A 72,089-nucleotide genomic window follows, 5' to 3' on the forward strand; every position below is an offset into this window, starting at 1 on the left:
GCAGCGTTGTCTCTCTGTCCCTCTGTGTGGTTTCAAAATGGGCCCTCGATGATTCCACGCCCCCTGCGGTCGACTTGTCCGTGACGGAGAGTAGTGACCTGCCAGGAGGACTGAAAAAGGAATCACTTCCGACGTTGGCGTCTTGCGGCTGCGCGCGCGACGTATCGAGCTCTGCTACTACGGCCCTGTGTTTGTCCACCTCTACTAGCGTCTCCGTGTGGGGAGTCTGGGGACGCGGGTGGCTGTGCGGGGCGGCTATCCGCCGCTCTGGGTCTGTGATCGTCTGTGAGGATTCTGTCTGCCCAGCTTTTGTCCCTCGGCTGTTGGGCGGCGGTGGTGGTTGTGTTCCTTCAAGGTGACCGTCGTCAAACTTGACTCTATAATGTTCACCTCTCCTGCTGACCGCGCGCGCGGAGGCTCTGGCACCCGGCTGTCGGGTATTTCCTGCCACATTATTGACGTCCTCGGCAGATCCAGGCTCAGTGAGGCTTCTGCTGAACACTGCCTATATAGATACACACACAGACAGACAGACAGAGGCAGTGGCATTATGTTTGGTACAATATTGTTTAGTTTTTATTAGACAATACCTTTTCTCACCCCTGATACCCCAATAAAAAAAAGAGTCAAAACAAAATACAAAATAATGAAAAAGGCAAAGCTACAAATACCTTGGTCTCCTGTGGCTCAATAAGTTCCTTTACAGAAGCGGGTCTAGTATTGTTGGCGGCGGTGGTGGTGATGGTGGGTGGGGTAGGATGCAGGGCGGCTGCTGCCGTCAGACGGTGGTTTGGACCCTGAACTTGGACAGGCCCAGCAGTAGGCTCAGTAGACAGCTGGGAGACGGCCCTCACTACAGCGCTGTGATGTCCCTGACGTCTCCCCGCCTTGCGGCCTTCTCTCGGCTGGGAGGTCACGAACACGGGGTGGGACCTCTCTCTCTGGGGCAGAGGAGGACAGTCACAGGCTAGAATGCAGTGGTTTAGCATGCACAGCTTAAAATGAATGAGCCTCATGGGTTTGGTGTCTATATACGGCACATGGCGTTCCTATAATTGTTGCTGGCGTCTCCTTTATTTGAACAGGAATCTGTATATGAGACCAGAGGTCGCATTCTCAAGAGAGAGACGATCAGACGGCATCAGCATTCCACACAACGGGTCGACAAGACAAGAAAAGGAAAAGCTTCCTAAAACCTGACTGGTTGGGAGACCAAATATTGTTCAATCCATATATTCCATTAATTCTGGTCATTCACTGGGCTTTCAAGGACCTTGACTAAAACAGAGTTTGGAGAGATGCGTCTAATTATTCCGAACAATGGCTCAGAAGCAAAAGCTCTGGAATTACTGTATTAGAAAGGTTAATATGGCCATGATATCTGCAGCCAGCTATATACGTACATATAAGAACAAAGAGGGAGATTGTCTGGGCCTGATGGGCCCTCCTCCTATAGAGTCAAAACCTCCCTGACAGAAAAAAAGGAGTGAAAGAGAGTGTGTGACTTCTGGGGGGCATATAGTGGAATATGGTGAACTACAGTATTCTGCAGATCTTATCTGAGATGTCATCATGTCATCATGCATTACTGTGAATTTACTGTACACAATTCTATAGTACTGTACCAGTGGTGTGGCATGCGGGCTCATTCCACCAGCAGCTGAGGAATCAATGATGTTTTCGTCGTAGTCATCCATCTTCAGTGGGTTTGCTGGCCCTGATCCTGGAGAAACCAAAAATGTCACCAGCAGCATGTAATTGACCTGACGAGGATCAATCGTGGATCGAAATGTTGTTCGATTAACCACTTGAGCGCGTAGTATACGACAAATAGCGAAAATAGCTCATTTAACAAGCTAACGATGTATAGCGTCACTCTTTCCGGCTATTTGTGAAATGTTTTACTATCTAAAAAACAAAACAAAGTTATTTTTTGGGGGAAACGCTGAAAGAGAGACATGCTACGGTCGGCAATAGTCCGTCCACCCGGGATTCGAATAGCTCAAACTTAAGCTTGTAGATTTTGAAATGTTTTTAATATTCTTCAAAAAGTTTGACAATTTATGAAAATCAAGACAAAAAAAATCAATATGTCCAATATGTCCAGGGATTCATCTGAAATCGCTTGATGTACTGTATATGGATTAAATCTTAAAAAATCCCACCCGTGTGAAGTGAGGGGCGCTAATATATTAAAGTCTAAAGGCTTTGGATTTTCGGTGGTTAGGTGACCACCGAACTACAACATGACGTCACGAGCCGCCCCAGCCCTTCTCTCTGTTTTTACTCACCACCGCTCAGCTCCGGTGGTCACCTCACCACCGGAGCGGTGGTCACCTCACCACCGAAAATCCAGACTATGAATGAGCCTTAACTCATGTTGATTAGGTGATGTAATGGTGATGTAAAACAAACAGTGCCTACACAAACATTAAACGCCATTAACAATAAAGAGACAATATGAAAGAGCTGCTATTTTAGTTCGAAGAGATTTGGTGTAGATTAGAGGGAAAAGGGAGCATACCAAGTATATAGGCCCCTTGGGGGACTCAAATCAACAGAATATATTGGGTTTAAGTAGTTCATCGTACCTGTGTAGTGCAATTGATAGGACGTGATCCAGTGTGACTTCTCCACATTCTTTTGAGCGTTTGCGGTCCGATCCGACAAAGAGATATCCCAGTTCCGGAGTCTTGAGTTTGGGAACACTGTCTTTGGAGGACTTGGATAGAACACCTGGCCCTGGCCTTTCAATGGCTTTGTGTACTGGAATAGAAAGAAAAAAAGCCAGGACTGTTACATCATTGTTACAGCTTCAAGGTTCTTTGAGCTTTCTTTATTTGTCACATGTTGTGTACGAGCACCAGAGAGAGAGAGAGAGAGAGAGAGAAGAGAGAGAAGAGAGAGAGAGAGAGAGAGATAGAGAGAGAGAGAGATAGAGAGAGAGATATTGTTCTGGTTTCCGCAGATATTGTAGCAGCGTTTGTCACATTTGTATCCCTTATCGTTCAATTTGTAAAATTGTTCCATATTGACCAAATATACGCCACACCACAATTATTCTACTAAATATTGCACACAATCTTGACTTGATTTTACAACTGCGTACAGTATGTGTGTACAAATGCTTTATAATATTATAACTATAATTGTACAGTGTTGTAAGTAAATTAAAATGCATTCTACATATTCTTATAATGCATTATAGACATGGGCTTCACATAAAGTGTATGACGTTATATCATTTGCCTTGGTATTGGGAAATTAGTTTACACAAAGTAAGTATGGCTACTGATATACAGTACAGTAGTAGCAAATAAAAACACTTTTTGCATAGTGTATATTGCAATGTGTGGTTGTACAAAATCCCAACGCGCACCAGTGTTTCTCCAGACTCCGTTTGGAAATTAACTGGCTTATAGTGTGTCAGATATTTGCTCTTAAAAAAACGGTATTATCTTTTCCTCATTTCAAAATAAGAACCTTTACAGCAGTGGTGTATGATGTACTCAAGTGCTACTTAAGTATATATTATTTAGGTATTTTTGAGGGGCGCTAGCCCCTCCTATATACAGGTTTAATGTTTGTGTTTAGTTCAATGTTTGTTTTAAAAAACGCCATTAGCAATGAAGGGAAAATTCATCAACACTGTTTGTTTTACGTCACAATTACATCACCTACATATAGTTTTATATAGCGCCCCTCACTTCACACGGGTCAGATATTTATTTTACTTTCTTCAGTAATTACAATTTTCAATCATTTTACTTCTAACCTACTAAATCTCAGAGGGAAATATTGTACTCTTACTCCACTACAATTATTCTATGAAGACTTTAGTTAGATTTGAATGATTGACATTGCAGTAGGCTATTGAGACTTTTCAGTCACATTTGCCTTTCAGTCATCTTTGTCCCACAAAGTGAGTTTATTTCAGTGGTTTTCAACCAGTTCGGTTCCAGGTGGTCCCCAGCTAAATGATGGAGAGTTGGTAACCAAATGGAGCCTTATAGATCTTTAACTCTTGAGAGCGTAAAATGAAACCAAATGGACCCGTATACAGATCCATTTGGTTAAATGTTACGTTGCGCTCTCAAGAGTTAAATCATTGTTAAACATCTGCATTACTTAAAGAATTGTAAACAAATAGAGAATGTAGGAGAATTGTATCAACTGAGAATTTGTTCAACGTTTGATCCTACTATATCTCCTAATGGTAAAAAAAATATTATCCAGCGTCACTAAAATATTCTACGTTTTGGGTCTGAGAGGCTAAATGTCATCAAATGGTGGTCCGTGGCTCAAATGCCGAATAAATAATGATCCTTGATACGAAAAGGGTTGAAAACCACTGGTTTATTATTTTGAACACTCACGTCCAAGAAGCCACGCTCTCCCGGCCACTCCACAGCTGTGTTCCCGACTGACAGCGGTGCCTCCAGGACCTCGTGTCTATACGCACCCCCTGCAGTTTGGAACACAACACCGTTTTGAAAACTCCTCAACTCTATCAAGGTTCAAGGTTGTGCTTTGTTGTTACAAAAAATGAAAAAAGTTAAATAGCCAAACTAGCAGATCTACATCTACAACCTCACAAGAAAGCATCGCATCAGGATGCCTTGTGAGCCGTTTTTTGATTGATTGAAGTATGTATTAACAGTTTGCAGAATTACAGTACATCTCAAGCACAACTCACTACAAAAACTGTCAACTGTGAGTGGCCGACCAATAAAGCACTGCGCTTGTTTACAAAGAGGGTCCCCCATGTTCAATTCATCATAACATTTAAAGACATACAAATATACACTTCTATATAGCCAAAAAACAGGAAATCATCATCATCATAAAGGAGGTAAAAAGGGAAAAGAAAACATATACAGTGAGGGGGAAAAAAGGGGTGGGTGGGGATTCAGATTTTACGGGGGCCAGTTTCGAATTGCAGCCGTCCGTAGATGGCCTTTGAGAGCGCTTTTGAAGGAGTCAAGGGATTTGCATGTCTTAATGACCGTTGGTAGGTAGGGCGTCCCTTGTTTGTGCCAAATCTGGGTTGCACATGGTTTGTTGAGCTCCCTCTGTTGTGGGTGTGGACTTCGTTGACATTAAGGAAGTATTTAGACAGGTACATGGGTATCTTGGTGGTGTATCAAATCTTGTGGACCAGACCCATTGCAAGATGCTGTACTCTGTCGTCAACCCTAAGCCATTCCAGCCTGTCAAAGTCGGGCAGGGGTGAGGTGCGTTCGGGGAGTGAGGCCAAGTCGTAGCCTGACCATTTTGTTTTGGGAGGTCTGGAGCCTTGTTTTAAGGGCCTTTGATGTGCTGTGGTACCAAGAGGTGCATGCATAGTCAAAGAAACCTTGTACGAGGGCTCCGGTTAGGATATTGAAGCGCTGCCACGGTGCAAATGTAAACACATAACACAACCCAACTACAACTCGAAATTATTATGGAGATATCTGTACATTTTTGTCCCGCTGCTTCCGGTTTATCGTTTCTCCTTGAGAGAGACCAGATCCAGGCAGGAGGAGGGAACTCGTGAACGCAATACTGCCGCAATCTGGCGGAGTCAGGTTAACTGTCACCCACTCTAACCAAGAAGCTATACCTGCCTTGCTGAGATTACGATTTGATCCAAAAAGAATGGATTCAGTTTTTTTCCCCAGGTTTAACCCATTCTGACCTGAGATCAGATTCATACGAGGTTTCCACTAGGACACACACTGGTCTGATGAACCCATTCTGACCTGAAATCAGATTCTAAAAATGTCAGTCGTTCTTCGAATTTTTCAAAAATAGCAGACCTACAAGCTCGTATCGCGCCACTCGGTGGCGCGATATGAGCTTGTAGATCTGCTATTTTTCAATAGGTAAAGCATAACATGATGCTAACACCAAAATGGGTGCCCGGTCAGAATGGGTTAAAGATAGTTTGCTGTGGGAGTTATAAGGCACAGCGTGGCATCCTTACGTACGATTGTAGTGTGAGTATTATGAGGTTACATGCCTAAAGCATGCCAATAGGGATGGTGCAGGAGTTCATGTGGTTACGGATGTTTCAGTATAGGGAAGATAGTTAGTAAGGTATATTGTTCCACAGGCCAATTAAGCATTACTCGTACATATAGTCGTGTTGTTACCACATAGATCAGTGGTTTTCAACCAGTGGTCCTTGAGCGGTTTCCAGGTGGTCCCCAGCTAAATGATGGAACGTTGGTAACCAGATGGACCCTTAGTATAGATCTTTAACTCTTGAGAGTGTAAAATGAAATCCATTTGGTTTCATACTTTCATTTTACACTCTCAAGAGTTACATTATTGTTAAAACATCGGCATTTCTTAATTTACAAGAAGTCATACACGATTAGAGAATGTAGAAGAATGTTTTGTTTTTTTAAATCAACGTTTGCCTGTTATCTCTCCTATTGGTACCAATGTCAATACAGCATGGAATTGTGGACAGAATCTTATCCAACAATAACAAAATATTGAGGCTAAATTGAGGAAGAATCTAATCAAAATGGTGGTCCGTGGCTCAAATGAACAGAGATGAACGATGTCTAGTCTGAATACACAAATCTATATACAGTAGGCCTACTCTACATGTAAACACAGGAGTATAGTCAAGTCTTTAACCCATTCTGTACGCCTTTTGGTGTTTTAGGCATTATGTTATACTTTAGCTATTGAAAAATAGCGGGTTTGAGTTAAAACCGAGTGCCGCGCTATACGAGCTTGTAGATCTGCTATTTTTTTAAAATCGTGCCTGAAATCTTTGAATATATATTGCTACAGAGTGAACATTTTAACTCAATTTTTTGCTTCTGGGAGGGGTCCCTGGAACAACATATTTTCAGATGGGGGGGTCGGCGGCCAATTACATAATTTTTTTGGGGTCCTTGACATAAAATATTGAGCACCACTGATATAGAAAAATAGGTTTTTCAGAAAACTGTCATGATTTAGAAGACTTTTTTTCCCCCATTTCGATGTCAGGCCTAAACAGGTTAAAACATTCTGATGTCTAGAACTGCTGTGTTCCAGTTCCTTCAGTCAGAGTGTATCTTCTTATGACACGCTGGGTTTCCTACCTATGGCTTTGCTCAGAACGGTGAGCCCTGGAGCGCCGGAGGGCACCGGGGCGCCGAGGGTCGGCCGCGAAGCAGCTCGAACTCCACTGACGGGGTCGTCGGCAGAGTGGAATGCTGGGAACATCGCGAACCGGGAGATGTGAGACGCGTAGGGATGCTCTTTTGGAATGGCGACCTTTATCATTCTTTCGCTATATGTGACGTGGCAAATAAAATAAATGGACAAGGAATGCATTTGAGGTAAACACAACAGCAAACGGTGGCCACTATTATGGAACAATGTGTAGCTTTATCCAGTATATGTACTTGTGTCTAAAGTCTTAAAGTATTTCAGGAGTTGGAATGCTGTAATGTAAAGCACAAACTAGTAACTACTCACCCAATGTTTATATCAGTTGGTTTTGGAACACTGAAAAGGAAAAGGAAATGGATATCAACGTTGGTACTTTTGTTGTGCATAGTGGTGTAATAAATAATCGATTCAGCAATGCATCGCGATACGGCCGTGCAGCAATGCAACACAATGCAGCAATGTGACATCATCGATAATCAAAGCCTATTAATTATAATATAATTATACTGTATATAATATAATATTATATTATAAAATAAATAAAATGTGTTGCTCAGTGTCTGACTGCTTGAATTGACTGGTGAAAAATGTGCCATGTTGTGCAGTAAAATAGACGTGATGAGATGTGATGTGCATTGCATCGAAGAATCAAATCGTTACCTGCCGAATTGTAATCGAATTGAATTGTGAGGGCAGTGCCTCTAGTTACCCAGACTAGAAACGTTTCACTGTATGTTTGGTTTTGGTACAGGACGTGGTACAGTAAGATTTCAGGCTAAAAGGGTAACACAAAAATGTCTTGCATGGGCACATTTTTCCGCAATACTACATGTCATCCACCAACACAAAACACTATATATGCACAAAGGAGAAAAGGGAATTGATATGATATTGCTACCCACAGCTGATCATTGAGACGGACATTGCTTTTCATTGTGGGGGTGATGTCATAAGGTTGCTGTATGGTGACGTTCCTGTGAAAGTATAAGACAAACGATAACAGTGTAAATGGAACAGATATCATCTGACACACACACATGGTCACAGAGGCTTTGTTTGTTCAGACTCAGGCTTTCGTTCACTGGGCTATTTCCAATTTTCAGTACTTTTACTTATACTCACTTACATCTCAGAGGCAAATATTGTAGCCTATACCTTTACTCCACTAAACCAAACTTTAGTTTAGTTATACTTACTTTGTAGATTCTGATTATTATTACAAAACATGCATTAACCACTTTATATTAACCACACCCCTATATACATTAAGGACATTTGAAAATAGCAGATCTATACAAGCTTGCGTTGCGATGCATTGCTTGTGGATCGGCCATTTTCAGTATACTTTAGCGTGAAATGAATATAGGGCATTCATTTACAAAAAGAAAAACTCCAAAGTTGAAATATGGAGATAGGAGATGTGTGTATGTGTGTGTATACGGTATATAGCCTACTCGGGTACGACTGCTCCTCCGTAGCTGAAGTGCCGATGGCCTTTTATGGTGGCAGTAATCCTGCCGCCTGGGGTGTCTTTGGCCTCCATCCCGGCTTCTGTTTCCGGCTGTCCTTTCCTTTCCTCAATGGATGACGTGGTGGCAGCAAGAGGATGAGACTGTTCCCGACTCCCTAAAGGTGGTCACACGTCATTTGTAATGTAGTAGGCTATACGTTTACCAAATAAGTGCCATGCCAATATTCATTCAAATCATAGATACTTAGCACATTATAGAAACCAGTGTGTGTGTGTGTGTGTGTGTGTGTGTGTGTGTGTGTGTGTGTGTGTGTGTGTGTGTGTGTGTGTGTGTGTGTGTGTGCGCGCGCGCAGCGATTTAGGAGTCCTGAGTTGGTGTTGGCAGTTGGTAGTCTACTCTACTCAGCACTCTCACATCGCATTAATAAATATCTGAACATTTGGAATACCGTAGCTCTTTTGACCAGCTGCTCCTAATCAGCAGAGTAGAGTTCTTCAATCAGGAGGTAGGCCTACACAATGTACATTTTGTTCATTCAAAAGTTTACTTCTATCACAAAATACTAGGAAGCGATGGATAAAAAAAAGTAGTATAGTTAGGTCAACCTCACATAATGAAAACAGTATTTGTGTATTCGAGTAAAAGAATATTACAACTGCCATTATTATCATACAACTTTTCCATAGGATATGTTCATTGATCTTGATATAAAACACAAAATTTAATAAAGAACAATTTCGTCATTATTCTACATACATTCTTCCATTGTATTGAGTTGTGCTTGAATTGCACTGTCATTCTGCAAACTGTTAATAAATATTTCAATCAATCAAGCAAGCGTCTACTAGACCTGGAGAGAATCAATGTAAATGTAAAAAGCACAAGGCCAAACACTACCATGTCGTCTTACCTGGACTGCATGGGCGAAGAAACGCAGCAGGGTTTTTGTATTTGAATTTTTTAAGTTTGAGGTATATTCTTCCAGAAAGGGAGCGGTCTACTCATTATTATGCTGTTTGACCCCTGCTGCAACACATTGCTCCACTCTCTGGAGTGTGCGTTTGTCCCCTAGTAGGAGAGCAGAGCTGTTTGAACAAGGCTCCTCTTGATCCAGGAGGGTAGAGAGTGGAGAGTACAGCAGCACAACGAGGAGTAACTAACTCCCACCACAGTACTTCCACTGCTGCCTGCCGCCGTGTGCGTGTGTGTGTGCGCGTGTGTGTGTGCGTGTGCGTGTGCGTGTACGTGTGCGTGTGTGTGTGTGTGTGTGTTCCTACTCAAATAGGCTTGGGCTGTGGCGGTGCAGGCAGCACAATGAGGGGGAGAACAAGGATCAGGTTGAGTGACACCCAATCCACAGCAGCACAGACTGAGCCAACACCAGCATGCCATGCACATACAACTCCAGGACTGGTGTCATCTGGTGCCTGTGGTAAAATCAACACAACACACACACGGTAACATCGAAGAGTATTCATTTAGTGTGCAATGATTGTTTTTACCTTTAGACCGTTCAAATTACCACTCTGGATTTTGCAGGGGGAGCTGATGTAAGCTAGTCTATTTCTGCAACCATTGTGATCTGACAAGTACGTTGATATGAAGCTATACCGGTATATAGCACAACAAATAAGAAAAAGCCCAAGCTTGCATGTAGGCTATTATAAATATATAAAACCATGCAAACTTGAATGTTGAAAGTATAGCGGAGAGGAAGTGCTGATCAAACGGTGGATTACACTTTCTTTCATCCGCTTCCAGTGTGAGCAATCACTGCTTGGAATCCCCAAACTCATGCCACCGCGGGCCCTCAGATCTGATACCTGTGTATGTTATATCAAATGTTCACACCGGCTCGGTGAATGCACAAGGGCTTTGAAGGACAGGTTGGAAACCAAGCTGCCTCCGGGCCGAGGCCTGGCGACACCAGATATACAGGCTTTATAGCAGAGGGGCTGCTGTGTCTGGTTTCACTCATGCTTAATTTATATGCTTTGCTGTGTCCCGATGCCGCATATATAGCTGATCCACAAGCTCACAACGCGTGGCCATGCGACGCGCTGTAGAGCTTGTAGATCGGCTATATTCGGAGCGAAGCACCGGCGCACAACGAAGTATACATGGCTAAATCAGGCTTTAGAGTTCATGTTTCCATACCCCATTACTCTACACACACACACACACACACACACACACACACGCGCGCACCCTTGACAGCTGCTTTTCATCAATGTGAAATCTCACCATAGACATGTGAGGGCTGTATTAACCCATTCTGACCTGAGATCAGATTCATACGAGGTTTCCACTGGACACACACTGGTCTGATTAACCCATTCTGACCTGAGATCAGATTCTAAAAAAATGTCAGTCGTTCTTCGATTTTTCAAAAATGGCAGACCTACAAGCTCGTAGCGCGCCACTCGGTGGCGCGCTATGAGCTTGTAGATCTGCTATTTTTCAATAGCTAAAGCATAACATGATGCTAACACCAAAATGGGTTCCCGTTCAGAATGGGTTAATGTAGGAAGGTCATAAAGATTGAGGGATGACACCAGCTCAGAATGAAGGGGGTAGACGACAAGCCACATAAAAAAACACTACTGTATCTAATCATATCAACTCAATTTCAGTGTATTCGACACGTCACAAGTTTACACCAGGTAAAAAGGTGGCGGGTATAGAATTGACTTTGCTCAAGCTTCCCACAAATGCACGTCACGTTAAAGAAATGAGGAGAGTGAAACTGTGGAGCCATATAGGTTATACATGTTTGTACATGTTTGTAAAGGGTCCCACATCAAATGGACAACTGCACTAGCGTGGATAATCGTTACAGGCATACAGAATGTGTAATTACAGCAGAATTCATAGTTGCATTAATGTAGGTACAGTTAAAAGTTGTAAAGGTTGTGCTAGATCAGGGTTTCTCAAAAGTGTCGATTGAGTTCTGGGGGGGGGGGGGGGGGGACCAAAACAAAGCATCGCCGAAAAAGCTGGAAACCACAAACGGGAATAAAACAGGATATATATATTCTTTACCATCCGGTCTAGACCGGATCACACAGCGATTTAGAAACACAGATCAGGCTTTCCTTGGAGGTGGAAAGCCTGGTAACAAGAGGTAATGAGCTGTCCATGGTCCTGAAATGCTATTAGGCATGGGAGCTTGATTTTGTGCAAGCATTATTTAAAGGATGAAAGGTGAAATCGACCAGAGAAACTTTCCACTCTCTTTTTCACTCTCAATCGTTTTACGAGTCATCGCTTAAACAAAGACAAGTCTAATCAGCTGTGCTTCACATATTGCTCGTTTCCTTTTTCCTTTTTTTCCAACAAACCCATCTTTGCGCAACCAGCATTCCACAGGTTGCACCAGCCTAACAAATATAATCAATGCAAGTGTCTGTCTTCAGACATGGAAGTGCTTCTGAAGCAACAACAAAGCTAGTCTTGTTCATCAGCTGTTTTACAAGTCCCGCATATTCTGCATTTGCCTCGTTTTAATTGGAATTCTTGAGAGACCTTGTCCAAAGTATCAGTGCACACGTACACGCACGCACGCACGCACACGCACGCAGCCACGCACACACACACACACACACACACACACACACACACACACACACACACACACACACACACACACACACACACACACACACACACACACACACACACACACACACACACACACACACACACACACACACAGAGAGAGAGAGAGAGAGAAGCTCAGTCCAACAACCAATTACTGTGTTTTGCCCCAGTGGAATGGTTGCTCTGCTGCAGATTGCATTCCTGCTGCTGCATTATAAATGTGCCACGGCCTGCAGTGATTTCTCCCCTCGCCTGCTGGTTAATATTCCGTCATTACTGGAGGGAGGATGCGGCTTGATTTGTTCCCTGGTGTCAAACTGTACAGCGTGGACCCCAGTGATGTGAACTCCCACTGTACTAACTCTCAATTATGACATTAATTAAACCAGATAAACGCCCCCGAGGCTAAATAATCAGTTTCCTGCAGCACGGTGACAGTCATTAATCACCTTATGCATGTGGGTTGATTTGGTCATCATTGAGTATGCTCTAACGTTTTTTTTTTCCCTCCCCTCTTTGCCCTCTTAATTGTACCTTCGTATTAACTGTCAAATGTATACTCTTCTTGGGATGGGTCATCATGGGTGGGAGGGTTTGTGTTTGTCTTGTGAGTTTATTTAGTTTTTCATAAAACTTGAAGGGTTTCTATCACTGCTTACTTAACCTGTGACATTCCTTCAATCAAATTCAGTCAGACAACTCACGAATAGATTTAACCAATATTTATTATAGAATGAGAATAAAATAAATGTGTGCATATGATATTTGACTTGGCGTTCGGCTTGGCGTTTGGATTTTCTCCCTGCTCGGCACGATTAAGCACCAACATAAAACATTAAGAGCAGGGAGATAGATATACAATAAAACCCCCATGGGGAGCATAAATAACAGAGCCCACCGGTGGTGGTGCTGGGGTGGTGGTGGGAGCAAACATCACATACAACCAAGGACTGTCTAAAGAGGACGGGACGCGAAGACCGTAAGGGCGCCGCCATGTTGCTCACATGGTGCTCCATGGAAGGAAAGAAACATGCGCAGTTGAGACCAAGGAAGCTGAAGGAGGAAGTGCTGGCTGCATATAGCCCATTGCGCATGTTTCTTTCCTTCCATGGAGCACCATGGCGTCGCCCGTACGACGCCATGTTGTCTTCGCGTCTCGTCCTTTTTAGACAGTCCTTGCATACAACCAGGAACCATAGCAGAAGGAAGGCAGGAAGAGAATACAGACTAGTGAGCTTAAGTAGCCCGCCCAATTGGTCAGCTGACTGCCACATCAGCGAATGGCATGTGGGTCTTGCACACACTGAATACACCCACATAGTAATGCAGCACGTTAACCCCTTGAGTATAGTATGCGCCTTTGAGCACGGCATGAACTCCCTTGAGTGTGACTGACTGAACTAACTACATGTCATTCATGTTAAAACTGAGTATATGCTCATCAGTATGGTTTTGAGTTTCAAATATAAAATACAACGCTAAAAAGAGTAGGCTCATGATTGTCTGAAGTAGGGTAGACAGACAATCAACCTTTCCTGACTTCTGGCTGGCTGGCACTGCCCTATAGTGTTGTGTTGTGCAGTGAGATTACTTATTTGGGGCCATAGTATCTTCCAATGACCTTTCAGACGACAAGGACATCTGCAGACAGTGGTGGACGCTGTATGCCCAAGCGAACATGCTGTGTCGCTAATTTAGCATGCCATGTGCCTCAGTATCTGTGAAGATATATATCTCTTTAGATCCTTTTGTGCACCACTGTATGCTGCCCACCTGTGGTGTCGCTACAGACCAGGTGCAGCATCAGATAACGACTGCATGAGGCTGCTGCTGAGAGCTCCAAGAAGCGCAAGACGAAGTCACTGAACGGCCCTCCGTAGTACCACCCGTTTCAAATTGTGCAGGAAGCAGAAGGCGATGCCGCGTTAATGAAAACGAGCGCTTCCAAACTCCAACACTTAGAAGATAATCACCTGCGCGGAATTTCTTGCCAGAAAGTAACTCATAACATGTCTACGGTGGATTGTTATGAAGCAAACGCTTTGCAGATTGAAAGAGGATAATTCAAGCTTGCCCTACAGCTGCAATGTTGGTGATTTTAACGTCGTTAAATACAAGCAGATCGGAAATTTCAATGTGATTAATGGGCTGTCAAATAATGGAGGGTATATTGCCAGAGGCGTATCTACAATAAGGCGAGGGCAGGCGTCCGCCTGTCCAAATCCATTTCTGGCCTGGCCAAAATCCATACAATGAGAAAAAAAAAAGAGGACAAAAACAAGACATGAGAACTATTAGTGGACAGCTGATTGGCCGACTCCCAATCACCCATTGGAATGTAAATGCATGCCTTACAGCCTTTGTATCCTACTCGTCTGGCATCTCTTTGAAAACCTTTAGTGCTACGATTGTGCACGAGGAGACGACAATTAACACATATTGCCTATCCAAAATGTAATTCTTGCCTGCCCAAAATGCAATTCCTGGAAACGCCACTGATTATTGCAACTACAGATTCCACCCAATATAAAAATGTATTGCAAATTGCTGCTAACTTTTTTGTGTGACCAGAAAACATAAATACCTAAGCAGGTTCTGCCCAACAGCAATGAAATGCCCCCGTCATTGTTTGTAACCCGTACAAACAACGATACACCAAAGAACAATATGTAAAATAAAGCACTGACAACAAACAATAAATTACAATGAGAAACACAATACCAAACTAGGCCATTAATCAAAGCACTGTCAGACTACAGCTGAGGGGCAAAGCACTTATTGTGCCTTATCAGTACGCTTACTTCAAACTCAAAGGAAGCACGACAAAGAATGCATGTTGTCGTCCATACAGAAAACACACTAACACAGTGATTGCATCGCATCAATGTAACTTGGCATGTGAAGGAGAAAATAACTCTATCTGTCTCTGCAGCGGGATTGAATGTGTGACAATTCAGAACCACGGAGAGTTCCTCGGTGACACTATATATACTGTTATGGTATATACGGTTGAATTTAGCAGTGGTGGAAAGTAACTTAAGTACATTTACATAAAGGGACACTCTTTGCAAAAATGAAGTTAGAAGTTTAGAAGATCTAGAACGTTATTAACTTTTTTTCTTTGAGGAAAAAAGGGTGAAATGTCCCTTTAAGTATTGCACTTAAGTACAATTGTGAGGTATTTAATTATACTTTACTCAAGTAATTCCAATTTCCTATACTTTTACTTCTACTACACTATATCACAGAGGCAAATATTCTACTTTTACTCCACTGCCAACGCATTGAGAGCCTCTAGATCGGCAATTTTCAAAAGATTTGTATACATTTGGAAACTTGAAATGAGACATTCTGCATAATGAGTACATTTTGAAGCCAATACCTTTGTTCTTTTACTCAAGTACATTTAGAATTTTGGATTTCTTTTGGATGTAGTCAATATTTCTATATTGCAGTATTGATACTTTTATTTAATTAAAACAATTGAGTGTTCTTTCCACCACTGGTATTTAGTCGACCTACAAACTATGAACTTGTATGTGTGCGTATGTGCGTGCGTGCGTGTACGGTAGGCACGACAGAGAGACCAAGAGGTAATAGGGAGACAGAAAGACAGTGGGAGACTGAGAAAGAGATGGAAGCCGGTGAAAACCAAACATCGATATATAGGTAAGTCAAAATGCAAATGTGTTCCTCGTCCTACTCTGTCTACTACTATACGCCGTGGACGAGGAGAACCTATTTGCATTTGACGAGCAAACGAGCAAATGAGCAGTTCTTCTCAGCCCAAACGTTTTAATGAAAGCCTCCACACTCAACCGTCTATATACACAGGCACTCTATTCCTTTTCTCCTTTTTAAAATCTTTATATCCCTAGTCTCTATATACAGTGTGTGTGTGTGTGTGTGTGTGTGTGTGTGTGTGTGTGTGTGTGTGTGTGTGTGTGTGTGTGTGTGTGTGTGTGTGTGTGTGTGTGTGTGTGTGTGTGCATGCGTGCGTGCGTGTCTGTGTGTGTGTGTGTGTGTGTGTGTGTGTGTGTGTGTGTGTTACCTTGTTGGAGCCTGGCAGCCTTGAGCTCACTTGCAGAAGTATTCACTTATTCAACAGGCAAGTCAGCACCACACAGCATCTGAACACATTGAAGAATGATCCTGGGTTATGCAATGTTTCGTACAATGTGTGTCCTTGTCCGTCTGGCGTCTTGAATACAATGTGTGAATGGCTGCTAATTGCTGCAAGAGGACTTGTACTTCTACTGCGTTTCCATTTACTGACCCGTCTGTCCGTCTAGCTGTCTGTCTATAAGTTAGATTTCACTTTGAAAAATCACACCCGTGTGAAGTGAGGGGCGCTAATATATTAAAGTCTAACTCATGTTGATGTTGTAATGGTGATGTAAAACAAACAGTGCCATTAACACAGACATTAAATTCTCTTTATTGTTAATGGCATTTAATGTTTGTGTTAGGGACAAAATGACATACATTTTCCCTTCATTGTCAATGGCATTTTTAAAACAAACTGAAAACAAACATTGAACCTGTATCTAACACTTTGGGTCACCTACTCAAGCTTATGTGAACGCTCCCAGACAGTTTTTACGTTGTTCAATTCAGTATTTCGATGTTTGATATTATATTATAGCCCCCCCCCCTCCATTTTAACCATGATAGATTCATCGAAAAGACCTGTCCTTTTTCTGGTGACTGGTGTCCTTCAAGAGAGACGAGAGAGACTCGGAATACTGCATCTTCGCCTGGAAAGGAGCCAGCTTATAGGTGGTTCGGGCATCTGGTTAGGATGCCTCACAGGCGTCTCCCAAGGGAGGTCCTTGAGGCACGTCCCACTGGGAGGAGACCCCCGGGGCAGACCAAGGCGCAGTTGGAGGAAACACATCGACTCACTGGCCTTGGAACATCCCCCAGGAGGAAGTCACTAATAATGGTGCTCTGGAGAGGGAAGTCTGGAACACTCTGACCCAACTACGGATAAGTGGTTGAAGATGGATGGATGGTGTCCTTCTAATAATGCCCGTGTTTTTTCAATTACCTTTTTTCATATATTTTTTGGGGGGGAAATGAAAAGCATCAGGAAAATAACAAGCCCCCTTAAAAAATAAATGAAAAAAGTAATACAAAAAAGCCACGGCCCCCTTGCGTATTAGGATGGCAGTATGAGTCACCAGAACCAAGGAGGGGTGTTTTCAATGAATCCTACATGGTTAAAATTGAGTTTGTTTGAAGTTTAACAATGGCTTTGTATAGAATAGAGGAAGGGGGGCGGCCGGGCGGGGCAGATAAAATTAATATCAAATATCTAATAAACACTGAATCGAGCAATTTAAAAACTGCCTGGGGCGTTCACATAAGCCCATGAGTAGATGATAAAATGAAAGTGAAATGTCCCTTTTAGAGAGATACACAGACAGACTAATACTGTATAAATAATAAAAGTTTGAGAATCACTGCGATAGCCTAAGACTATATAGCTGCTGTCCCAGATGGACCCATAATGGTATATTTTGGTTAGGCTATATCAATAAGAACGCCCCCAACGAGGCCTCCCCGGAGCCATTGAGAACCAGGGGCTACAGTATAACAGTATACATATACAGTGGTGATTTAATCAATGTATGTCCCACAGCACTATAGTGCTTTGTAAACCTGGAGGTTACGCAGTAACCATGGACATGGTTATATAAAGGATATAAGCGAGGCAATTCGCGATGGGGAGCGATCCTTTCTGCTCCCATAGCGAATCAACGAGGGTGGCTAGACTTTAATATAAGTTATATAACTCATGGGAGACTGCAGGGACATTTTCAGTCCAAGCCTGGACCCATAGGTGAGAGAGATGAAGCAGCTGGAAAGTGACACAAGTGATAGGCTATCAAGAGGATTGCAGAAAATACACATGCAGGTAACAGCAGCAATGCAATGTATAGGCTTAAAATATACTTGCCAACCTGCCAGGTAGACTACCGTAGTGGGGGAGCTGGACACGGTTCTTGGAGACTCTGGTGTGATTGGAGAATGGGAACAGGTGTGCAGTTCCACACCTGCAGCAGGTTAACCTGAGTGGCTGCATGGCTGTGTAGTGGCAGAGTGAGTGAGGATGGCGCAATGGGTTGTGCACAAACTGCATATGCAGCGACTCCAGGAAGAGATTTCACCAGGTCTATCTCTCTCTCTCTCTCTCTCTCTCTCTCTCAAAAACTAATTTTAATTTAAATTAAAAAAAGCACAATAACAAAGCTGCACACCTATATACACATGCACGCTCTCGGAGTTAGTTTAGGCTGAATAACACACAACATACATTTGTAAGTGCCATTGCTTGTTGTAAAGCAGAACACAACGTACACGCCACATGTGATTTCTAATCAAGAGGACCTCTTGATTAGAAATCTGTAGTATAGAGTACAATAATAGGCTCTGGAGTCTGGTGGTAAAGGAGAGCGAGTGAACAGCAACCCCACAGTCGGAGTATCTCTCTCTCTCTCTCTCTCTCTCTCTCTGGGAGAATATATATAGGCGCCGTGTGTTTTCTCTTCCCCCCCCTCCAGTTCAGTGAGCTTGTATTCAGCAGGAATCCCGGGGGCCGTTAGTTACTCAGTCTGACTTGACTGACAGTTCGAGTCCATCTCTCTGGAGCGTCATCATATCACGGAGGTATAACAGTAACTGCCTGAAGTACAACCGACTGAGATCCGTTCATCTATTTGGCAGTTTATTGTGCCTCCGGAATTTCCACTAGGGAGAGCTGTATAATAGCCTACTATGGAATCATGGCATGAATGGGGAAGGAATTATTCACTTATTTATGTGAGAACCTCGCCTGCAGTTCGCCTTCTTCATTCATAGGCTCTCCTCTCACTCGGTAAACTATTCGGAGCCGTGCCGACAGTCAAAGCGCTGCATGCGCGCTTCTCTGGGACCGAGAGAGCGGCTTCCAACCAACATGACCGCATTCGACTTCTCGGACGTGGAGGCGTTCTTGGACTGCCACCCGGACCTGTTCGAGGAGTACCTGGTCCGCAAGGGAAAGTGCGACGCGGTGAGCAGGTGGCTGAAGGAGCACCCCGCCCCGTCAAACAGCAACAAGGCGTCCTCCTCCACGGCCGAGGAGAAGCGCGCCGGCGGCGGCGTTCCCAACAATAACCCCGGCTGCAGGGACGCGGCCATCGGGGGCAGCCCGGGGCCGGCGGCGGTCCCCCCCGCCGGCCCCGGCGGCGGCAGCGGGGTCGACGGACCCCTGCGGCGCCGCTCGTCCCACATGGAGCTGCGGCGCAACTTCGCCCGCTCCAAAGCCACCACGGCGCACCGGACCTACGACGAGCACGCCAGCCTGCTGAGCAGCGCCGCCGCCGAGCGAGACTCGCAGTCGAGCGTGCGCCGCCGCGCGCTCCTGCGCAAGGCCAGCTCGCTGCCGCCGACCACGGCGCACATCCTGAGCGCGCTGCTGGAGTCGCGCGTCAGCGTGCCCCAGTACGCGTCGAGCGCCATCGACTACAAGTACCGGCTGAAGGAGACCAACGAGCGCGAGTTCTTCCTGGAGCTGGTGAAGGACATCTCCAACGACCTGGACCTGACCAACCTGAGCTACAAGATCCTCATCAACGTGTGCATCCTGGTGGACGCGGACAGGTGTGCTCGGGGGGGGGTCATTTGGGGCATTAGGGGATTGGATGGCAAATGGCAACTGCCACCCTGCAGGCGGCCCTAGTACTCACACTTACACATTTAAGCTCAAATTGACAAATGCATAGTTATAGTTCATGCAAATTGTTGTCCCCAACTCGCTGATTTCATTGATTGATTGATTGAATTATTGACAACAAACATATGCACAAAAAGATGCACATTTTTGTCAAAAGGAGCACACAAGAAAACCCACGATGCTTATTTCTACTGTGGTCCCACAATGCAGTAAAAAAAACTAAAAAAACAATAAAATACAACAATATAATTCTAACATCATGACCACGTGGTATTTAAAAGACTCTTTAGGGAGGACTTAAAAGTATAGAGGAAGACCCAATACATTCTGTGACTCATGTGGGCGTTCCATGCAACAGCTAGTGCAGAATAAATAAAAAGAATAGGCATTTCCAATACCGCAAATTAACTTTGCCGTATTGGACAATCACAATCATGCCAGTCCATCTCCATGCAGTGACATGTGTTTTATTAGATAAGCATTTTATTGTATGCAACCATTAATTTATGAACCACTTTCAACTTGGCATCCCTATATATGTGTGGGGATATATTTATTTATATATATTTATTACGTGCGAACATTTTCAAACAGGGCTGTGCAGAGACCACTGAGGGGGCAGGTGCTCAAAGCCCACAAAAGGGCACATCTGTGTGCGTGCACAGCGTGCACGTACCGTACAGTAGCATGGGCCAATTTCTGTGGGGGTGACGGGTCCTTCATGCCATTTCACACCAGAAATGTATTAGCCTATACATTGGATTGTCTTATATGCTAATGGAGAACGATAACTTGGCCCATGTCATTCATGGGCAGTAAAAATAAGCAATACGTTCTCATTACCATGTAAAAATGAAAAGGGCCACGGATGTTGGGCAGGAAGAGGGCACTTTGAGGCAAAAGGGCAGGTGCAGGTGCCCATTGCCCAAGCCCCCAAAACACCTGCCCCCCCACCCCGTTTTCTCTTTTCGCCTCCAAACAGATAGAACAAATAGTTGATGTACAAGCTCTCAACGCATCCCGTGGTGACGCGTCGAGATCATGTATTGTAGATCCACTAATTTCACTCTTTTATGGGGCTTAAAGATGGAGTGCCACGATTTTTTCCCACCCTAAAACATGATCATCAGGTATTATTATAAGATAAGGAGGAAGAACTTTTTCCAAAAAGTGTACAGTATTTGTTAAAATCATGCTTTTATGTGGACATGCCCACCACTTCATTAAGTTTGCCTGGTTGGTAGTGATGGGTGGTGATCCACCTGAACTGAAGCCGCACCCACAGCTGTAGTTGTATGATAAAGGGGAGGGGTCAGGGGAGTGGCTGATAGTGTGATGTCACTATATTACTGTTTATTTCATTTGCCCATTTGAGCCTCCAGGAAGAAACCCTAAATACAAAGTTATTACAGCATTGCACATACAAACGACTCCAGGGTGTCTAATGAAGTACGCTCACCTCATAGACACATGACAAACTGGAAAAATACCAAAATTGTGGCACTCAATCTTTAAGTGCCAACTGACTCTGACTCTCTGACTGCAACTGCAGGTGCTCGCTGTTCCTGGTGGAGGGGCCCGCGCACAAGCGGGTCCTGGTGTCCAAGTTCTTCGACGTGCACTCGGGCACCACGGTGCGGCCCTCCTGCAGCACGCTGGACGCCAGCGAGGTGCAGGTGCCGTGGGGGAAGGGCATCATAGGATACGTGGCGGAGCACGGCGAGACCGTCAACACTCCCAACGCATATGAGGTACATTATATAACCACCTGAGCCCCCCTAGTCCCGTGATGAAAACACGTGCTGTGAACGTCTAATATAGGCCAGTGGTTTTCAACCCTTTTCATATCAAGGTCCATCATGTATTCGGTCATTGAGCCACGGACCACCATTTGATTTGATGTAACCTCTCTCAGACCCAACCCAAAACTTAGAATATTTTGTTGTCCTTGGATACGATTTTGTCCACAATTCCATGCTGTATTGATGTGGTACCATAATAGGGGAGATAACAGGCAAACGTTGATCAAAATAACAATTCTGCTATGCATTCTCTAATTATTGTGTAGACTTCTTGTAAATTAAGTAATGCAGATGTAACTCTTGAGAGCGTAAAATGCTCTCAAGCTCTCAAGAGTTAATGATCTTTAAGGGTCCATTGGGTTACCAACTCTCCATCCTTTAGCTACATGGGGACCACCTGGAACCACCTCAAGGACCACTGGTGGTCCCAGGACCACTGGCTGAAAACCACTGCTATATGAAAACACATGCTGCAGTGAATGTATAATACTGAATTCAATTTCATATTCTGATCCATGCGTATAAGAAAATGTGGAGGGGAAAACATGTTATTTCTGTGTGGAATTGCTCAGACCATCTAAACTGAAAGGTTTGCAAATTCACTTGAGGGCTGGCTATATAATACCCCGATCACTATTCACTTCTCCATTAACAGTGACGGCTGGTAATTATCCCAATTATGTCAAATAAAAGACAAGCAGAGCACCAGCAACACTGTCAATGCAACTGGGTTGGGGAAGCCATCCCCAATGCACGCACGCAGCTTCACACAGGCTACCATACTATAGGTTTAACCTCCTTCCCATTCTGATCCTGCACACACTACCATGTTGCACTCCACATCATTAAGCCATGGCCCTGGGCATCTTGAGATGCTATAAGACCCCTGAGGTCTATTATGCCGTGTAAGACAGTAAGGCAGCTATATCTACAGTATGTGCGACAACCAAATGTTGTTTTCTATACAGGCCTATAGAAACACGCCACGATGGAGCAGCCAGCGTGTCAATTTTGACAGCAAAAATGTATGATTTAGTCTTTCGAATGAATTAACACACTTTAGTCGTAGTCCTATTTTAGTCATCTGAAATTGTTTAGTCTTTATAGTCGAGTCTTTGTCGACTAAATATCAAAATCTTTTATAGTCTTTAGCAAGAAAAATAAATCACACCCGCAAGTGAAAATCAGAGATACAAAAAAGTCAGAAGACAGAGAAAATTAATACAAAGTGGACTCAAAATGATCTGCCAAAAAACATATCAGTTTGTTTGGGCTGCTCAACAACACCGCTGGCTGGCTTCAGTTATAGTTATAGTGCCCTTTAGGCTGCTCAACAGTGTGTGACCCCAATGCGACCCCAATGAGCTGCAGGGGTCAATGGGTCGTACCCCAAACAGACAGACAGACAGACATACAGTACATACAGTACATAGACACACGGCCAGTCATTGGAACGGTTATAGGCGCAGCTCAAACATTAACATCATTGGCATGTGTGCGTTTATATAAGTGGACATCTAATTAAATCTAAATGGGTCATAACACCCAGTGGGTTTATTCCAGAGCGTTTCAACTTTGCATGCATGGGCACACGTGCATGGAAGTGTTGTAGTGTCGCCTGTAATATTATGTAGGGCATCTAGTGTAGGAACAACATGTATTATTGAGCACTATAGAGCTCCGGCCACATGCTGTATAGTGTCCATTTGGGTCCATTTCTAACACACATAGCCTAAATGCTTAGAGGTATATTCAGTGATTTCACTTAATTCAAATATGACTTATTGTTTTTGTTTTGTTGTGATAATCCTCCCTACTATAGAGTGTGATGACCATATAAGGAGTTCCTCCCTGTCCACAGTTAACCCCATGGGGTCAAAAAACCTTAGGTTTAGTTTTTGGCTAGGTGGCCCACTGGCCCAGCCTTCATCCAATCAGGATAGAGATGGGCCTTCCACCAATCACGATCGAGCGGGGGCGGCCTTGGTGTGCGTGCTGTTGGCCTGTCACGTGTCCCCCCCCCCCACTGTAGTGCGTGCATGTGCACATCTTGTTACCGGGGCGGACCGGGGGGTTTTCCAAATCACCCAAATCACTGAATGCTCCTTTAAATCTTCTTCTTCTTCTTTTTTTTACAGAAAGAAATCTTGAGAAAACCAGACAAATTTGGAATATTTTTTGAAACATTTTTGTCCCTGGCACAAAATATTTTCTGGTGGGAGTCTGTGGTCATAAATACACATTAATTTGGGGGTCCAGGGTCGAGCACGCACTGCTCTACAGAAGCACACATGAGGCTTACAGGTGCTTTGTTCAGCTACTGTGCAACCATCCAAAAGAAGGTGCCATGTAGATAACAGTACTGTGCAACCATCCAAAAGAAAAACCCAATAGGTGCCATCTAGATAACACCGTGCAACCATCCAAAAGAGCCACGGTGCTATAGATAGCATAGTATACTGTGCATTCGTGTAACCATCCAAAAGAACAACTGAAGAACCACTGTTCTTCGGTTCGGTTGTTTGTTTGTGTGTAAATGTTGGTGTACAACACACTACTGCTTTTACTTTTTTGTGTGTGTGTGATTCTGATGCTCTGCAGACATGATGCGGATCAGCAAATGTCCTTCTGGGTCCTTTAGACTAGCACGCGTGTTCAAGGTTCACTTTGTCATTTCACATGTTTGCACATATAAAACAAAAAATCAAGGACCAGCAGTGTACACTAAAATAACTATTAAAAGAATAAGCATTAACCCATTCTGGGCGGGAACCACTTTTGGTATTAGCATTATGTTATGCTTTAGCCATTGAAAAATAGCAGATTCTTGTAGGTCTGCTATTTTTGAAAAATCGAAGAACCACTGCCATAGAAACATAGCTTTTCCTGAAAACTGTCAGGATGTAGACGACATTTTTTGAATCTGATCTCAGGTCAAAGTGCAGTGCATTAAAACTGAGCAGCGTATTTAAAATAAATATTAAAAACAGCAAGTGCATTTAGTTCAGTAGTTCAGCAGTCTAACAGTCCCTGGGCATATAGAAGCTGCATTTGAAACTTTCGGTTCTGGCTTTGATGAACCACAGCCTGGCTCCTACCCGAGGGGAGCGGAACAAGCAGTCCATGGGCCTGGGGAGAGGGGTCCTCCATAATGCGGGCCGCAGAGCAGCTGCTCGCTGGTGGAGATGTCCTCTCCAGATGTCCTCGATGGAAGGGAAACTATACTGTGGGTCATTTTTCACTAACCACTGCAGCGCATTCTTTTGTCTGCAGCAGAGCAGTTCCCATATACCAGGTGGCGATGGAGAGAATGTGAGATTACTCTCCACCGCGCGCGCAGTCCACACACACACACACACACCTGTAGAACGCCTCCAGCACTGAGGTAATGAGGCCAGCCTGCCTCAGCCTCCTGAGGCGCTGGTCTTTTAAAGATTTTTGAGGTGTTTGTGGTCTACTTCAAGTCCTCTGCAATATGTACTCCGAGGCACTTTAAGCCAGGGACCCCTTCCACCGTATAACTCCATTACTGAGGGTATGGTCTCTCCTTCCAAAGTCCACAATCAGCTCCTTTGTTTTCCTCATGTTAATACGGAGACTATTCTCTTTGCACGCCAGTCCACTATACAGTATAGGTCTGTCACCTCCTGCCGGTTATGTCTCATTGTGTCGCGCGTGCGTGTGTGTGTGTGTGTCTCCCTCATGTGGCTCCAGGACCATCGTTTCAGTGATGAGATCGACAAGCTGACAGGCTACAAGACGCAGTCCATCCTGTGCATGGCCATCTGCAACAGCGACGGAGAGGTCATAGGGGTCGTCCAGGCCATCAACAAGAACCCCATGGGGATGCCTTTCACCGAGGACGATGAGAAGGTGCGCTAACACGTGTTATACGACTTGACCGCGTCTTGAAGCCCGCGCATGCAGCATCCTCTCTGGGGGGGGGGGGGGGGCTACAGTCGCTGAAAATAGCTGATTTTCTTTGAGAATCTGTAGTTTTTGTATTTGTATTTTTGGATACTTCATTCCACTACACATATCAAAGACAAAAAAGTGCATTATGAATTAACCACTTAAGCCCTATTTCATTTTCAAATATAGTAAAAATTGCAGATAAGCTTGTAGAAATGTTGTGTGGAGGGGAAAAAGGCGGTCCAAGTACAGTGAGTAGGTATCTGAGCCACTTAAACGCTCTATTGAGTAAAATGGACCTAAGTAGATTGATTGATTGATTGAACACTTTATTAGTCAGACACGTAAACAGCACATGGTACAGTACGACATAAGGCTAAAAGGATATGCCACAAAATGTCCTGGGGACTCGTTTGTTTCCATTCCATTGTGTATTCAATTCATCAACGTAGCATAAAAAAGGTGCAAAAATAATACATGTCACCAACAAATACAAACACTACATTACAGTATGTACAAAGGAGAAAAGGGACAAACGACGGCCGTGTCGGTTCCCCCGACGTTGACACGGCCAGTGACAAAAAGACACAATACGAAAGACAGAAGAAACAAAAAGAAGGTAAATCCCAAACATGGCATAGTACCAATAAGTCGGTTCCTTGTTGGCGGCATCAGCCAATAACGTCCCTGGGAAATGGATTATATTATACCGCACAACTTGACACACACCCAAGCCGTGCTACTCATGCGCTGAGTTGGCGGTGCCGGGACACTGCTGTGAAATCTAATTACTGGACCCTCGTCTGGTTCAGACAGACCGGTAGTGTGTGCAGGCTGGGTGGTGTGTGATGATCCGGTTGAAGTATTCCTTCTGTATATGGCGACTGCGGCGGCGGGGCCCGGGAGAACAAATAACACGACACAAGACAGTATCACGCTAAAGGTTCACAGAGTTTATTACACACCAGGAAACATTATGTATAGTGCTGGATCATAAAGACGTGACAATAAGATATGAGACATACAGTAATAACGTGCCTACTGCAGCAAGGCTGACCTTGCTGCCGCTGAGATGTCTCTCGTAGCCCGTCTATAAAGTATGCTACAGTTCAGGCAGTACACAATACATATCAAGTGCACTGTATCTCAAGTTCAAGTACATAGACTTGGATGTACATGGGCAACTCATGATTATAACACCGGGGATTGAATCCATGAAACCCATTAATTAAAAGAATGATAGAATCATACAGTTCTCAAGATCCACCGTGGCATATTATGGCACAAATATGGATCTCGGACTTCAGCCTGAGCCTGTAAGTCATGGCAGCCGTGTGACATAGATTCTATGACATAATCACGGCTCCAAAGTTGAGAAGTTGTTATTGAACAGTTCAAGGAATTTTGATACTGACAAAGGCCTGAGCACCGAAGCGCGTATGTCTGTCTGGTATGACTGTTGCTGTGGAGCACTATCATTATTAAACAAAGACTCTTACTCGACTGAGAGTTCGGATTTTCTTCATTTTCTACATGTTATTGAACAAACACTCTATAGCAAGGGTTGCTAAGGGGATGCAGAGCTATTAAACACTTTAAAACAAAAACAAAAGTCACGTTACAGCACCTATAACTTTATTACAAGTGTCTAGTTGCATTACTGATGAAGTACCATGTATGTCCACAAGGTGGCAGAGTACAATTGAATCCCAATCCATTTCCCTCTCTATTAAACGGTTTCATTTTCAGTGATGAAACCATAGTAAACTATGATGAGAGCACAGACAAACACTAAGGGGATTTGAGCTCTCAAAATGCCATAGAACCATTTCAGCCATTTGCAAATTAAAAGAGTGAAAATGGTAGCTGGAAAAATTGAGATTTATATTGTGTATATATATTAAAATGTAAATAAATGCTACGATCAAACAACTTCCCTTCATTGGAAAGCTCTTCAAATGACCATACTGAATTTGTAGCACTTCATTGAGTTGTTATGTACTGTATCTGAGTGGCATTTTTTGTGGCTATTTTGGAATTAGGGCTTTAAGGACCCATTAAAACCGACTTTATCCATAATTATATACTTTGGCTATTAAAAAATATCTAAGATATACAAGCTCATAGTGAGTCACTTGACTATGAGACTATGAGATAGTAGATCTACTATTTTAGTAGATCTACAAAAAATGTGTGCAAATCTATTTTCCTTTTTTTTTTTACTGAAATCATTGCTGCTGGGGGTCCCTGGAACAAAATATTTTGAGATGGGGTTTCCGCGGCTAAATACATATTATTCTGGGGGTCCAAAGTTTGAACCACTGACTTCAAAGTCAGTGGTTCAAACTTTTTTATAGACTCAGCTCCGGGTTTTAATGGTTTAAGTAGATAAATTCAAGTTCTATAAAACAAAAAAAGTAAGGTATTATTTTTTTCTGCCTCTTCCAATCTCTCCCACACAGTTTAGTTTGTGTTTCTAGTGCATGGTGCAGCAGTTCCATGTTGTTGTAGCTGACCTTTGAAGGTGCCCTTGGGGCACATTGTTGTGTTGCTTTCCTCCATGCAGGTGCTGCACATGTATCTGCCATTCTGTGGAATATCAATCTCCAACGCCAAGCTGTTCTCAGAGTCCCGCAAGGAGTACGAAAGGAGCAGGGTGAGAGGTCACGCTATACGTGTGCTTTATATAATATATACATTTTCGGGGGGTTTTGGGTTGATTCATGGTCATTTTCTCTAGAGTCTACATTCTCTTAAACCACTGTCCATGTCAGCATATACTCGAATCAATATATGTTATGCAACAATGTTCTCACTTACGTTCTCTTGACGCGCCGAGGGCATAAACAGTACAAAAATGCGGAATACTAACAGCTCAACAGCCAATATATCAAAACTATTCACAGTAATTTAGTTGATGCCCTCATACGCTCATTGACACCGGATGACTTTATGATGTGCAGTGTGGAATCATCGTGCACGGCCCTCGGGGGGGTTGATACGACACTGGGTCACATTTGGTTCCATTTGTACACTCTCAGAGTTCAATTAACATTGAATTAACAATATAAATTGAGGTTCCAGAGATGGAAATGCCATTAAATGGGGGTCTGAGGAGGCCTATAATGCATGTCAAACTTCCTGGGGGTCTTCTCTTATGGGGGTCCCTGGCATATCTTTTCAAACGGGGGTCCGTGGGATAATAAGTCTCAATTTTGGCATGAAAGAAGTTTGGGAACCACTGGTGTAATAATGAATGATCTTTCGTTCCGTCTGCCCTCAACTAAACTCAACTATATACGGTAGCACATTAAACATGACCAGGTCAACCAAAGTGCTGTACAGATTAAAAGAAGACAGAGGGCAAACAATACAATATAAACAAACATTAGAGAACATACCAAAGGGCATTAAAGGACCACTATAGGACCATATAATAGGTCCTCACTAATAATCATGATAAAATGGCACCATTCTTTTCTACTCAGTCTGTGTCTCATAGGAGGGCTGTGGGCAGAAACCCGTCCACCAGTGACGTCATCATTAGGCAGAATTGTTTGCATTGCAACTTTTCAGGATTAGAAAGCCTGCATATAGTTTCTATTAGCTTGGATTCCCCATCGATGATGTCACTATGGTGGACGGGTGAGGAGGACCTATTGAGGACCCATTATATGAAGATAGGTCGAAAAGTGGTCCTTTAAGAAAAGAGCAAAAAACAGTGCAATGTAAAAAGACATTGGCAATATAATAAGCACACAAAAGAAAAAGACAGGGGTACCTCAGGGGGCACTAAAGGACCAATGCCCTGCTGCTGCAGGCCCTGCTGGAGGTGGTGAACGACCTGTTCGAGGAGCAGACCGACCTGGAGAAGATCGTGAGGAAGATCATGCAGCGAGCGCTGACCCTGCTGCAGTGTGAGCGCTGCTCCGTGCTGCTGCTGGAGGACATCCACTCACCTGTACGTGAGAACATGAGTGGTGAAAAACAGTATATATACTCAATTGTTTGACTTAAGTAAAAGCACATCAATACTGAAATGTAGTAACTATATACTTCGTTACAAGTATAAAAGTCCAGAATTGGAAAAATTTAATATTTTGAAAATAGCAGATCTACAATCTCACAATGCTCACAATGATCTACAACCTCACAATGGATAGATAGATACAGTAGATAGATACTTTATTGATCCCTGAAGGAAAATTCAGATATCCCATAACACATATGTTATGAGCTATGGGATGGTTAAATGTATAAATGGATGGAGGGGAACGGAACTGGTCGGAAAAACGTGTTCCTGCTACGTCCAGCCGGGTAAACTCCCCCCTGTCAGGTGAAAAGAAGCAGCTTGGACTCCTCATGCATAGAAGGAAGCATGAGTTCAGTCCGCTGCCCCCTCACGTTGGCAGAGGAAGGTGCATTAAAAAGGTGTCACTGGGAATAATAATCCTTTGTAACAATCATGTGTTGTTGCACATAGACCCATAAATAACAAATCTGGCGTTAAATTAATCTATTAGTCTCTCTTTCTCTCTTGCTATCTCTATCCCTGTCTGTCTCTCTCTGTGCCTCACACAGTATTGTTTGTTTGGTTTGCGTGCTCCTCGCCCGCTGGTTGCGATGTGCAGCAATAGTGATGAAATGGCGTGAGATGATGAGACATGATGAGTTCACGAGAAAGTTGTCTTTTTGCTTCAGGTGGTGAAGTTCTCCAGGACATTTGAGCTGATGTCTCCCTTGAGCACCATGGAACGAGAGATCAGGTATATATTTGTTTGTGTGCACGTGTGTGCATGCGTGCGTGCGTGCTCTCTCAATAATAATACCACTGCTGCCATCTAAACCCATTAAAACCGGGAAAGCATCTGTGTCATTTTATACTTCGGGTATTCAAAAATAGAATTAAGATACACAAGCTCATAGCGCATTGTAGATCTTCTATCTTTGAACAAATAGTGAAAATCTGTGCAAAGCTTTAAATATATATATATATATATATATATACATATACACACACACACACACACACACACACATACACACACATTTTCGAGGGGCTCTATAGCCCTCCTATGTCCAGCTTTAAGGGTCTGTGTAAACAGACTATGGAAGACAACAGTGTGTAAACACAAACATTGAAGACAACAGTGAGAAAGCAAATTGTGATTGGCCAAAATGAGATGATGTATACAGTATGACATGATAAGAGCGCCCCTCACTTCAAACTGGTGTGTTTGTTTTTTTTAGAATAGGCCTTATTATAGTAACCCGGTATAGGCTATACATCGCACCTTGTCTTGAGGATGTTGTGCTTCCTTGTGCTTGTCCTTTCCCATTGGCCGTGTCAGCAGCATGGAGAAGCTGTCGTGCTCCGATTGGCTGATCAATAACAGCATTGCTGAGCTGGTAGCGTCCACGGGACTGCCGGTCAACATCAGCGATGTCTGTCAGGACCCGCGCTTTGATGCCGAGGTGTGAGTGAGGGCCTGTCACTGGTCACAGATCGGCTGATACAAGCGCACGCACGCACAACACACACCCAACACACACACACACACACACACACAACACACACACACACACACACACACACACACACACACACACACACACACACACACACACACACACACACACACACACACACACACTGTACACCAATGGTTCTCAAAGGGTCTTTAACTCTGAGAGTGTACAAATGGAAATGGAACACCCAACAGAGTTATAGGATTTCATATGGGTCGCCGGGTGCCAGAGATGGGAAATGGAATCAAACTGGGGATCCTTGAAATGAACAGGTTTCAGAACCCCTGCTGTACACATTGTCATGAAGCGCGCACACACGCACGCACACACACACCTATGACTCTCTCTCTCCCTCTCTCTCTCCTCGACACACTGTAGGCGGATCAAGCGTCAGGCTTCCACATCAGGTCAGTGCTGTGCGTCCCCATCTGGAACCGAACCCATCAGATCATCGGTAGGTTGACCTGCAACACAACAAAGTAAAAAGTGAAAGCAGAAGTATACATACATGGTATAAGAAGGGTATAGGCCTATGTGTAATCAAACAACATGGAGAAAAGGTGGGTCTTTTTAGAAGGGATTTAAAGACACCCTGCAGGGACTGGGCAAAAATGAGACATTCTACACGACTATAGTGCTTTCTACTTTGGGTATATACTTCATTGGTTGATGCCAATATACTTTTGTCACATGATGCAGGGGTGGCCCAGATTCTGAACAGACTGGACAGAAAGACCTTCAACGATGCAGACCAACGGCTGTTTGAGGTGACCGCCCGTCTTCCTCTCAGGGACGTGCACACATAGACATCAAAGGGGGCTTCGGCCCCTGCCCTTTTTTACCCGTCTGTAAAACAACTGCCCTCTCCACTCCAGACCACGAATGCAGCATTTACTACACGGTGAATGCCACTCTTTTCCATGCCATATAGGCTATACTGCAAAGGAAGCATTCAGGAGAATTGCTTTTTTTGCCCGAAGTCTCCCGAACTTGAACGCAGCATTTTGCGTTGAACAAATTTGTTTAGAAATCCATGTCGTTACACTGCATCTCCACTAGCTATAAAGAGTGCTGGGTTTGTGCCCCGAAAATAGCTGATCTACAAGCTCTCAACTGCGACGCGTTGCCCTCTTACGGAATTTCAGCCCCTGCCCCTCTAACACTCTCTGCACGCCCCTGCTTCCTCTGACCACGAGCATGCACGTGTTCAATACCTCCGTGTGTGTGTGTGTGTGTGTGTGTGTGTGTGTGTGTGTGTGTGTGTGTGTGTGTGTGTACAGTAGTACACTGCATACATTAAATCCAGCTTAACGAGTTCTCGTCTTCACACCTAAATAAATACTTGTGGGCGACAGAAAAAGAGGCCGTCAGCTAAACACAACAACCCTCCCACACACAGTTTCCCCTTTGCTTTTGTTTTTAAATGAAAGGCAAACGCATTTTAATGCAAGATCTTGAAATTACAGTGCGTGTTTAAAGGTTGGGTAAGTGATTTTCTTTTGTTAAAATAACGGTTAAATTGCAAGAATATATGGAGCTATTTTTGAAGGAGAATTCCATGCTAGAATGCTTGCTTACCTTTATTTGTAGTTGTTACGTCCTCACCAAAGAGGTCCAAGTGTTATTTTGTGCAAATAAAAGCGCATTATTGGCTACTAAGTCCTAGTAGTATAACGTAGTAGTAAGGTTGAAATCTCTTTTTTGCAAGTAGAAATAGATCCGGGTCTTGCAGGGTTAAAAAAAAAAAGAAGCTGTAACACTGAGGACTGTACTGTGTGTGTGTGTGTGTGTGTGTGTGTGTGTGTGTGTGTGTGTGTGTGTGTGTGTGTGTGTGTGTGTGTGCAGGCCTTTGTCATCTTCTGCGGCCTGGGGATCAACAACACCATGATGTACAACCAGGTGAAGAAGACGTGGGCCAAGCAGTCTGTGGCGCTGGACGTGAGCATAAACTTCTTCGCCATTTTTTTAATTGTTCAAATAGCCAATATACAAGCTCACAGCGTGTCGATAAATTGGCAAGACATGGCCCTTAGACTTTGAAGTTGCACAGAGGGCAGATATAGAAAGAAATTACCGACATCTTCAATAACTTTATACTTGAAAACCATTGCAACGCTACAGTTACAACATCCTGACCATGCAAACAGGGCCGCTCTCCGTCTCTTCACTATCAATATTTCAACCATTTTCAATAATTCATAAGAAAATACAATTGAGCAGGCTGCTCACTCGTTTCTATAAAAGCCACGGCACACTTTTGTATTTCAATCACACATTATCCCTTTGTCGTTTCCTCACTGTTTCACAAAACATATGTACATATGTAATGTAATAGGCGTCTTTTTCTGGGGGTTAATATTGAATAAAATTAACGTAGCATAGTGGAGCTATCTGAAATGTAGATTGTACAGTGAAATAAGAGGGGAAAGATGGATCAAAGTTTCCCAAACACATCAATAATCTAGTAGTATAGTAACTCGGCTTCTTCTACGCGACGGTAGAATATGTTCTCCTATATGGAGTGAATGCTGGATCCTGAAGCCAACTCTGCAGAAGCGAGTGAGTGACAAAATAGCAGCCAGGAGAATGAGACTCGCAGGACACTGCCAAAGACACCAAGAGCTCCCCAGCCAGCAAACTATAGTGCTGTGGGAACCAACACATGGGCACCGGTCACGAGGACGTCCCAGACTAACATACAAGAAAGATGCAGGAGCGCAAAGCACCAACGAGCTGGCCGGACTATGGAGAACCGAGATAACTGGAAGCGAGGATGGAGGGCTCGTCTGAGGACGACCTAGAGAGTAGAGCAGTGTTCGTTTTGACAGCAAATTCTGATTTAGTATTAAACTTTTGAATAACACACTATTTCGTTTTAGTCCTATTTTAGTCACCTGAAATTGTTTAGTCTTAGTCTAGTCTTAGTCGAGTCGACTAAATATCAAAATCTTAGTCTTTTATTCTAATTAGTCTTAGTCAACACAATTAACACGCATTAACTGAACATAACCTATTTACTAATCACTGCTTCCTTTAATATATTTTTTAAGCTTGATTTATTTCCTATCCTTATTATATTGTGCGGGGAGCCTCCTGCTCTATACATTATCATTCTCTTAGGCGCATTAGTCAAATCAACACCCATAGACTGGTCTGGTACGTGGCATAGTCATGTCTAGAGTATTATAGTATAAACCGTCTCAACCATGCAGAGTAGTTACAGTCAAACATCATTTTATTCATTGAAATACTGTAAGAAATGAAGAATGGTTTGTCTAAATGTCTTTTTCCTGCTCTCTCAGATGCTGTCCTACCATGCTACCTGCTCCAAGGTAGAAGTTGACAGACTGAAGGTAATCAATCTCTAGTGAGACATGCACACACACTCACTCACGCGTGCGTGCGTGTGCGAGAGAAAAAGGGGGGATGTAATGCTCAATCTTATAAAGCGCTTTGGATAAAAGCGCTATACTGTATAAATACACCATTTACCATTTAGATTTGTTCTCTGAATCACATGGTGTCTGCAACTACTCCCTTACGGAGCTGTGTGTGTGGCTGGCTGGGTGGGTGGGTGGCTGGGTGGGTGCGTAGGTGGCTGGCTGGCTGGCTGGGTCTGAGCACGAAAACAGCATGGTTGTTTTTCACCATCTGTGCGCAACCCAACACACACACAAACACATATTAACTGTATATATAATGATTTCGGGTGTACTGATCTACAGCTACAGTTCTTTTTGCAGGAGAGGTTTGGCATAGCGGGGGGGGGGGGGGGGGAGAGTGCAGAGCAAACTCTAGTCCAGTATTAAGGGTTTAAAACAGCATAAAGGGGTTCCCGTCCAGATTGGGTTTAAGCGATTAACTGCTCTGACTTCCACTCCTATATGAAGGCAGCTAAGATCCCCCTGGGCAGCGAGCTGGGCATCGACGAGTTCCACTTCAACGACTTCTCTCTGGACAACGACGCCATGATCACTGCCTCGCTGCGCATGTTTCTGGAACTCGGAGCGGTCCAGAAGTTTAAGATCGACTACGAGGTATATGAGGACCCGGAGCCACGGGTGTAGGGCCAGGTTTTAGTTTTTTTTAGGAATAATGTTGTCTGATGCAGACATACCGAGTCACAGAGATAGATGCACGTTTTTCCTAGATTGATGTTTGTTACGGTACATTTATGGAAGAGCTAACCACTTGAACCCTAGTGTTGTCCCTATTCTTGGGCAAACATTATGCCAAAAATACAAGCTCACAGCGTGTTGTGATGTGACGCGTTGTGAGCAGCTGGTAGATGGGCTATTTCGGGCGAATGTTCCGCCCACTCGGATTCAAGTGGTTAACAATATACACCTCAGGACTCACCGTTATGCATCGAAAAGAAGCAAGTGCAGGCTGAGTGTTTTAATATAGGCCACTGAGAACTGAAGGTTTTTTGCCTGAATTTAAAAGTAGTCAGAGTTGCAGGCGAAAGCCTGCAGTTCCTCTAGAAGTTTAATTGATCCAAATGGGGATTAATAACTGAGACTGAGACTACTCCCAGGGTTCACGATGTGAAAAGCAAGTCAGAGATGTATTTTGGCCGCGAGCCATTTGATTGAAAAACGAGCGGAAACATTTCGAAAATCAATTCTAGCCAGTGCAGAGATCTGAGAATTTGGTCTTTAGCTTTGCTCCAGTCAGAACTGTAGAAGTTGCATTCTGAAATGGGCTGTGGGGTAGCTGTCTGATGGCACTTTATTTACCAGAGACCCAATAGAAGACCGGTAGAGTAGTCCAACCCAGTGTTTCCACAAACAATGGGTCGCGAGTCGCGACCAATTTAGATGTTACCAAGAAAATTTAGTTTTATAAAGAATTTCATAATTTGATTTTTAGCAGCGTTTTTCCGTTGGTTTTTCGAAAAACGTGCCCAGTGTGCAATCACCTTCAATCTAAGTAATTGTGAAAATAACCGGTCTACAAGCTCACAACGTATCGCATCTTGATTTTCACAATTTAGTGATTCATCATGTATTTTTGCAAGTTTTATTAAGATCGGGTCCCAAATATCATACCACTAGTGTCTATTTAAAACACGTGTTCTTTTGACTGAGGAGTCATATTTTGACAGCAGAAACTGTCATAATTTCCCTATCCAATTATTGGACAGTATTAAGATGTTAATATTAATTTTGTATTCATCCTGTATTCATCCTGACTCAGCATGAGTCAAGTGTTTGACTGGGGAGTCATATTTTGACAGCAGACACTGCCTGTCATAATTTCCCCTTCCTATCTACAGTAACACACATAAGTCCTGGGGACTTGTTTCCATTGAGGCCCTATTCGATTCGTCAACATAACAAAATGAACGCCATATGTCATCGACAAACACTGAAAAAGACAAAACGCCTCCTTCCTGGGAATTTACCTCCCCTTGTGGTCTTCTGTGACAGATGTTTGTTTGTTTTTTCCAGGTCATTTCTGAAAGAAACCAGCGATATACCCATACTTTAATCGACACAGTACTTTACATACCGTCAGCATTTAAAGTGAAATGTCTCTCGTCTCTTATAGGTTCTGTGTCGCTGGCTTCTGACTGTGCGGAAGAACTACAGGACGGTGTCCTATCATAACTGGAGGCACGCCTTCAACGTGACCCAGTGCATGTTCGCCATGATCACTGTAAGTGGCCTCTCATCAGCTCAATGTCAGACATAACTATAGTATCCATGATCACTGTAAGTGGCCTATCATCAGCTCAATGTCAGACATAACTATAGTATCCATGATCACTGTAAGTGGCCTCTCATCAGCTCAATGTCAGACATAACTATAGTATCCATGATCACTGTAAGTGGCCTCTCATCAGTATCCATGATCACTGTAAGTGGCGTCTCATCAGTATCCATGATCACTGTAAGTGGCCTCTCATCAGTATCCATGATCACTGTAAGTGGCCTCTCATCAGTATCCATGATCACTGTAAGTGGCCTCTCATCAGTATCCATGATCACTGTAAGTGGCCTCTCATCAGTATCCATGATCACTGTAAGTGGCCTCTCATCAGTATCCATGATCACTGTAAGTGGCCTCTCATCAGTATCCATGATCACTGTAAGTGGCCTCTCATCAGTATCCATGATCACTGTAAGTGGCCTCTCATCAGCTCAATGTCAGACATAACTAGTATCCATTTAGGCCTATGAAATATTTGAAAGCGGTGCCAGTGCCAGAAAGTGAAAGTTGCTTCTACTATAGTGACTTTGTCTGTCTGTTGCAATGAGCTGCGACTAATTGCAAAAAAGTGCACGCACGCGCACGCGCACACACACACACACACACACACACACACACACACACACACACACACACACACACACACACACACACACACACACACACACACACACACACACACACACACACACACACACACACACACACACACACACACACACACACACACACACACACACACACACACACACACACACACACACACACGCACGCACACGCACACACAGTCATTAAGGCAATAGACTGGAAGCGTTGCTGGAGAGCTTGTCTGAGGATGCACTAAAAAGAGAATATTAATATTTTCACTTGACAAGCAGGGCCCTGAAGTTAGTTAATTAGTTTGTAATATGGAGACAACTTTAATTAGTTATCCTTTTGACATTACATGAATGTTGCTTCTTCTTACAGTAATTAGAAATACCGCTTCTGATTTTGTGGTCTAGTTTTATTATTCTACAAGGACTGCTGTAATACCTGAATATATGAGTGATGAGAAAGTATAGGCAAAACAAAAAGACAAAATCCTAACCTAATATTAAAATATATTGCTTTTCAAATCACACAGCCAAAATCAACATGCTTGAATTGTTGACTTACTTTTCCATCTTTGTCAGAACGAAAGTGCATTGTTTTTTTTTTGTAACACTTTAAACCCCAGCATCTTTATTGTGGGGATCAGTTATTGTCAAAGAAAGCTTTCTCCACAATAACAGAAAATACACTGGCATAGAGCCCTGAGGGACTCCGCTCAACCTATGGGGTTGAAGTGGTTAAAATCTATATTTACAATCCGCTTAATTCCATGCCCAAAAAGGGCGGCGTTTCTCTCGCTGCGCTTCTGTGATCTGCTACGTAGTTGTTCCCGTAGCGTACCGGGACACCTCCCGCCACATTTGTCCGAAAGAATCTATCGCAAATCCCGCCGTTGCACGGTCTATACTTCTCACAATCCTATTTATTGTTTTGGCCATCTTTCGCCTCGGTTCGCGAATCCTTCGTACATGTGTCCAAGTGGTGAACCTACATGTAAGCTGTTTATACAGGCATTAAAGCCGTTGTTGGTGCATTTTGCAGACTGCTGGATTCCAGGAGGTCCTGACAGACGCAGAGACACTGGCCCTGATGGTGGGCTGTCTGTGTCACGACCTGGACCACCGAGGCACCAACAACGCTTTCCAGGCCAAGTACGTCATCATCATCATACTCATCAATGCGTATAGCAGGAAGGCAGTGCTTTTTGTTTGATTTAAACCTTTAAAACCGGGAAAGCATCCGTGTATCCACATTAAGCGTGTGGATTAAAGTATGGGTATATCGCTGGTTTCTTGCAGATTTAGCCTGGCGTGGCCAGACTCTCACTACGATTTATCTCTTGGCTACGTGACTAAAATGTACTTAGATGTAGGCGTACCCTAATTCCCTTTTTTCCCCACAAATGTTTTATATTTTCTTTTTACTCCTTATTCTTTTTGCTTGTTACTTTGTATGTGGTTGTACTGTTAAGTAACTTAAAAAATAACCATGAAAACCAACCTAAAAATGTATCGTGATAATATCGTGGATCGTGGATCGTGATACTGCTTGAAAAAAAAAGGATTGTGATATGTATATTTTCCATATCGCCCGCCCCTAGTTTGGATCCAACCGTGATCTCATTCATCTTAATCGAGTGTATGATTTCCTCTAATCAATAGGATGGAGCTCGATAACAAGCTTATTGAGTACCCGTTATCAATAAGCTTTAGGCTTATCAAGCCTGATATCGAGCATAGCGGCCAAGGACGTCATGTTTAAACAATCAAGACAAGAGGCGTCCAAGTAATAAATCTAATAGCTTGTACAAAAGTTCCTAAAAGTGTATTGATACCTGCCAACCAGCGCTGTCCGGGTAAACAAAAATAAAAAATTCTTTAATATTATTGTATTGGCAAAAAGGTAAATTGCCTTCTATTAGAACAGTTCTGTATTTGAACTTAAGGCCCTATAGTAAAAGATACTGGTTTTGTTCAGAACATAATGTCTCCCGTCTTTCCACGAAATAATAGAAAATGCTCGATAGTGGGCTCGATAAGAACCCGGCTCGATAAGAAGTCTGATCGATAAAGTGCTCGTTATCAATAAATAATTGACGAGCTCCGTCCCTAATCAGTAGTGTGATTGGTCACACTGTGTGACGTCCGTTTCTCCCTCCAGGACCGGCTCTGCTCTGGCCACGCTCTACGGTACCTCGGCCACCCTGGAGCATCATCACTTCAACCACGCCGTCATGATCCTTCAAAGTGAGGTAACTGTAACTGTACACTGACTGCACCAACTGCTAGATCTCAATTCATTTGAGCCCATCGAAAACCGGAAAAGCGTCGGGGTCATTTGAGATTTGAGCTATGTAGACAGATTTAGCAACATGTGTTTTTGAGTGGTAAGTTAACCACTCCAAGGAACAGCAATGTCCGTGTTCACCTATGTGTTGGTTCACCTATGTGATGTTAATGAGCACCAGTATGACTATTAGTACCAGTAGGGGTGCTGTTGTGCCAGAAACAGAGAGACAGATAGTGCTGCACTGTTTCCTGCTAATGAGAGAGAGAGAGAGAGAGAGAGAGAGGAGAGGGGGGGGGGGGGGGGGGGGAGAGGGGAGTTGCACCACTCAGTTCACACGGGTGTGATTTTCAGAACACTCTTAGGATTTAGAACGTTGGTTAAGAGAACAGTGGTTCTCGAAAAGAGCAGATGTACAAGCTCACGGCACGTCTCTTCGTGCCATGCTGCGACCTTATCCATCTGCTATTTTTTTTTTTTACATTAGCACGTTAGACAAACACATTAGCCAAAGATAAACAATTTTTGGTGAAGAGGTTTGGTGTGTATACAGAGGCAGCTCATGTCTAGTTTACTAAGGGTTTAAGTGGTTAGCTGAGGTGGACAGCAGGAAAGCTGAGAGAGACACACACTGTAGTGTGGGAAGAAAGCACATGGAACACTTTGTGTGTATTCTATCCCCGGCCAGTGAATCACATCACAAAACAATGATGGCCAAAGGCCAGTACTTTTACAGCGTGAAAAACTGGGAACTGCTTAAAGACTTAAAGTCTTAACAAAGTCTTAATGCTTCTGCTGTATTATTAAACATCACTACGTTGCAAAATCCCAGAGTGTGGAATTAACACTCAGGATAAACTCTATCTACAGTAACTGTGATCTGGTTGTTGCTGCATAATAATAACTGATACATTAGGTGTAAACTCATTAATATAAAGCTGCTATAAGCAATATGTCAATTTCTTTCTTTGTCATTGGTCGATTTGCCTGTCTGCTTCCTGATTGGTTAGTCATTGCGATTAGGTTTTCTACCAATGACAAAGCTTCTAGGAACATCTTTGAATGCAGATTGTGGCCCCTAGATGTGTCACAGTGACAATTATTTTTGGGAGCGTTCTATCCAAATGTTGACCTATTATTGCTTATTGCAGCTTTAAGGCCATTGCAGCCTGGATGCCGTTCTCGGGGAAAAATGCCACAAAAAATCTGAAAAATGCAGCAATGTGCAGATCCACCTTTAGGTTGAAGTCCACTTACATTATTCAAGTGGTGCATAAGACCAGAGTTTTTATATATTGAGGTATTGATATTTTTACTTTACGTATTGATATTTTTACTTAACTGATTGATTACTTCTCTGATCGCTGGAGAACACGTTAGAATGTATATGCTTTGTCCCTCAGGTTTTAGTTGAGAATATAGTATTGTGACAGAAAGTGTTGCTGTCATTTCCTCAAACAGGGACATAATATCTTTGCCAACCTGTGTTCTGAAGAGTACAGTAACATGATGCATCTTCTGAAGCAAGCCATCTTGTCCACTGACCTCACACTCCACTTTCAGTAAGTGGTTAAAATAAGATTAGTGTTTTGTGAATGATAAATTAATGCATGGCAGTGGCAGTGTGTGTGTGTGTGTGTGTGTGTGTGTGTGTGTGTGTGTGTGTGTGTGTGTGTGTGTGTGTGTGTGTGTGTGTGTGTGTGTGTGTGTGTGTGTGTGTGCATGCGCGCGTGTTAGTTATCCAGTGTTTTTTCTGGCATTAACCTTGTGTATTGGTCTAACAAAAAGCAGCTGTGTTGAAAAAATGTGATCATTCTGTGTAACTTGGACCTTTCTTTGCTTCTATAATGGTGTTATTATGTCCTCTCGGTGACTTTCTGTTACTCAAGGCGAAGGACAAAGTTCTATGACTGCGTTCTGTCTGGAGAATTCAGCTGGACGGGCGATGACTGCAGAGAAGTTCTAAGGTATTTCTTCTTCTTTTCAATTATGTATAAAACTTTCCACCATTTTTCCAGCCTGATGATGATGATATATGACTGTCCCTTGAGCAGATCTATGCTGATGACAGCTTGTGATTTGGGTGCCGTCACTCGACCATGGAAGATATCCAAACAGGTGAGACCATCTATTCCCCCGGACTGTGTTGTTGTCATTTCTCTGGCTTTCGACACACAAGGCAGAATTGCATTTTCTGGGCTACGAATGAGTTTCAGAACTGTTCTTTTGGCTATATTTGTGAACATTCATTAACTTTTTTGTCTTTTTCCTATAATGACATGCCCAGGACGATAGGTTGAAAGTGGTTAAACAAAACTTTGGAACATTGGTGGGACATTGCAATTATGCATTTGTCTGAAAGCTGCACTGTATGGCACAGGAAAAAAATACTTAAAGTATTTAGTCACAATGCATGAGGCATATTCTAGTTTGAAACACAAGTTTGGGATTATAGAATTGACAATTAGTTTTGTGCAGTTTGTGGTATTATTTTGTAAAATAGAGGCCTGTTGAGCCCCTCAGTGGTGCAGAGGTTGAGATTCTTGCCCCCCGGACCTACATGTACTAGCGTAACCTTAGCTAACCTCAGGATTGATTGGTGCCCGGAGCATTCCTGCTGTCCTCCTACTCGCTTCCTCTTGGGCAGATTTATGCTGTATATCGACCTGGTTCACCCAAGACAAACAGAGAGGAAAGTTAGATGGAGGTTAGGTGATGGAGGTCATAGGTGAGTGATCGTGTCCGAGTAGCTCAGTCAGTAGAGCTCTCGCCTTTGGACCACAAGATCCTGGGCACCGCCAACTCAGCGAATGATATAGCACGGCTTGGATGCGGGAAGTACTGGGAGCCGATGGTAGCTGTGGCGCTCCACCTCAGCAATCCATCTCCCAGGGGTCTAGCCTATAGCACATTGTAACGGGGACAGAACTCCTTTTGTTACCAGCTGATACCGACAATAAGCTACTCCCGACCTATATAGGCGCTCACAATACGCTCACAATACTGTGACATGCTTGTAGGCTTTGTGACGGCTATTTTAACTATTTAAGAAGAAGAATATGGACGCCAGGTTGATATTGTTTAACCAAATTACTTCACTGACAACTTCAATGATCAAAGACAAAGTGTATTTTCACGTACAAAATGCATTTACAAAGAAAATCAATCATTCTATCGCTTATCTTAGCTCTACTTTTAAAATCTTTCTTACTCAATGTTCAGTTAAATGTCGTGTCGTGTAATGATGTTCTGCTGATACTCCAAGGTGCAAGGTGTAGTTACTGTATGTACAGAAATGTGATATGTGATGATTATTGTTGATATTCCTTCCAAGGTGGCTGAGCTGGTGACGAGTGAGTTCTTTGAACAGGGAGACAGGGAGAGGTCTGAGCTCAGGTTGACACCAGAGGTAAGTACCAACGCTCAGCGATCTTTAACGTTTGAAAATCGTAACTTCGACTCTCATCGTAGAGCATCTTTACTAACTCTTAGCCTGCATTTGTTGGATTAAGGTACTGTAGAAGGATGCTTTTTCTGTGACCGATGACAACATAACTGAGGCTTCTCGCGTTCTCTGTAGGCCATATTTGATCGCAATCGCAAAGATGAGTTACCGGTCTTACAGTTGGAGTGGATCGATGGGATCTGTATGCCCTTGTACCAGGTAAGGCTCTGAAAACATCCTCACAGCAAGAACACTTCTTCATTTTCGTCCAACTGCGTGCAACAACCAAGGCACATTTATTCATGTGTAATCTTATTATAGGCCAATGAAGGCGATTCTCACTGAAGGACAAACAAACTATATGAAATACCATATAGTCATACTGTAGCTCAGTGGTTCTCAAAGTGTGGTCCTCATTCTGTACAATTCTTCTGTGAGGATGTGTATACGTGACACAAACGTGACACAAACAACCTTTTTCTGAGGGCGACATATGGCAGCCAAGTCTATGGACTTTTAATGTTTGTTTAGAGCACTTTGAGCCTGGCAATGTTAAACAAACATTACTAGGCCCATGCGCCTGTGATTTGATTGAGGGGCTCCTATGCTTGTGTGTATGTTTCTACTTGGCTGTGCTGTATATGCTGTTAAGATAATATTAATAGTTATTAATTATTAAAATGATCATGAACGGGGCCTCCCGATCCTTAAGGCCGCTACCTATTGGGTATATTCCGTGTCTCTTTCCACCACGCAGTCTCTGGTGAAACTGAACAGGAAGCTGCAGCCCATGGTCGACGGCATCGAGGCCAACCGCGGGAAGTGGGAGGAGCTGTGCTCCTCTTACCAGCGGCGCCGGGCGTCCATGACGGATCACATTCACGACCCTGGAGCGGATCAAAGCCGCGCGGCGGTCCAATTGGGCACGGAGAGCGGCCAACATGAACCCCTGAGAACAACAGGCCCCGAGTCTGGAGGAGAACGCTCCCGTTCTCAGTGTGACCGGGAGGAGGATCCCTGGGGCAGCTCCGATGCAGACCCCACGAGGGACGTGACATGATGGACATCATGCAGCTCTCTCAGGGAAAAACTAAGATGTACATATAAGGGGAAAAAGAACACAAACGCAACACCCGGAAGTGACAAAACACTTACTAAATCGCAGAATTTGCCCAAAAAGTATGATCTTTGCCATGACAGTGACACTATTATATACTCAGGCATAGAATTAACTCCCACTGTAAAGCGATATGGATTATGGCCCACTTTATCTATTTATTTATTTATTTATGTATGTATGTATTTATTTATTTATCCGTCTACGCATAGAAAGTATTATTATTATTATTATTGTAAGTATTTCCTTCCAGTTGAAAGATCCGTCCTTAACCACTTAAATTACCACTTCACCCATTTTCAAAGTATCTTCATATACAGTAATTCGTCATCACTATAATGCTCAAGATGGCAGTAGCAGTGACGTCATCCATTCGTATAGGCTTTTTTTTTTAAGAACAGCGTCTTCTATTTCATCCTGCTAACTTTCCAGGAAGGGTAAGGCTGTAGTTTCTATTTATATTTTATAGGCAAGTTTCGGGAACTTTTCCATTTAGTCCACCAATGAGTCGACAGAAATTGGGCCATTTTATAATGAGATTACAGATTAGTGAGGACCAACTATACGAGGATAAGGTTGAAAATGTGTCAAGTAACCCTTTAAGCCAGCCTGGTAAACCATCCAGGTTGCGGAATTCACATTTCCGTGCTGAACGAAAATGAAATGTGAATTCCGTGACCGGGGTGGGTTTACCAGGCTATACTTTTAAGCCCCATATACCTCCTTGATAGCGAAAATAGCCGATCTACAAGCTCACCTGAATGCGCGGCCCAAAACAGGGATGCCCAGTGTCAATGTGTTTAAGTTCTACAGATGTTACTGAAACGAATGATGGACCATTGCTGAAACCAAAGAAGGCTCAGCTATATCGATGTCTTGTTATGGGAAATGAACTCTTATTCGAATGCCTTTTCCCCAAAACAAACAGGATTATTCACTGTGATTTCTCTTTCTGAATCTTTCCCAAAAACCTTTCCATTCTGAATGTAGACCCGGAGCATGGTGTTGTTCCTGAATGTTGTTCATAAGCTCTCTTACCTCAGTAGCAGGCCTTTGTTTGCATGCCATTAACTGTTAGCCTTTGTGTTATGTTCGCAGGCTTTTGGCTATTTTGTGACCCGCATGTGCCGGTATATGTATTATATTAATCCTGTATAGAATACTGGATTATGTTTCAAACGTGTCATATTTTGGGCCTGCTGATGGCTTAGCCAATTGTAGACGCGCGCACACTCTCTAAAATGCATAGGTTTGAATATGTCTTGTGACCTACATGGTGGATTGCCAAAAAAGGAGTATAATGGCATCATCCTTGTTAGGGGTGTCTAGTTCAAATCCTTAGTGTGAACAGGAACATAATGGAACTGGGGAAGAAAATTATCCAATCCCTCTGTGCTCCCTCAACAATTTCAGTTCAGTCAGGACACGTTCATCTAAAACCATATTGCTAAAATGAAATTGCATTGTATTTGGCAGTGTGGCTCTGCTCCTGAACAATTCGCGCAAGTGTATAGTGCACCAGACAAGTCAGCTCTGCCAAACGAGCTCAGCTGTACTGTATGTATTGGCACGTTGGGTTGTGTGTCGGCTTGCCGAGTGGTAATTCCATCCACTGCTTGGTGCGAATCACATCTGGCACAGTCGGCAGGACATGGAGGAGGTTCCCGTGTGTGAGCGACATGAAGGACGTCGTGCCTCACGAGGAGCACGATGCGTGAAGCGCGAGGAAGCGCTCATGATGTAGTGGCCCCAGACAAGACCCAACCACAACAGCTCTCTGTCAATCGAGCTCAGCTCTATATTGGCATGATGCGTCGTGTGTCGATATGTTTGCCCGAGTGGGAAGAGCGGGGTTCGATCCCAGCTCGGTGCAAATCACTACCATGACAGACTCTGAGATCACAAGCACCCAGAAGCAAGACCTAAAGCAGTTGACTTGATAATAGACATAAAAGCCCCATATAGGGCTGAGTCTAAAGGTCACTTCACTGATTACACAAACTTGACATACAATACATAATGGAGTTGCATTGAACAAAATGCAGAGATAGTGAAACCTAGTATATACTATTTCACAGGAGGAGGTGGGTGAAGGTTATTCGCGGACAAGCTGTCATTGTGGTAGCGGTGAGCGATGCCGAGCGTGTATATACTGTATGAGTAAATGGCCGCGTACCTACTACTTAGTTGAGCCATTCAAATCATGGCCGTGTGTGCGTGGGACCAGTTCGACTTCTGTGCCCGTCTGAACACTGATCCATTCAAAGTGCCCTTTAGCTATTTCACCCTCCAGCTGCCCTATGGATGTCTCAATATATATCCTGTTCCTCTCTCTCTCACCCTGCATATACTGTACCTGTACGTCTAACACTGTTGTTGTTGTTGTTGTTGCTGTTGTTACACATAGGACTGCAGGTCTAGGAATATACATTTATAATTTAATCATGGCTTAAAGGTAGTGCAAGGGATTTTCTTTGGCTAAAATAAGTGTTAAAAAGCTCTATATGCATTCATTCATTCAAGTTGTATTTATTCTCAAAATTAAAAAGCTCTATATTGTGAATTTGGGATAGTACTCATTGCTATAGACGAATTCACAGAGGGGTGCCCTGGGCGCGGCCATTACTGAGGGGTAATCCATGGACCAGGTGTAGCTAATCAGTGCTGCTGTGCTTAATGGTACACCTCAGTAATGGCCACACCCAGGCAACCCTCTGTGAATATGTCTACTCTATATAGTGTTTGTTGCAGTAACAGGAGTCTCCATGTCTCACCAGCTTTTTATTAAACAGAAAATGCATTTTCAGAAACCGAAACTGAAACTGGGATACCCAAAAAAGATTGGGATACCAATTTTATCCAATCAGGATAGAGAACACAGTCAGGATAGTCCTACAGATTAAACAAGTGGAATTCTAAGTGATGACACAAAGAAATGAGCAGACAAAATTGGAACTGGAACACTATAAACATTAAGCTCATAAATAGCTACTCTCTCCTGATTGGCTAAAATGTTGTCACCTACATGAAAATGTTTATTAAAGAGCTGGAGAGACAGGGAGACACCTGTTACTGAACAAACACTCTATATAGCAATGATTACTATCAGAATATAGAGCTATTTAACCTTTTGTTTTAACCAAAACACATCACTTACGGTATACACTACCTTTAAAGTGCCGTCATAATATTTCCCAGAGGTTGAAAGGACTTTAGGTTAGGATTGTGCCAGGCGGCTTCTCTACCCACTCAGCGAACTGCCGCCTACTACGCAGTTGTTAGTGCACATTCTTATTTACATTAATCAATATGAGTGTTTCACAAACCTGATTAGCATGCAGCTCTGTGGATCATGAAGTAGCATGTGCTCGTGTTTGCTGTACATACCGGACATCAAATTGATGCCTTTGCGGATTTGCATTGCCCGAAGAGATTTCAGATTTGCATGAAATTAAGGGAGATATCCTCCCATTCCAGATGGTTGTTAAAATACTGTTGCCATTGTTTTACGGAGTGAGAACAGACACAGAATTCTCTATTTTGCATTTGCAGACTCTGTATCACAAATTAATGTGTTCAATATTTTTCATACATTAGGCTTTATATTTATGAAAAGATATATGATTGGCATTTTCTTCTCTTTCTATTTATACATTCGCCACGGGGGCCTGCTGTGGAGGAACTCAATTTGGATCATAGCCTCTCGAATAGTTTTGTGAATAAAATGCCCTGGCATGGAAACATGCGCCGATTATAGGCTATACTGTGGTTTTTGTTTTATGCATTCATGCACCACAACATATTCCCATTTCAGTGACCCCTGGTTTCAGTCTACCAGTATCAGTTTGCTGGTTAACAATAATTGTTTGGTAGGACATGCTGTTGTGACAAATGGAATGTTTACTTTTGTCCTGTAGCACATACTATAGTTTTTCTGGTGGACTCTTGAACCCATGATGATGTCGGTGGATTGTGTGCGTGCGTGTGTGCAGCTGTAACCTACAATTCCTACAATTCCCATAATGCTTTGGTGCACTGCTCCAGGGGGAGGGTTGTCTTACTCATAGACATATAAAGGTGGACGCCCCTTTCGGCTCTGGAGCGAATGTGCTCAAGGGAGGGCAAGAAAATCCCAAGCATGCGTGTGCGTCAAAGAGCGCATGTTCGGGTCTGATAAGTCCCGGACTTACTGCTAAAATCTAAAATATCTAAAGCCACATATTAAACGCATAAAGACCCCCAGGAAAGTGTTCTAAATCTATCTATTTTGGGGGCATGTCATTGCACAGGCATTCCCTATAGTGGACTCTTCAGCTCCAACACCGCAGGTTATCAGATTGAATATTTGAACAGGAGACAAATCAGAAGATGCTCATCATGACTTGCTCTGACGGCTGGATGAAGATGTAGCACACATAGTGTATGTGGTACTGTATACCGGGATGAAGGTCAACACTTCTGATACTGGGACAAAGGTGCCATTGTTGAGGGTTGCTAGCCACTCAGCTTTGAGTGTAAACACAAACATTGAATGCCATTGAAAGCTAAAGGCCATTTTTGAGTGTTTGTGTAAACAAACATTTCATAAAACTCAAACATTGAAGACAAAAGTGAGGACACAGATTGTGAGTGGCCGGAATGACAACATACCCATATGGGGATTTGCTATGTGGTCAACATGGGGCCAGCAAGTGTCTCTCGACTCTCCTGTCTTTGGAACAATCGCTCACTGTACTTTACTATGACATAACAAACAAATTAATAATAATCTCTCCAGACACATTCAGAGCTCTGCGGCTGAATCTGTTGGCAACTTACAACGTGTAGAGTTGTTGTTAACACTAACAGGAACGAAAACAAAGGAGCACCCCCGGAAGAGGAGGCCCGAAGGAGAGTTTTAGATGGAGAGAGAGTTTTAGATGGGTTCCCAGATTCAGATTGTATCATGTCATACAGGCGAACGCTTAAAAAAAAATATATATATGGGGCTTACTTGTAAGTAATTTAAATCAACACATTCGACAAAGCATGGAAGTCCAGAAGAGCCAGCCAAAGCTATGTCAGTCCAAAGAGCATAATATTATAATGCAGATAGAATAATGGATACGTATTCATGCATTCTCTTTCACCAGCTCGTTGTTCATCTGTACAGGGTGTTTGAAGCTGTTCTAACGAGGCCGGCGAGCTGAAGCAACAGTTGTGCAGTGTGGCAGAACTCATGCACTCCGCTATCGCTTCATCACCAACACAACAATCCTATACTAGCCAGCCGCCCAGCTGTAGCCAGCGTTGTGCCTTAATCTATAATTTAATGTGGATTGAGTTTATGTCCTCCTCTGGGTTGCTGCTGCTCATGGGGGGGGGGGGGGGGGGACTGCACAAGGGAACAAGATCTTTGTAGATACTGGATCTGTTTCTGTTATAGCCTTTGATCTCTCTCTCTCTCTCTCTCACTCTCAGCCACCTATTATCCCAGAGAAGGCACTCTCTCTGGCTTACATGCCTACATCCTAGACACACATGCACGCACACACACACACACGTGCACACTCTCGTCACATTGTAATGCACACTCATAGCCACACTAAACATCATGAAGAGCCTTGATGTAATGTCCAATAGTTTGTAAGACATTCATAACAACATATTTAGTTTAGTTATTTAGAGGCCCGGGGAAGAGAAGTTCTCCAGCAAGCTCTTGTATAAACCTGGGGAAGGAAGAGAATCGCCTCGTTATGTTCTTTGCAAATGGCTCCGTCATACATTATGAAGGCTATTCTTGCAAACATAATGACGCCGCCCTCTGTTGCACCTTCGTAATCCTGATGAAATGTCTTGCACTTTTATTTTTAGAAACCGGATCACAGTGAGCGAAGCAATGCAAACGGCACGCAATGCTGCAAAGTACACTATTAATATTCATATATGCGGCTCGCTCTCTGCACAATAGCCGCTGTGGCAGTGGTGATAGCTTACTACACTAAATGATTATTTATTATAGATTACGATTCACATGTATTATGAATGAGAGGATATTGAAAGCTCCGTTTTACGAGGCCTCAAATAGATTGTGTTTATGGTTTCGGCAGTAGTGCGTCACTAGGTTTGGACTTTAAGCCGTATGCTGTTCTTTACCAAAAAAAATAAAAGAAAATAAAGAAAATTCACAGTTTAAACATGACGGAAAGCAATCCAACGTGAAGAGAATTCAGATATAGCTTCAACGACAGAGGAGAGGAGAGGGAGTGCGTGTGTGAGTGTGTGTGTGTGTGTGTGTGTGTGTGTGAGTGTGTGTGTGTGTGTGTGTGGGGGGGGTGCTGTCACCATGAGGTACGGCAAAGGGTTCTGGCCTCATGATTCAACGCTGACAGCCAGACCCTGGCTATTCATCTGAGGATGACGCCCTGTCGACAGGCAGCCTTAAGCAATCCCTTTGAGCTTTCACAGGCATTCCCCCGTAGCCATCCCTGCTCTCCGGCTCCGCGGTGACCGCGGGTCACCAGATAAGATGTTTGGACCGGACAAAACAGATGCTCGTCGTGACTTACGCCGACAGCCGAATCAAGATGAAGCACACGGCATACTGTATGTAGTACGGTACACCACGCCACGAGGGACACGCGATGAGGGTTAACACTTGGTATACAGAAGACTGTGACATTATACTGTGACATACAAGACTGTGGCCCCGGTTTGACAGCTATAGCGGGCGGCCCCCCAAAGGTGCCATTGATTATTTATTTGTCGAAGGAGTATAGTTCACCTAAAACAAGAGTTATTTCCCAGGGCCGGTTACAATCAGATTCCAACGGCGCGGCAAAAAAGGCTCACTTTGTATTCTCCGATTGGTCACGCACCGCTCTGGGGTCAGCAAAATGTATATATATATATATATATATTATTATTTTCTTTTTTTCCCCCTGTGGCAGACTCTATTGAGTCTCTACTATGAAAACCTGCATTTCATCACGGCAGTCAGTGAGTCACGCCTCCATATATTGCCAGCGTCTTCATATAATAAAGATCACGACACTGACCTCATCAAACCCTGGATAGCCATACATGGAGAAGACTGCATCATCATCACCTACATCTGCATATATTATGGCGCCGGCCAGCAACTCTGCATGCATCTGGCCTCAGGGACACCATGTTGATCTGACCTCATCATATACCCATTGATCTCCATATATGGAGCTGACCCGTTCTGACATTCCATACAGTATATGTTGATCCTACCCCACCCGTCCTTCCTCTTCGATGTCTCCCTTTTGACTGATACCTGTCCATTCAAACTTTGGGGCCTGCCCCAAAGTTATTAGCGCAGCCGTGCCTGGCAGCCTGCAGCGAAAACTAGAGTTCTCAACAGGCTCGGAAATGAAGGCCTATACCCATGGGCCCTATAACTGGGCTGGCCTGAGGAGTGAGGACCCACCTGGCCTTACTAGTTATCACACATTTTACACCCTACCCGGCCCGAAAACTCCATAGGGGCATTCCAAGACCAAGAATCTCCATGAATGCAATAGCCAGGCTGTCACGCTCAGAGTCAGAGGTGTGTAGGACCCAAGCGCAGGACAACGGCAGAGGATGAGGCAGACACAGGGCAGGTCGAGTGCACGGTGGTTTATGAACCAAAACCCAGAGGAACAGGAACAAACACAGGAACTCGAGGAAACTAGGGATAACTAGGAGCTAAACAACACTGACTACATTTACGAACAAGGAACTCTGAAAACACAAGGGCATATAAATAGACAAGTCAACACAGGGATTGGCTGGGGCACTAAGACTAAGAGGACACAGGTGTAAAACAAAGACTAATCACAAGGTTAGACAAGGCAGGTACAGAACTAGGGGCAGACAGGAAGGCACAAAACAAGACTACAAAGTAAAGGTACACATTGTAAGAACAACTCTAAACAGCAACTGAGAAACAGGGAAACACAATACTACAAAAACACAGGAAAACAGCAAAGTAAAACACTAAATAACTAAAAACCAATGAACACATGCAAAATACAGAACATGTCACGGAATGTGACACAGGCTATGAATTCAATGGCGTCATGTGTGATAGAAAATAGGTACTTTTCTGGGAGAACTATACTCCTTTAAATATGGAAAACCTTATCATGTGTTCACAACGCGTCGTGCTGCGACCTCTGCATTAGACAACCCATTAGATACAATTTCCAACCCTGGGACTCAAATCTACACTGTAAAATAACCAGTGTTCATAATCATTTCACTTAACCGAGTGTACACATGGAACCAAAGGGACCTGTGATGGTCCATTTGGTTTCATTCGTATACACTCTCTGAGTTACAGACCTGTATAAGGCTCCATTTGGTTCCTAACTTCCTATCAATCATTTAGCTGGAGACCCCCCTCATTGTCCCCCGCCCTCGCAGTATAGAGACAAATCCACAGAGGGCTGTCCTGCAGGCGCAATCATAGCTGCGGTGTCATATTAAGCGCAGCTTGACACCACAGCTATAATGCTATTATGATTGCATACAGCTGGCCTACAGGGCAAGGCTCCGCAGTGCCACGGACTCGGAGGAAAGCCATGCAGCCTGCCTCCTATGTAGACTTGCAACTGGAATGTGTCTGAGAGAATTTGAGAAAGAGGAAAACGTGGCAATGCTACACTGCACACTGTCAACACCAGCTGTGTCTCTGAGCGTCCAATCACACTGACAGCCAGCCCCCCCCCCCCCCCCCCCCCTTTCTTATTTTCCCGCTCGGATCCAACGCAGCCAAATCCCTATGCTGTAGGACTTGGATATTCCCTGTGTGGAACCGGCTTGTGTCGGTTCTTCGGCTGCCGCGGGCTGTTTTTAAGTCCCCATCGCGTCTCTGACTGAGTTCAAAGGGTCTTTGTGTGTGCTGTGTAGAGGAGACAAAGTTTAATTGAAGTCGCGCTCCTTCGAGGAGTCACTCGATGATGTGTGTACGCACGCCCAGCGGTGATGCGTGCATGTTTGTCATTTTATTGTATTGTTCCTTCCGTTCTCTTTGTCATGTGGAGCCGTCGCTGTAACATGTCTGTTGGGGGTCTGACGTTAGTCAAAGCTTCCTCGCTGTTATGGCACAGGCATTAATTATTCACACAGGGCTCACCAGTTATGTAATGGGCTAGTAGGAGTGAGACAGTTTCATACATGTATAGTGAAACCGTTAGTTTGGGGCTTGAGGCACAACGTTTTGTAGGGGGCGCTATTGAGCCATTAGTCCACGCCTCTTTTTGAGACGATTAAATACGTAATTCTTCGCCCACTTGTGGTGCAAACTTTTCGAGTACGTATAGTGCCTCAAAAACGTGATGGGATAATCATTATGATTTCAATAGGGCTTCGCACCAGCTGTGCAGTGCTCTGGCGCTAATAACTATTTATTGCACTCAATAACAGTGCCATAATCATTAAAAAGCAGTTTATCCCACATTGTTAACTCAATACCTTTATAACATTATTGCAAGTGTCATTATGAATGTATCAGAACCAATACGGATGAGAGTATCAACCAACCTCTTGACATTAATACCATGATAATGTCCAAAAAGCCAACGAACATGAATCTGATGGGGCGCTTGGAACCTGTGTGGGATTGTATAGCATGGAGTGTGAAATGCAGGGAAGCAGATTTGCTCGCACACTTTGACTTTGAACCATTTTCCTGCAACATAATTTTAAGCATCCCATGGAAGTCCTCCATATCCACTCAAAGCTGTGGGGATATTGTCAGTATGTGTGGAGAGAAAAAGCAAACTGCGAGCTAGCCAGGAGTCGAACCTAGAATCTTCTGATCCAACTAGCCCACTGGAATGCAGTACAGTACACTGCCTCAAAAAAAGCTTTACGTCCGACATACTTTTCTGAAACCTTAGCTACATAAGGTTTATAGCTATACCCTATAGCTATTTATTGCACTCAATAACAGCGTCACGATCACGACACTTGAAAAGCAGTTTAGGCTATATCCCACATTGTTAACTCAAAAGCAGGACATATCTTTGACACCTGCATGCCGTGATCCGGATTCGAACCGGGGTTGCTGCAGCCACAACGCACTATACGACCACGGCAGACAAACAGAGGTGTGGAATAGACAGAGATGCAGTGGTACATTTTTGAGGTATTTAGCTTGTAGATCTGCTATTTTCAATATATTTTGTACACATTTTGAACTTGTGAAATGGGACATTCTGCAATACGAGTACTTTTACTTTTAGTACTTTAAGTACATTTTGATGCAGATACTTTTGTACTTTTACTCAAGTACTTCTAAATTGCAGTATTGGTAATTGCAGTAAAAGTAAAACAATTGAGAATTTTTTCCACCACTGCAGAGATGCCATCCTGTATGAAATAATGTGCAATTCTCATTCTGATTGCATCAGAACCAGTGTTTTACTTGTGTAAGGCCTGTCCTGCACTGACACTATAAACAAACTGCAATGGGGACAAAAAAGAAAACACCCTAAAATGTATTTTTGGATTTTGTCACTTGTTTTTCTACACCAGCATGGAGAAGATCAGAGCTTTCACCCTCCTGCTGCTTCTGTGTGTGGCTCTGCTGAGTCTGCTCACTGTCTCTGCTCGCCCCAACCCTGAGGTAAGAGGAGGTAATAATAATAGCGTATGCAGTGATTGCGATTGCGAATTAAATGAGCCATTACTATGTAACCCAGGCAGAACTGTCTGTCTGTGTGATGTGAATACATGCAGATGGTCTATTAAAAGCTGCCAATAAAGCATTCCTTTATAAACAAAATATACCCTACATAGATAGATCCAACTCCTTTATTAGAAGAATACTTTCCTGATAAAAATGTCCAATACTGAAGTTTCTGCAGTCACCAAAACAGAAATGAGAGTGCAAAAGGGGTCATCCGTTTTCAATGAGAGCTCCTCTGAGCGCACACAGTCACACAGTCACACACACACACACACACACACACACACACACACACACACACACACACACACACACACACACACACACACACACACACACACACACACACACGGAAAAAATAAAAAAATAAAAAGTACATTCTAACTGTTATTGCAATTGACGCGTCTTACTTGTAATAATAACTAGAATTTCGCCCGGCTTCGCCGGGCTCATCCCAGTGTCGTTGCAATAACAGAAAGTGTTTTTTATTTCTCATAAATACGCAAACATGGTGAAACAACTACAGTCACAGAGAGCAGTGGCAAGGTAGCTGCTGCCTGCTAACGATGCAAACAACAGCCTTGCCTGTCGTGTGTGTGTGTGTGTGTGTGTGGGGGGGGGATAGCACTAATTTTCGACATTTTACTGTGTCATAAATATGTACATCTGTAGCCTATATTGTGATTACATTTGACCGTACATTTGACTCTTGTGTTATATTCTTGTGAAATATTCAGTAAAGTATTGTGGTGAAATATTCACCCCAAGTTGATAAGATATGCAGAGAATATAATAGCAAGAAGCCCCAGTTTGAAATGCATTAGGCCACAGACCCCCATTTGATACCATTTGCTCTCTGGGAAAATCAGGGTCCATTTGGTTCCATTTGTATGCTCTTGGAGTATGATGACTGTGCTAACAGTATTATCATCAAATATGTCTCAGTTTGAAGATTCAAAAAAACATATTTCATATGTGTGAGCTTGTAAAGTCGAACGTTCAACCTAGAGACAGTGTTGCCAAGTCTGATCATTATAAGCTACTTTGGACTTGTTTATCTATTGGTAGTCCTTGACATGGAAATGTTTGAGTTCCACTGCTCTGAAACAACATTAGACAACAAAGTGTGACAGTCAACACTATAATTGATTATTTTAAGACTAATTTCCGGACCATTTCTGATTTACCTACTTTGAACTGGCCTATTAACATTTTTATAGACCTGGTTGCTTGTTTCACTCTCACATCCACGATATGTGGCAACCCTGGTCCCTGGTTTGTTTTGCGTGTGGATGTTGTTTTGTGTTGCTTTAGCATCTTTAGCACAGTATCTATCACAGGGTGCAGCAGCTGCTGCTGTCATGAAAACGCAAGTTTCTGTCCCAGAAGCTCACGTTAGGTCTGCGCACACTGTACGTTGCTATGGCAAGCTGTCATCAAATGCTGCTAACGTTGTGGTCAGCACTGTTAGCATGTGTGCTATCAGGCAAAAGCTGAGATAGATATAAAACTACTGGCCAAAATGTCATACAAAACACAACCCCTCAAATCGGAATGTGATTGTGACCTACAGACCATCATGATTTGCTTGCTGGACCTATAAATAATTTATTTGCATTAAATTGCCACTCGCCTTAGCCTGCATGCCTATTCTGTGTCTCTGTGTGTGTGTGTGTGTGTATGTGTGTGTGTGTGCGCGTGTGCGCAAGACAGACGTGCGTGTGTGTGCAGGCTGAGAGCTGCTGACTGTGATTGACGTGTGAGCTGGATAAATCAGTGAGAGTTGGAAAAAGCGCACGCAGAGCCAACTCGCAGGCAGTGCCTCAGGCCAGATGCCTGAGAATCGGCACAGGATTCTCTGGGTCACCAGTGTTGGTGTGACACACACGGCTTCCACATTTAGCTTCATACTGGGTGAAAGTGGCGTTCCAAAAATTATTTTTCCCCTCGGAATTCTTATTCACAATGAGATGGAGTTGAGGTGTTTGTGTTTGCTTGCTGGAGCTATAATTAATGTATTTGCATTAAATGTCCACTCGCGCATCGAAGTAAAAAGCAAGATGGCCGATTGTGAGACTGAAAAGTAGCTGTGGGGGCGGGCCTGGAGGGCCTATGAGAACACGGAACAGTGTTGCCAGGTTTGCGAATTGTAAGCGAGTTGTAGTGTGTGTAAGTAGCCTGGTTAAAAGGCCTTGTTTCTGCCCGTGTTGGGGCAACAGAACATGTCGACCAGTTTCTGTCAACCGCTTTTGGTCAGGTGACCAACTCCACAAATGTTAAATTAGATAATAATAATCACTGTGGTGTCTCTTTTTTTAGACCGACGAAGGGCCGGAAAGACCAGGGCCAGCTGGCAGAGTCAGAAGGGAGTCTGGAAGGGTAAGACATTTCAAATGAGTAGCCGCAGAGTATAGGACAAAGGTTCTGGACAGTAGGTCAGTAGGACCCTGCAGTGTTTAGACTAATACTATGACGAAAAATGTTCATCGTTGGCATCCAGGGAGTGTGTGCACAAAGTTTGGCATCGACCAGGTTAACGGTGCCGGAGATTAGCTGTACACAGACGGCCAGACGGAAAGACACACACACACTGACGGACGGAGTGCAAAACATACTCTCCCCCCATGCCTTCGAGACAATAACCGAATTTGAGGTTAAAACCGAATGCTAGGAAGCGGCAATGATGATAACTGGGCAAGGGGCCGGTGACCGGTCAGTAGAATTTGAAGGAAAAGGCAGCCTCGTAGAAACTCTTCAGAAGGTTTTTCTTTTTTAGCTTCTAATTGGATCTGGTACAAAACCGTTTCAACACACGTCCTTTAATTAATGCCTGTAATTTTAATTAGCATTCCCTGCGTGCATGGATTTAACAGACGGCTTGGGCAAATCCTTCACAAATGAATTGTTTTCCAGGAGCTTTCTTGGTTTTAATTGATAATACAACACAAGCTAACACAAGCTTGCTTCACACACAGAAGCATTAGAGACTTATGGGGAGTTGCCACATAATCCTGGATTAAGAAACGCTTCTTTTTGGGGGAAGGAGCTTAAATGAGTGCAGTATACACGCTTGGACACTTTCATAATGAAATCTGCCTTTGGATATGAGAATCTTTGAGTAAATGGTAGTGGTACAGTTTCCGGTTTCAACATTTTCTCTGAAAAATATTTATTTAAAATTCTTCACATTTTCAGGTCCCCCATTTTCAGACCTGGCTGAGAACAGGCCTCATGCAGGCATCGTGCTCTTAAGACAGAAAAGGGTACAGAGTTCACGATGATATATTTTTAAAACCTCTTTAAAATACTAGAGCATGACGATGCGGTTTGTTTTGGGGTTTTTGAGTCTGAGGTCATGACATGGTTTGTGTCCTGCTGCTGTCACAGTCGGCATGACACGTGCCATATATGGGTGCAGCTGCAGTGCAGGGATGTTAGAGGGGCAGGGGCTGAAATCCTGCAGGGGGCACTTTTGGACAAAAATAGCAGATCTACAAGCTCACAACATGTGGCGCTGCGACGCGTTGAGAGCTTGTAGATCAGCCATTTTCGGGGCGCAACCCAGCACTGTTTAGCTAGTGGAGATGCGGTGTGTATACGACATGGATTTCGAAACAAAAACGCAAAATGCTGTGTTCAAGTTCAGGAGACCTCGGAAAGAACTTGCATTTCTTTCATCATAGTAAATACTGCATTCGTGGACTGGGAAGGGAAGTTGTTTTACAGACGGGTAAAAGGGCAGGGGCTCAAGCCCCCTCTGATGTCTATGTGTGCACATCCCTGCTGGAGTGGGAACTCTATGGTTATGTCATATAGTGAACTCTATATATGGTTCTGTCTGAGTCATAGTGAACTCTATATATGGTTCTGTCTGAGTCATAGTGAACTCTATATATGGTTCTGTCTGAGTCATAGTGAACTCTATATATGGTTCTGTCTGAGTCATAGTGAACTCTATATATGGTTCTGTCTGAGTCATAGTGAACTCTATATATGGTTCTGTCTGAGTCATAGTGAACTCTATATGGTGATATGAGTAATAGTGATTTTTCTTTGAGGGTCGCTATAGTCTAGTCTAATAGTTAAACTACCTCTGTATTTAACAAAACTGCTAGATCTCAATACATCAGCTTATAATACCAGATCACAAGATATCTGCTTTTATTGAAGGTACCAAAAACTACTACTAAATTGGGAGATATACTGCCTCCAGGGTGTATGCTCCACATTTATGGAATACTTGTCAAAACAAATTGAAGTTGAATGTCCTTGTTTTATTTACTATACTTTTAAAATACTCTTAACTGACCTCACACTAGAGGAAGGCATATGCACCTGCTTTTTGTAATATTTGGTTACAAGGTTTTGTTTCTTTGTGTATGTGCTTGTGTATTATTGTTGTACTGTGTGTCCGTCATGTATGTATGTAAAGCCATTGCTGTAAATGTTCTTGCTTGTATACAGGGCGCCATTGAAAAAGAGACCCTGGTCTCAATTGGATTCCCCTGAAATAAAGGTTTCAATCAAAGTCTATGGACTTTTTATGTTTGCTTTAAGCATGCCCCACTTTCTAATAAGTTATACATTTTGCACGACTTCAAAGGTGACATTTTCTACACAGAACTTCCCAACGTGCAGGCACATTTCAAATGCTTGTGGCAGTGAATCCAACACTACATCTCTCAAGAGAATACTTCGTACTTGACATGTCATTTACATTTTGCTCCCTCCAGTGGTAGGGAACACCAACTCCCGAAAAGTACTGGGCTTCAATTTAATGGATCAAGGAAGTGATGTTTTCATTGAAGTTAGAAAAGATCAGATACTCTGTTACCGGAGCCCGGGAGAAATTCGACACAACCTGGTTCCCCTTTATAAGATACGTAGAAACCCACGTACACTATCACCCCCTAAAACACTATAATGAACTAGGTGCTTGGGTGAAAATGGGTACACTTACACGTGTATGTCTGTGTATACATGTATGCACTATGCACATGCACCCATATACAGCAAATACAAACTAAAATAATATATATTAAAAAGAAAATTGCGTATATATGTACATGTATGTATGTATTTGGTTAAAATGGGTGGGGTTTAAAATAAGGCAAAAGCTTGCTCTGGTGCACTGGCCTAAAAGTGGGTCCTTAAAAACTGCTAAAACGTCTGAAATGTATGTATGTAGGTGGGTATGTATGTATGTGTGTAGTATTTTAAAAGGGGGGGCTTTTTAGTAAAAAGCCCAGCCCATAAAACCTTCATATATTTAAAACAAATCCAAAATAAGGTTACCAGTGAAGGGCAAAATGCCTATTCACTGGGGACTATGCAAGGCAGAGGCGTCCACCCCCCTGAGTCCAAGTTAAGCTAGACCGCATGTATGTATGCAAGATAAAAGCACAGCAAAAAATCTCTCGGAGGCCAAACCACATTGTACTGCAATTCATTAAGATGTTTTTTTCTGTATACATTCAAATACTGGCCAGTATGATACCGAATTAACAACATACTGTGAATATGTACTGGCAACAAGACATTGCCCACAGATGGACAGATCTTGGAAGGGGTGGGGGGAGGGCAAGGGGTGGGGGGGGGGGGGGGTGGGTGGTGATCTAGAAAATAAAATAAAAAGGCACAAATGTAAAAAAATAATAATGAAAATGTTGACTATACTGTTGTTAAGTGCTATTCGATAAACAGATCTTAATTTTTTTTACAATTTAGGCAAGTCAATAGAGTTTACAGTCTAATGAGTTTGGACTCATTTGAATGAAATACACTTACATGCACACCGGCATGCATTTCAAATGTTTCTAACTTTCTAACCGAGGATGAGGTGAAGAGCAAGAGAAATGCCAGATTAATCTTTGCACTTAGGGGAGGGTCTTTGCACTTAGGGGAGGGGGGAGAGAGAGAGAGAGAGAGAGAGAGAGAGAGAGAGAGAGAGAGAGAGAGAGAGAGAAGGGGCGGGCCGGCTGGGCGGAGATCTTGCTCTTGACCAATGCCATGGATTTGACCAGGGGACCAGGGGGGGGATAAAAGGTGGGCGGTTCTATAGGAGGACCCCCGTCCCACATGCTGACAGCTGGGAACACCCCTCTCTGACGACAGGCCCAGCCCACAGTGCTGGATTCCTTCAATGAAAAGCCCTTTGAATAGTTGGCAGGAACTCCTCTGGCTTTGGCTGAATGGATGTCAGGGGCCTGTCAACGTGATAGACGGGCGGGTATTTCACCCCCCCCCCCGATAAAAATAAATAAAAACAGCCCCCCCCGGCCCCCCCCTCCCCCCCAGGCGACCCGCAAACTCTCAGAGAGCAGGACCTCTGCCAGTCAACGTATAACCTCACTCCAACAGATGTAGCCGGGCCAAGGCGGGCGGGGGGGGACATGAAAAAGGGGCTGACATAAAGTTAACAACTAAGTAACAGTGACAGAGAAATTAGCCCCGCGGTTGATTGTCGTGTTCAAGTACAGGGGGATATATTTTTTCCATGTTGATCAAGCAGAGTTTGTATATAGATATTAGATGCTCAAAATAGGGAGTTCCAGCTATAGGTTCCAAAAGTGTTTAGGATAACAAGATGGGTTTAATAACGACGTGGGCTTCACGTGGATCTGTACAGTATCTACAGTACGACTGCATACAGTATTTGGGCAACCACCTTTCAATTCCCTGTATAGACCTCAATTGATTCAAATAAATAAATCATATACCCCAGTGTGAAACTGTGAAGTGAGTGTTGCCTTTGATGAGTTGATCTGCAGCACGTATAGGCTACTGCATGACATCATAGTAATATATTTTGCCATTGATTTGAATGGGAATTGTGGGGCGGAATTGTTGGACATAACATACAGTACACACAAAGTCACACGTTGGAGCGGTTAGCACCGCTCAAAAACTAGAGGGTGGCAAAAAAGTGAACACTTATAAGCCCAACTGCAAAAAACAGCGAGAATAGCCGATCTACACAATTGTGATACCAACGCATCAATTCACGATGCACTACCGGTATCGGAATCACATTTTAAAATACAATTTAACGTTGTCATGAAAATGTCATTGACTAATTAATTATTTGTTTAGCCCGAAAAATTGTGTTTGTTGTCATGATTTGTCACGACAAGAGTTGGCTTTGTCCGCAGCGTAAACGTCTTTAAATAAATACTTTCTGAAATGTCTGAGGAAAATTAACGGAGAATCATTTCCTGGGCCATGGTAGGGGGTGGGACTGCGACGCTCTATATCCTAAAATGCCTGAACCACCTAAGCTGGCTCCTTTCCAGGTGAAGAAGCAGCGACTCTATACTTGAGTCTCTCTCGCATGACTGAACTTTTCACCCTCTAAGGGGCCAGCCACCCGTCAGAGAAAACTAATTTATCATTTACAGCATCAGTCACTATGAGGCCAATTTGAAATATTTGGGGTGAAGTGTCTTCCTTCGCCTAAGGACAAAAACATAGCCTGTCGGGCAGCCTGGCGAAGGCAATCATGTGATTCTGAAGAAGAAGAAGAAGCCATATCCAAAATGGTTATATAATTTACAACACAGTTTCTGTTCTCCTCTAGGATAGAATGGAAGCAAATGGGGCGGCGGTGGCTCAGGGGTAGAGTGCCTGGATGGGAACCGCAAGGTTGCCAGTTCGAACCCGGGCTCCCCCAGAGTTACTGTCGAAGTGTCCTTGAGCAAGACACTGAACCCCTAATTGCTCCCGATGTGCTAGTTGGTGCCTTGCATGGTTTCCGCTGCCATCGGTGTATGAATGGGTGAATGTAATGCACAATCTATGTAAAGCGCCTTGGATAAAGGCGCTATATAAATGCACCTTTTTTTTTTTTTAAGCAAAATCTCAACATCTCCACTGGGCAGTGGGCACAAACACAAACCTCTGTGCTCTGGTCAGGTTAAAGGCATATTCATTGTCCAGTCCAGTTTCCGGTGAAGAGGTGGTTAGTAAAAACAGAGATACATAAATATCAAACATGTCAAACATTCCCAAAAGGAAATGCATGTACTCAATTCAGTCTATCGAACAATGTTTATGCCACAGTGCTCATGGCTCACGCATTTACGCACTGCACGTTCTGGGGCCATTTATACACACCCAAAAACACGACATAATTATGGCTCTGTTCTGGACGTCGTCACATTTGGTGGAGATGTTGCCCCCGTGACCCGACTAGGGACAAGCGGTTGAGGATGGATGGATGGATGAATTTAAATCAATCAAAACCCCTAAATCTATTTTTTATTTAACCTTTATTTAACCAGTAAAAACCACAAGGGTCAACTGGCCAAGAGAAGAGGCAAAATAAGTGACACAGCTCTGCCAGTAACAATGAACGCTCATAAATACAGTACCCACACTACCAAAGAAGCTCAGAGGGAGAACAGGAACATCTAATAACGCAAACCAATAAAAGCTAATATATAAACGTCAAAGCAGGAGAAATGTTTGGGGAGTGTGCTAATGGCAATCCTTTTAAAGCTCACTAGGGGAATCACAGAAGCCAGTTTGAGTCTGGTCTGCAGGTCATTCCAAGACCAGGGACCCAAAAAAAAGCAAGGCTTTTTCTTTCCCAGCGTCAGATTTTATTGGGGGCACGACATAGCGCAGCCAAGCATTTGATCTGAGGTTGAGAGAGTTTGACAAGTTCAAATTTAGAACAAATGTAATGTGGGAGACTACCAAGAATATACCAATGTAGCGACCTGCGAGACGTTAAAGAGTACCAACCCACTAGGGCGTAACAGAGTACAGTGGTGAGTCCTATAGGGAGAGCTGGTTATGAACCTCAATGTAGCATGAAATGCAGCATGTTTTGTTTTTTTAATGATTTCTAGTGGTAAATAATAGATGAGTTTAATTAGATCAGACTTTCCTATAGTGAATTATCAAATGAGACCCTACAGGACTGTACTATAGTGTATTATGAATTGAGAGCCTGCAGGTCTGTTTGATTGATTTATGAGAAGAAAAAAAAATTCACAGTATGCAGAATGGGTACATTTCAAACGAAAGCACAAGTCAGCACTGTGTGTGCAGGACGACACCATGATTAAGCATTATACTTGTTTACAACAGGGTCCACACATTTCAATTCATCAGACATTTAGAGACGTACAAATATACGCAAGTGGGGAGAGACTTTATTTAAGGGGGCCAGTTTCGAATTGCAGCCGTCCGTAGGTGCTCTTTGGGAGCGGTTTTGATGGAGTCAAGGGATTCACATGTCTTAATGGCTGTTGGTAGGGCGTTCTACATTTTAGTGGCATAATAGCGAAATTAATTTAATCCCTTGTCTGAGCCGAATCTGGGTTGCACGTGGTTTATTGAACTATTGAAGTATTTAGACAGGTACATGGGTATCTTGGTGTAGGACTACTTTACTATGAATTGCAAGTCTTAAAGAGGCCTATGATGACCCAGCAGCTGCGGAGCAAGCAAGCGGAACGAGGTATACATGTCCGCCCCCACACAGATCTCGCCATTTGCCCTGGAGCATGGAATTCTAAACAGCATCGAACTGCACAAAACAGCACAAAATCCATCGACGGTCAACTGCAAGCACGGTTCTTTTTTTTCCTATCCCACTCTCTACTAGCTCTGTTTTTCTGAATCTCACTCTTTCTTGGCTCAATCTGATTGTATCTCATCACAGGCTCACGCGCACAAAAGAAAAAGCACTCGTTAGTCAGTCGTTGCCTGAACTGACCTCTGTTATTTTCTATTAATGTGAATCGGCACGTTTTCCACGCAATCGGCGTTGGCCAAAAACAGTCATCAGGGCACAAGTGAACGCGAGAGCAGCGTGAACATTTTTGTTTTAGTCATAGTAGTAAGCCAGCCTTGCCGAGCCATGATGAGGCCCATAGGACAGGTGCCTATCTCCTGTTTCTGTAGCGTTATAGTCACATTTTAGTCACCTGGAGGTTATTAGTGCGAGTCTAGTTTTGGTCGACAAAAGTATTATCATAAGATTTTAGTCGACTAAATGTAGGCCTACAGTTGATTTAGTCAACTAAATTGTATTTTGGTGGGCCTTGATGCCGTCGTCGTAATGACTGATACACTTGCTGCACTTGCTGAAAATAGCCAATCTACAAGCTCGCAACGCGTTGTGAGCTTGTAGACCGGCTATTTTCAGCATGCAACCAAGCGTAAATTGACTTGTCATTTACTTTTACTGGATCTCTTGTCCACTATAGTCCCTTCATAACATATTAGTCTAGTTTTTAATTGTTGTTTCCATTTCGTTTTCGTCAGTGGAAAAAAGGTAGTCGACGAACATTTTTCATCGTACTTTTAGTCGACAAAATCAACACTGGTGTGCAGCAGGCTGCTCCCCTTCACAGGAAAGAAAGCCTGGGCTTTGTGTTTGCGGGGCCATTACGTTAAGCTGAGCCTTAGCATGTCTACTATATGAGCCCCCGGCCGCCATGCAGAAACAGACAGGAAACCGCTGTCCCCCCAAGACCACTGTCACCCGTCAACCTTTCCTTCACTCACATTAAAAAGTCACTCTTGGTTAAACTGAACACAGTCAGGATAGAAAACAGCCCAACAACAGTTGAGTAGTGGTTTTTGTCAGGCGCATCGATCAGAGAGTTCCTCAAACATTTTGGAGTTGAAGGGACACTTTTAAGCTTAGAAGAGTTCTGAGGAACCCCTTTGCACGAAATCACTCGGGTATCATGTCAGACATCGGGAAAACGTCATTGCAAATAGTAGTTGTGGTCACACATTGATGTGTTGCTCTGTCAAATGAAAACGTGATGCTGTTAATTAGGAGTTTTTACGATTGACCCGACATGGGAATTCAGCAAATTGGCCGGGATATACTGTAGCAATTAAAGGCATGATTCCCCGTTAGTGGAGTTGGATGTGTGCATGCCATGTTTCCTACCTTATCTCATATAATCATATCCACATGAAGACATTGTTATAAAAGAGTCTTTAGAGTTTAGGGTTACAATTCTGAAAAGATTCTGGAATGTTGGGTTCAATTTGGAGATTTTTTCATGGACACCTCCCACTGATCCCAGTTTGAGAACAGCATTAGAAAAAGACAGGAAAGCTGATTCTATGACATGGAAAGGCCCACATGCGACACATGAAGGACAGTGTGATTACATGTCCCCTCTGCCCATTTCTCTCCCACACAATCAGAACCCATGCTAGATGCCGGGGTCAAGGTTGTAAAGTCGTACGTGACCCGACTACGGATATAAGCAGTTGAAGATGGATGGATAACACTACAGTATTTTGTGAACAGGCTGCATTCGTATGGCTGTCTGTGCACTTCTGAACACACGTTCTAGTTCTAAATGGTCTCAACATTGTATGAGGTTGCAAGTCCTTATAATAACTCAATATCATAAGCAACGTTTGATAAAATAATTATTTGGCAGCCGTCAGTTATCTTGATGGAACACAACACAAAGCCTGTGTTTATGCATCTCTCTCTCGCTATAACAGCCCACTTTACATTCGCCTCAACTCTTAATTGAACCGTAGATCGTAAAATAAGCAATTCCATTTGTATCCATAGGGGGCGCCGCAAATGCAGAATTTTACAAAATGTATTGCAAAAACATGCTTTTTGGGGATAAATCCGCTATGTTTGCGAGAGCATAGCCTTGTGCGCAACCTGACCAATCAGTAATGTGATCTATTACATTGCATCACCCGCACTGTACATAATTTGGTGTGTGTGTGTGTGTGTGTGGTGTCTCCCCACTCACGCAACGGCTTGCAATTACTGCAAACGAACGGTAAACTATATTTATGGGAGGGGGACAATATCTCACAAGTCACAACGGGTAAGGACTAGTGATTATAAACCACCAGATTTTCTACACCACTCTCTAGCTCTCTTTTTCTGAATCTCACTCTTTTTGGCTCAATTTGATTGTATCTCCTCAGTCCTCACACACACACACACACACACACACACACACACACACACACACACACACACACACACACACACACACACACACACACACACACACACACACACACACACACACACACACACACACACACACACACACACACACACACACACACACACACACACACACACACACACACACACACACACACACAAGCGAAAAACACTCATGAGTCATCACCTAAACTGACCTCTGTTATTTTCCATTATTGTGAATCAGCCAGTTTTCCACACAAACAGCCATCAGGGCAGAAATGAACACAGAAAAAAACAAAAAAAAACAATGTGAATACAGTATGTGGCCCCTCTGCCCACATAACCAGAACCAGTGGTGTAAAGTAACCAATTACTGTACTTAAGTCTTTTTTCTTTTAGGTATTTGTACTTTTCTTGAGTGTTTCCAATTTCCAATACTTTTACTTCTACTCCACTACATATATAGCTTGTGTTCTGCATAATGAGCACTTTTACTTTTGCTACTTTGGTAACAGAGTACTTCGACATTGCAGTATTGATACAAATTGAGTACCAGTGGACAGGGTCAAGGTTGAAGAGTGGCGCAGATTTCTTCTTTATCGTATGTGAATTAAACACACTGGAGAACGGGTATTGCGCAGGCACTAGTTTTGCACTCACTTTCAATTTGTCACCATGTTGTGTTTACTTGTAGGTGTCCTCAACAGTGACCACCTCATTGGTCTCAGTGCTGCAACCACACTTTCAAATAGAGATACTGTATCGGTATCGGAAAAGTATCGGATCGGCCCTTATATGTCATATCGGGTCACATCGGTATCGACGAATATCGCCAGTCTAACCACCGATCCGACACAGGGGTAAGGGGTTGACACTATGGCAGGTAAATAAAATGTTGTGAGTTATGAGATGCCCAAACTACAAGTACACGTTTGAGTGAGGAGTCTGCTATTAACACAACACGAGATATATAGCTAGATGGCTATAAACACAACATGAGATCACGACACTGGTATCGGTATTCAGTATCGGCTAACAGGTATCAGGACCGGAAGCGAAAAAAGTGTATCGGGACATCCCTACTTTCAAAGTCTCCTTAAAACAAACATATACATTATACAGTATGCTGTAGTATAGGCTTGTTTGCTTTGTTTGGTACTTATGAACCTCCCAAGAGTGATTTATGTGCGTTGTACACATTCTGGTCAGGAACCTTATTTGGTCACAAAGACAGGCAAGACAGAACACGTTTTCAGACTTTAAAATACCCAGAGAAATACAAAGATATATGGTTCCCGCTTACCCACTTAAAAATAATTTAATCTTTAAAGAAGTTATAGTCTTGTCAAGTCATAGTCTTGACCCAGGTCAGACATGATATATGACCTGCTCTCTGACCAACATGAACTGCCCACAGCGACTGTGTGGACCTCCTCTCTGTCTCTCTCTCTCTCTCTCTCTCAAAAAAAAGACGTCTCCATTTTGCATCACCTTGAGCAGAACCGGAGCATCCTCTCTCTGCAGCTGCTGCTGGTTAAGCCATTATCGAACCGAACCAACGTTTGATTCATGTGCAATGGAAGGCATATACTCTCAGATCCTGCAAATAAATCTTAACGTATAACCAAAGCCATTATGGGCATTGAGCGGCCCAATCCCCGGGACGCTCATATTTAACTTGATATGGTGATGCGTATCTGATGGATTTAGAGAGACAACTTCATTCATCCCTCTTGTATTTCTTTCTCTCTTAGACATGGGAGGGGCAGGAGGAGCGGTCAAAGATGTCCCGGAGATAAATCTCGGGGCGTAAACATACATAAAAGACACATATACTCATGGGAAAAGCCTGCAAGGATGCCCATTCTGTATAAGTTTAAAGATGTACGTTCCAGTGAGTTTAAGATACACACCGGAAGCAATCGTGACAAAAAAGTGTGTTGTAATTGTGCAGTTGTAATTTTGACAAATTTTTTTGAATAGAATTCCATTTAGTTTGTCACGTTTTAGTCATCTGAAATGTTTTAGTTTTAGTCTAGTTTTAGTTGACTAAATATCATACGATTTTAGTCGACTAAAATGTATCTTAGCAGGCTGTGATGGCTTACTGCATGGTGAAAACAGCAGATCTACAAGCTCACACGGAATGTGACACCTAAGTGCAACCAAGCATAAAAAGACTTGTCCGAGTTCTACTGGATTTCTTCTCCACTAGTTCCTTCTAAAGGTTTTAGTCTAGTTTGTATTTATTGCGGCCGAAGTATTCAGTATTTGTTGTATTAAATTGACAACATATTTAGTCATACTTTTAGTCAACATAGCTTAGTTTTTATTAATTTATTTTCCTTTTGCGAGTTAGTTTTTATTTCGTTTGTGTCAGTGAAAAATGTAGTGGAAGAACTTTTTTCGTCATAGTCTGCTGAATCAACATCAAACTATTAATTTGGTGATGCTTCATTCCCACAACTTGAAGGTACAGTAGACATACTGTGTAATTAATTCACATTCATTTCAACTGCTATTTGTGAGTACATCCACACAAAAGTGTTGACTTTTCACTGTGATAAACAGCATGAACCTGTATGAATGAGGTGAAATAATTACGCGTTATTTTCGTTTATTATTTGTATCACTCCTGGTGTGTAAGGATCTGAGGATGTGAAGATTTTATTTGCAGAAAATGTTCGGTAACACAGCGCTGCTGTGTCACCTCGTTGCGTTCACATTTTGAGTGGATGATGGACACACAAATATCAGTTTTAAATGAATGCAAATGATTCACACAAAATAAATGTTCCCATGTGTGTACGTGCGGACCTTAACAGTACAGACATCAGTTGAGTACACTACTTAAATAGATTAATTTTACTGCAGGTCCCCTCACAGTTCCACTCAGAAAAGCTGTGTGTGTGTGTGTGTGTGTGTGTGTGTGTGTGTGTGTGTGTGTGTGTGTGTGTGTGTGTGTGTGTGTGTGTGTGTGTGTGTGTGTGTGTGGGGGGGGGGGGGGGGTGGTAGTCTGGACTGGAGGCCTGAGAAACTCAAGACTTCATGGCAGCAAAAGCGGTCAGCCATCACAAGCACTTAGCGTTATTTGAACATGTCGCAGGGTTGTTTACCATTGGGCTCCTTAGCGAACAAAAAAGTTGGAGCCCCAGTGTCTCCTTGACTAACAAGGTCCAGCTGAAGTCAGGGAGGGGGAAACATAAGCCAGTCTGTTTCTGCCACTTCATTTCCTGGCTGGTAAGAGCCTGTTTCCTGTGCATCAGCCCAAACATGGCATCTCACCGGGGGGAATTCGCCACTTGTTCCCTCCACTCCGTTCCCTTCCCCCCCTTCCTCCCTCCCTCTCCCCTCCGCCTCAACCCCAGAGTTCCCCCTCCTTCTCCCTCCTGTCCCGCACTCTTTGGACTTTTTCCCTCCATCGGGTTTGGATTCTCAGCTGCAAGCAATTTCTGCTCGAGGAGTAACGGTTTCCAGATCAGCCCCCTCGGCGAGCTTCAAATTGAAAGAGACATTTTGGAGGACGTACAACGTAAATCAGGCCCGCGTTCTGTCAAGCCCGGGCGGTCATTCAAAGGAAGGTGGTGGCTGTGGTTTTTCAACGCCCCGTGTCCAAAGTATGGAAATCAAATGATGGAAACTAATTTTCGCACCCTGGCCCACCATTCTCATGGCAAAATGTGAGACCGTCGCGATTCGGCTGGTATAAGCAGTCTCGCCGCATATGAAATGTGGTGGCTTTGGATGAAAACTCTTTGCATTTCATGCATTGTTTCTATACCGAAAAATCCAATCAAACTTAACAATCCTCTTTACCCCATGAAGGGTAATTATCTTGAGACATATGAGCTTGGTTGTCTTTCGGGGGACTTGGGGTATAGATTATCATCAGCTGTGGGCTGTCTATGTCAATTAGCCAGGCTTCACCAGGGTGTGTAAATGTCCTTTTGTTTGGGGTTCCAGTTGAGGGTCATTACCGGCGGGCCCTGCCTGAGCTGAGCTGCTCGCCGCCAGATGGCTCACAGGCGGAGGGGACCCAAAACGTTTGGGTTCATCCCTCCCACGTTTTCACATGCTGCAAGGCTCCTGTGACTTGGGTACTAATCACTGCCACTTACGCATTGCACATGTGTGCGATGTGTAGGCCTATACTATTCATGCCATGTATTATTTTGTGTTCATTTTGTGTGCCATGTTGATTGAGTTGAATAATTAGGACCACAATGTAAACAAGTCCCCAGGACTTTTGTGTTTTGCCTCTTAGCATTATGTCATACTGTACCACGTGCCGTTTGCATTTCTAACTAATAAAAGTATTCAGTCAATCAATCGCTCATTCAAAAGTGACCCTTTCTGGGTATGTCGTATCTTAACATTTGTCCAAAATAGGTGAACATTCTTAACCCGGGATTCAGCCTACTATGGGGGGGGGGGTTCTAACTTTTTCTAACACAGTAAAGCCTCCTATTAGTCCGTGCCCAAACTGGAGAAAACGACTCGCGGGGGGAGGGAGACCAGTCCAAATTCCAAACTCGAGTCACTTCCTGTCTGATGGAAATACAAGTCAAATAGGGCCAGACTGAGTACTAGCAAAGTGGGGAAAATGCCACATCAGGCTGGATTCCATGAGGCTCATTCTGCAAAAAGAGGCAAACATTCCTTGAAAATATATTGGCTATTATTCTTTTACAATAAGTATACAGGGCTTAAGAAAGACTGGTTAAGGCTGGTTCATGCAGGTAGTGTATAGCGGTAAATCACCACTAGTTTGGCCAGGGTGGGAAGCCGGCAGGGTATTGTGTCCTTGTTGTCGCTGCACTCTACTAGTGGTTGGTTAGTCTCGCGTGGCCAGACTGTTACCTCTCGCAATTAGCAAATTCTTCTGTCATACAGTCTGCACGGAAGTTCTTTCCATGAGTAAGCGATAAAGCGGATGCGACGCATCCCCTCACTTGGTGCAGCGGCAAAAACAAGTCCTACTCGAAGCAAAACAGTGTGTCGATTGTTGAAGCCAAGATGGCTAGTTCGTTTTTGGCGTTATTTCTTCTTTAACTATAGTTTTGTCGGTGTTAATGAATCTCCCATTCGTAAGTATGACTCTATGCTGCCGT

General features: G+C 43.4%; 1 protein-coding gene across 1 annotated transcript; it reads left to right on the plus strand.

Annotated features, from left to right (window-relative positions):
• Positions 1–19,050: 19,050 nt before the first annotated feature.
• On the plus strand, positions 19,051–44,296 carry pde11al (phosphodiesterase 11a, like; the record flags this gene model as incomplete). The annotated part of the gene is made up of 21 exons (XM_080768329.1): positions 19,051–19,880; positions 21,506–21,704; positions 25,470–25,628; positions 28,234–28,323; positions 29,488–29,628; positions 30,369–30,433; positions 31,019–31,142; positions 31,575–31,650; positions 31,896–31,963; positions 33,042–33,134; positions 34,499–34,549; positions 35,087–35,233; positions 36,750–36,857; positions 38,547–38,656; positions 39,666–39,756; positions 41,253–41,353; positions 41,681–41,758; positions 41,846–41,909; positions 43,126–43,200; positions 43,372–43,455; positions 43,994–44,296. Exons 1-21 carry the CDS (start codon positions 19,153–19,155, stop codon positions 44,294–44,296), a joined length of 2,955 nt encoding a protein of 984 aa, XP_080624455.1. The 5' UTR covers positions 19,051–19,152.
• Positions 44,297–72,089: the final 27,793 nt, after the last annotated feature.

The sequence above is a fragment of the Protomyctophum bolini genome (genome assembly GCF_963924005.1).
Source record: "Protomyctophum bolini genome assembly, chromosome: 7".
NCBI lineage: Eukaryota > Metazoa > Chordata > Actinopteri > Myctophiformes > Myctophidae > Protomyctophum > Protomyctophum bolini.